Source organism: Raphanus sativus, chromosome 6, assembly GCF_000801105.2.
Source record: "Raphanus sativus cultivar WK10039 chromosome 6, ASM80110v3, whole genome shotgun sequence".
NCBI classification, from domain to species: domain Eukaryota; kingdom Viridiplantae; phylum Streptophyta; class Magnoliopsida; order Brassicales; family Brassicaceae; genus Raphanus; species Raphanus sativus.
Genome location: NC_079516.1, coordinates 35,907,327 through 35,976,173, shown reverse-complemented (window position 1 = coordinate 35,976,173; position 68,847 = coordinate 35,907,327). Strand labels below are relative to the sequence as shown.

The following is a 68,847-nucleotide window of genomic DNA, read 5'->3' as shown; positions in this document are numbered from 1 at the left end:
TAGAAAATTCTATTTAAAGAAAAAAAATAACATAAAATATACTTTTGAAGTAATAAGATATATATTTTTTGTTCTCCGTGGTCAGGTGGTCTCTGCTGGTCTTTGGCTTTGTAGGCAGGTCTAGTGTTACACATGCAGGTGGTGATGGCGCCTTGCTAGGTTCAGACTCGAGTGAGTGAGGCATTTGGCTACATCCTCTGGTTTCCGGGTGGATATCTGAAGGTCTCTATAGGCTATGAAATTTGGTGGCCACAAGTTTTTATACATCGTCTTGGACCTTCGCGACACGGTGTCCTTCCAGACTTTCCGGGATTCAAAGTGGAGGTTTTCGATCCTGGTTTGATCTCCTTGTTTCAAGTTGTTCAATCACTTACCGCTGACACCGGTTTAGAGGTTTCTTAGCATATAAATTGGCCTTCGGTCCTCGGAGGTTATAATGGTGGAAGCGGTTCTCCGAGAATCATTGAATGTCTCCGTGTCAACAATTGGTCTTCGTCCACATCCCGATGCCGCTTCGGCTCACTTGATCCCTTGCGGTGGTGTACTTCGACTTTTTATGCAGGTTCAGACACGTTTGGACAGGTTGTGGCGGTTAATCATCTAGTGTTTTGCTTGGTTCGGGACTTTTTGGAGTGGAGCTCCGGCTCCTTGGACCTCTATTAGTAAGAGTAACCTTTATCTCTAATTCGTTTAGCACTTCATGGACAGAAACGATTATAAGTTCCGAGACGTTCATATTTTACTAGTTACTCCGGACGCGACTTTGGAATTCCTGGCATCCAGGAAACGGAAAGAACCTTACTTTCCTAAAATCATTGTCAATGGTTGGGTTAATGTGTACCATTTCTTAAGGATTCTAAATACAAACTAGCGTAATGTATTGGGTTTAGTAGACAGGTGAAGCTGGTTTATAATATGTTGACTAGGGTTATTTTGCTCTGATTGACCTTGTAATAGAAGAATCTGAATTTCTGTTTTGGGTTGAATAAAATGCATTTCAATTAAAAACTAAAAAGAAAAAAATTAATATTATGTTTATGCAGTAACTTATTTTGAAAGCATGGATGTAGTAGGGTAATAACTTTTAAGGTTCGATGGATGAGGGTGGGATAATTAACTAAAGTAGTATGGGCAGTCTCCTTAAGAGCTTTTCAGTCCATTCAAAGATGGTGACAATTTCAAACATGGACGTAGATTATGTGATGTGGATGTATTAGCGAGCAGAGATCCTAGTTGAAGTTTAACAAGTCAACTTTGATCCTAATTAAATAGGGCTGCTGTAATATTAAAAAAAAACTAGGTGTTTTGTCCGCACATGCGGGCATAAATTTCTTATAAATACTTATTAGTTTATGTCTTATTAATTTAAAACCAAAATATTTATTAGTTTCTTATAAATACTTATTAGTTTATATCTTATAAATCAAACATCAAAATATTTATATATGTCAAATGCTTTTAATCAAAATATATACTTATTATTGTGTTAAGTTTTTTTAAAACACTCATATCTTAGAGATAGTTTAGAAAATATATTTATATTTTTTGGTTGACTAATATTTAATAATAAATTGTTTTGTATCTTAATTTTTTTAAACTTTTATAATAAAAATATTGTTTTCAGATAGGCATAAAAAAGAATATATATAGAAGAATTATATTTTTGATAATTCTAAAATATTATTTTGTAATCAATTATTTAATATAGCATATAACATATAAACTTTATATCATTAAAATAAATTAGTGAATAGTTAAAAACTAATAATAGATTAATAACATATCTAAAAGTCTAAAACCTAATAAAAATATGACAAATAAGAAAAGATAATATAACATATAAATTTAATATTAATAAAATAAAATTCGTTTTTATTTATATAATATATTCATCAAGTCTATTATTTTAAATTAATGATTTAGTGACTTAGCTCAAAACAAATAATACATCAATGATAATTTAGCTTAAACTTAATAAAAATATGACAAATAAACAAAATTAGCTATTAACTAAAATCATGGAGAACATGACAAGTAACCAAAATCACTTCATAAATAATAGTATAGATTGATACCGACAGATTCATCCCCTAGACTATATTTGAGAAGTGATTTTACCACATGTCTTCTCTACAATCATTCTCACAAAAATAATATGACATGGCTACTAAAATTGATGACATGTCTTATAAATTAATATGACATGAAAAATTATATTTAATATTAATTTATATTTTGGTACACTTTTAAAAATGTGGTAATAACTCATATATTACATTTATTGTCGATTTTTATTTTTGGACTTTTTAAAAATATGGTAATAACTCATAAATAATCATTAAAATAAATATATTCAATTATGGCATTTTAAATTTCGAAATATCATTTAATTAAAAATATTTCAAAAATATATACATATTTTTTAGAAAATTATAAAAATTAAATCATAAAAACAAATTCAATAGTAAAATCATTAGTTTATTATATATATCTACATATTTTATAAATATTGTTTAATTTTAGTTTTGACAATTATGCAATTTTACATATTTATTTAATATATTTAATTAAAATAAATAGATAGAAAAATCTACCTAAGATTATAATTTTAAATATATACATACACATTCTTAAATATAATCAAAATAAACAAAATTGTTTTTATCTTAATTTTAATTTTTAGTTAAATCAAATTTATATTAAAATATTGATAAGAAAAAAGAAAATTCATAATATTAACAAAAAATTAAATATGATTTATATTTATCTGTTAAAAATATTTTAAAACTTTTTTACTGCACATGATGCAGGAAAACACCTAGTTATCCAATAAAACATTAACCTTGATAAGTCTGTTATTATTATTCAAAAAGTCTGTTATTATTTAAAGCACAACTGAAGAATTCATGGCCCAAAAGATTTTAGATCTATAGTAATATATAGGATGAATAATTTTCTTTATTGAATTGATTTAAATTATACCATAACCCACCATATATAAAAACCCTAATCTTCCATTAAATTAGACCAAAACGCATTAGTATTTCATAAAAATATTTTTTTTATTTGTTATATACATTGTGAAGTTAGAAGTATTTTATAATTCTTATTAATTTCAGAATAGGTGAATGATTCCGAATAGTTTTTTTTTTGGTAAAAGATTCTGAATAGTCATTGAGTCACTATACTTTACTTGATTATGTTGTAGGATTTAATGTCACCAGCCATAATATTTTCCTTTTAATAAATGTGAACCAGTTTCTAGCCTTTTAATGTTTTTTGTAAGAAACTAGCTCTTTAATCTATACTACTATTTGAGAAGTAAATTTGCTTACTTGTTATATTTTCCATGATTTTAGTTAATTTTGTTACTTTTCATATTTTCCATGATTTTATGATAAGTCATTAGTTTAATTAATATTATTATTTAAAATTATATTTTGATATCTATAGATTTATATGATATTTAAGATAATTAATTAAACTAACCTATTCTACTGATAAATATACTATAACTACATATATAAATATATATATATATATATATATATATATATATATATATATAATTATCATCTATTTAGGACATTGAATTAATAGATAGATATTAGCAATTGGTATTAAAATATATACATATAATATCATTATTATTTTTGTCTTATATTTAGTTTATGATTTTAGTGACTAATATTATAGCCAGTTTCTCTGACTTTTATTAGAAATTTATTAATCAAATAGAAATTATTATAAAATTTAGATATAAGTATACTAATATATCTGAATTAATCGATTTCTTTGGTTTATTTGGTTTGATCGCTTAATATACTGAACCATATCTATATACTGTGGTTTCTTAAAAATAACATCAATTCGGTGTATATGGTACTACGAAATACATACTATTTTTTATTTATGTTTGGTTTGGTTATAAAGAGTTTGATTTTACCGGATTGAACACTCTTAGACTATCGTTATTTTTTGATGTTTTATAGTTGTATTTTTTAATAATCTCTTCCCTGCCACATGGTTTCTGTTCAGTCCAAATACAATGTGTTTAATATCAAATACAAATTTCCTAATTTAGTTATTACTATAGAAAAGATTCTTATCCAAACCTACATCACATAAATAAAACTATGAAATAAAAAAACATAATTTAATACATTGATTGCCAACATGAATATTGAAGTTCTATAATTTATAATAATTTAAAATTTGTATCTAATTAAATTATTATTTTTATAAATAAACATTAAAATTGAAAATTGTAAATGATTATAATCCTGCTTGATTGCGATTAATTCTGATTCTATTGATTCTGCATTCTATTCCAAGTTAGTGTAATGTGATTTCCTTCATTTCAATTGGTTTTACTCTGCTTCTTCTTCTCATGGATAATTTTGATTTTGAATTATCTTAATCTCAAGTAACATGCCATAGCTTTAATTCTGATTGTGCTTGATGGCTGTTGTTACGATTTTGAGTTCAATTTGAAGTTAGCTTATGCAACTGGTTTGATTTCACATGATTTTACTCTCCTTCTTTTTGAGTTTGAATTAGGTTATGTGTGATTATGGCTATGCTTTTGTCCTGTATAGTATGAATTCCTAGATGCTTATTCAACGTCTTTGTGTAGGCTTGATTTTGATTATGAGTTCAATTCCAAGTTAGCTTAATGTGATTGGCTTGATTTCAAATTGTTTATCCTGCTTCTCCTTGTCATGGATCGTTTATATTTCTAATTAGCTTATGTGTGATTCTGCTTATCTTTGTCTCGTATAATATGGATTCCTAGATGCTTATTCAACATATTTGTGTATGCTTGATTTTGATTATGAGTTTATTCCAAGTTAGCTTAATGTGATTGGCTTGATTTCAAATTGTTTATCTTGCTTCTCCTTGTCATGGATCGTTTATATTTCTAATTAATTGTGGAGATTTCTTTTCTGCTATTTGTCTCAGAGGTATCGTTTCTTAACAGGTATTTTATTGAGTTTTGGACAAACTAGTTAACATTTATGTCTTGTGGTTTTCAGGCTCAGTGCAGGTTCAGTGCAGGAACAGTTGGACAAACTAGTTAACATTGATATGCTTTTTTGATTATTGTTATGTTTCTTTTGGTCATTGAAATGTCTGCTCTGTGGCAAATGATTTAGTTTATGTTGTCTCTTCAGGTGTTTCATTTCTGTGCAATCACAAATATGCCTTTGCCACAAGCTTCCTCTCCTTGGGATATGCTCTATACACGGCCTTCACTTGGAGGAAGGAGATAGGCTATGGACTGAAGGTCATTAATGTGGGATCTGAATTGAAGACAAAAGCTTCTTCCTTGAAGAACTTAGTGACATCTGGCTCTGAACGTGTGGCTCGTATCTTCTCTGGTTAGTGAGTCGACTTGCATCACTGGTTGAGCTTTTTTTAGTAACTTTGTTCTCTGGTCATGTTGTAAATTCCACTTGCATCGCTGGTTGAGCTTCTTTTCAATAACTTTGTGATAAGAACAATAGTGTATTTCGATTACGTTCCGCCCAACCACCCTCTCTTAGTCCCCACAGATCGGAGATCTAAGCCACTTCTTGAATCTCACACTCGAGATTCAAGCCACAAGCAATTACTCTCAAACTGCCTAACTGTAACAGACACTTGCACTCTTCTATTTATATCACTTCTATTTACAATCGACTCTCGTGACTTATTCAGTAAGTAACTCTGCCAGCTCAGCAACTCTTCTCTCCTTCTCCTTCCATACTCTTCTGCTTCTTTCTTCTTGCCACGTACACTCTCATAGGCCTATCAATACCCCCATTCTGAAGAACCAGCTTGCCCTCAAGTGGATAATCCGGAAACTGACTCTTAAAGTCCCTCAAACGTATCCAAGATGTCTCGTGAGACGGCAAATTCTTCCATGAAACTAATACCTCCAAATGACCCTCATCATCATAGTGAGTATCCAATAATTCCTCTGGCTCCACAATCAACTCCTCATTCTCAGATAGCACCGGTGGTAACGGTGTAACACTTCTTCCTTCTCCAATGACTGGTTTAAGTTGAGATACATGAAAGACTGGATGCACTTTCGAAACAACCGGCAACCGCAGTCGATATGCAACTTTACCAATCCTCTCCAACACTTCATAAGGCCCATAGTATCTAGCTGAGAGCTTGTGACACAAATGCCTACTAATGGATTGTTGTCGGTATGGCCTTAACTTCAAATACACGCGCATCCCGACTTCAAACTCCAAATCCCTACGCTTCTTATCAGCATTATTCTTCATTAACTCTTGGGCGCGCAACAGATGGTGTTTAACGTCATCCAGCATTGCATCCCTCTCTCTCAACATCACTTCCAACTCATAGTTCTGCGTTGAACCGTCCTCAAACCGCAATAACGAAGGAGGATCCCTGCCATAGACCAGTTTGAACGGAGTACACTGCGTAGCGGTGTGAAACGACGTGTTGTACCAAAGCTCTGCCCACGGTAAAAACTTAGCCCATGTCTTAGGATGTGATGAAGCGAAGCAACGTAAGAACGTTTCCAAGCACCTATTCAATACTTCTGTCTGACCATCAGACTGTGGGTGAAAGGCTGTACTGAACCTCAGACGTGTTCCCGAAGCCTTGAAGCAGTATTTCCAAAAGTTGCTCAGAAATATCTTATCCCTGTCAGATATTATCGATTTTGGAAACCCGTGGAGTCTGATAATCTCTTGAACAAACTTCATCGCGACGTCAGAGGCAGTAAAAGGATGCTTCAATGTGATAAAATGACTGTACTTACTCAATCTGTCCACCACCACCAGTATCACATTAGCTCCTTTTGATGAAGAAAGTCCCTCTATGAAATCCATAGAGATGTCTTCCCAAATCTGGTTAGGAATCTCAATTGGCTGAAGTAGTCCCGCAGGTGACAAGGTCGTGTACTTGTGGGTTTGACAAACTTCACAAGCAGCAACATACTCTTGGATGTGTTTGCGCATCTTCGGCCAATAGAAACTAGCTCTCACTCTTTTGTAAGTTTTCAAAACTCCAGAATGACCACCGAAAAGGCTATCATGACACTCTCGCAAAATCAACTGAATATGACTGGAATTCGAAGGTAAAACCAAACTCCCCCCATTAAAGAGCTTCCCTTGAATCACCACAAACCCCTCTTTAATCTTCTCACCTCTGCTCAACTTCGATATTTGATCTTGAATCCACTCGTTAGCATCAACCTCTGCATAAATGTCTTGAGCGTTCAACGAAGCAGGCAACGTCAGAGCAAAACAATGTAGCTTCACTGATAGGCTTTGATACTGCACAATACGTGAAAGACCGTCTGCAACTCTGTTTTCAGCCCCAACCTTGTATTCGATATCAAAATCATATCCCATAAACCGAGCTAACCACCTTTGATAATCCAAAGTAACTTCTCGTTGCTCCATCAAGTATTTATGATTCTGTTGATCAGTTCGAACAAGGAATCGTCTACCCATAAGATAGTGCCTCCACTTCTGAATCGATAGTACTATTGCCATGAGCTCTCTTTCGTAAATTGGCTTAAGATGTTCCTTATCAGTCAAAGCATGACTGAAGAACGCGATAGGATGTTTACCCTGCATCAGTACTGCGCCTAAACTAAATCCAGAGGCATCAGATTCAATAATAAACACCTTTGAGAAATCTGGCAATGCTAAAACATGAGTATTTGTCATCGCAGTCTTCAACTTCTCAAACGCCTCTTGCGTGTGCTGTGACCAGACAAATTGTTCTTTCTTAAGCAGCTCTGTTAACGGTTTAGCCAGCATCCCATAACTCTGAACAAACTGTATGTAATACCCTTTCAAACCCAAAAATCCTCTTACATCCTTCACAGTTCTCGGTGATGGCCACTTGACTACAGCTGCAATTTTCTGAGGATCAGTCGCAACACCATCTTTTGAAATCACGTGGCCCAAGTACTCCACCTGTCTCTGCCCAAAAGCACATTTTTCGATTTGCAAAGAGCTTGTGTTTCTCAAAGACCTTCAACACCTCAGTCACATGCTCGATGTGCTCCTCCAATGATGAACTGAATATCAAGATATCATCAAAGAAAACCAAAACGAATTTGCGTAGAAACTCAGAGAACAACTCATTCATCAATGACTGAAAAGTAGCCGGAGCATTCATCAGTCCAAAAGGCATCACCATAAACTCATAGTGCCCTTGATGTGTTCTAAATGCTGTCTTTTCCACATCCTCTTCCTTCATTCTTATTTGATGATATCCCGATCTCAAATCTAGCTTCGAAAACCACTTAGAACCACTGAGCTCATCCAACAACTGGTCTATCATAGGAATAGGATATTTATCAAGTACTGTGGCTCTGTTTAGCATACGATAATTCACACAAAAACGCCACGAATTATCCTTCTTCTTGACTAGCAAGACCGGACTAGAGTAGGGACTGTGACTTGGCCTTATAACCCCTGTTGCAAGCATCTCTTGTACACTCTTCTCCATCACTTCCTTATGAACTTGCAGATATCTATACGGTCGTACACTAACAGGTCCTAGCCCCAGTTGTAGCAGAATGCTGTGCTCATGTCCCCTTACTGGTGGCAACTCTGTTGGTTCACTGAACACATGCGCAAATCTCTCTAACACTTCGTTCAACTGGGTCGGTATCTCTGAATCTGCTTGCAGACTTTTCATTGATGAACCTTGAAGATGTAAAGAAGAATCCCCCGTTAAAGTCACCTTCTTCCCTTGATGATAGAACACGTACTCATGCTTCTCCCAATCTATCTCACATTTCCCAAGTGTTCTGAACCAAAGCATTCCCAAGATCACATCGACATTTCCCAACTCCAGCATGATAAAATCAGTCTGAAACGTTAATCCTTGAAGATTTATGATCACATCTCTACAAATCCCTGCTCCTGGTACCGATGCTCATGTACCTAACATAATCTCCAAGCTCCTTTGATCTGTTTTCAACTTCAGCTGCTTCGCCATTGTAGGTGAAATGAAATTATGTTTTGCTCCACTGTCCAGCATCACTACCATCACTTGCTTCTTTATCGTACCCTTTAACTTGGTTGTAGTTGGCGAATACAAGCCTAATAACGAACTCACTGATATCACCCTCATCTGTGGATCCCACACAATGTCATCTTCATCTGTCTCATCAAGTTCTTGTGTAACCACTTCCATCTCTACTCCATTTACTACCGTTAACACTCGCAACGCTGCATAAGGGCATACAGATGCATGTTGTCTGCTCCACTTAGCATCGCATTGAAAACAAAGCCCCAATCTTTTCTTCTCTGCTAACTGAGTATCAGATAAACGCAACGTCGGTCTAGCATTAGTGTTGTTCTTCTTCTGTTCAGACGTAGGTTGCGCAGGTTGAGTAACTTGTTTCTGCTTCCAACCTGAATTCGCCTGATAACTTGAGTAAGAGCTTGTATCCTGATGATTGGTGTGGTTCATTTTGTTACGTTGTTGCATCTCCTTCTTAACAACATTCAACAATGAACTCGACTCCATCTGATAAGCTGTGGCAATCATCTCAGGTAGGTCTACTGGTTTGCACATAGTCACCACTTCCTGCATTTCATGCGTTAAACTATTCATGAAAATGCCTTCCCTCTGTGTATCTGATATCCCTGAAATCTGAGTTGATAAGTCCTCAAACTTGTGTATGTACTCAGCTACTGATCCTGTCTGATGCACTGCGAAGAACGGCTAACTAGGATCTCTCAGTTTCACCTTGCTGAATCTCGCGATTAACCTTTCTTTGAAATTGAGCCAGCTCATAAACGGCCTCCTTAGTACTTCGCTATTGAACCAACTCAACACATCTCCTCCCAAACTGACCGAAATCAACTCGAGCTTCCTGACTTCATCGTAACCTCCAATCCTGAAAAATCGCTCAGCCAAAGCAATCCATCCATATACATCATCACCGCTAAAAGTAGGTAACTCTACTTTCTTGATCCAACTATCTCTATCATCCATCAGTGGCGCAATCGTTCAATTGGCCTCTCCTCTAGAGCTAGGGCCAGTTTCCCGGTTATAGTTCGATACCTGAGTAACGTACGGATGTGAAATCGGATTCGCCGTAACCGCCGTCTCTTCCGACGATCTAACTGACCTCGACATCAGCTCGATAAGTTCAGAAACATTCGCATCGATCTTCGCCGTAAACTTCTCCTCCAGCTTCTCGATTGAAGATTCAATCGTTGATCGCAGATTCGTATTCGTCTCTCTCTGCTCCGCGAACTGCGACGCCATTGACGCCGCTAACGATTCCACACTCGGTAGTGTCGGTCTCGTCATCTCCGTTTCTTCGCGATTGTTCGATCCGAGCGCACACGACGCACCAATTTGATAAGAACAATAGTGTATTTCGATTACGTTCCGCCCAACCACCCTCTCTTAGTCCCCACAGATCGGAGATCTAAGCCACTTCTTGAATCTCACACTCGAGATTCAAGCCACAAGCAATTACTCTCAAACTGCCTAACTGTAACAGACACTTGCACTCTTCTATTTATATCACTTCTATTTACAAACGACTCTCGTGACTTATTCAGTAAGTAACTCTGCCAGCTCAGCAACTCTTCTCTCCTTCTCCTTCCATACTCTTCTGCTTCTTTCTTCTTACCACGTACACTCTCATAGGCCTATCACTTTGTTCTCTGGTTATGTAGTAAAACCATTTATGCACCACGTTGAATGTAATGTCAAACCCCATATGAAGTATTTTAAAAAAAATGAACTAACTACAGATTACCAGAACTTAACTGAAGTCAGAATCTCAGATTGCTGGTTTAGCTCGTTTTTAATATTTTTCACGGTAGATAATCTTTCACATTTGTTTTATAGTAACTTTTGTAAACATCTAGTATCAAAATTACATATCCAAGAAACTATGGATCGTAACGTTCTTCACTGTCATCTAAAGCTCTCCTCAAAACTCCTCACTTATTTAAACTATAAACCTGCACTTTTAACAAAACCAGTAGAGTAAGACAGGACACCATTGTCTAAATGACTGATGAATATAATAAATTTATTAAGATTCTGATTTATACAAGAGAATGTTTGGGTGAGCATTAGGTCTCAAGTCTCTCAACAAAAACAAGAAAAGACGGGATGTCTAAGATATTGAATAGCATTCCACCAGAAATAGCAACCTGCAACAACAACAACATTTATAAGACCAGAGTTTAAAAATTTAACTCTCTTTAATCTCAAATGTGAATGTGTCAAGGAGAGGGATGTTTACTATTCGTTCGGATATCTGAGACGCTAAAACTCATCCTCCAATCACAGCAGAAGTGGTGCTCAGTAGCTGTGCGCTGTGTAAAATTAGTAAAATTACATATTAGTAAACAACATTTATTTCAAACATAGTTTTTTAATTGCAGACACAAAAGAACAATTGAAGCTGCATGCTTTATAGTGAAACTTACTATGGTGAGAGAGAGAACAACCCCAGTGTTGTTTCAGTACTAAGAGGAACAATGAAAGAAAGTGGGAAGAAACTATACTCAAAAGTGTTATATTGACTGACTACCTCCGGTTAAGATAGCAAGATCATCCAAGCAATGGCTCTTGCGTCTCCAAAGGATGGAGCTTTAATGGCTGCTGCCTTCAGGTTACCTTTCAGTTTGTTACTTATAACAGGAGCAAGAGCGTCTTGCTCAATCTCCTCAGCAGCTATAAGAACTGGATAGTCCTCTTTAACAGCAGTATCCAATATCTTGAACATATCTTTTGATTTGTTATTTTCTTATCAACCAAAAGCAGCTACAAATACAAAAACAAATATACTCTTAGCAACTGCAGTTACTAGACAATGGGGGAAAAAACAAAGTCTGCGAGGTCTTGGTGCTGACCTTGCAATCATGGAACTCAACTTCTCTCTTCCTTCGATCAGTGACAAAGTAAGGAGATAAGTAACCACGGTTGAACTGCATTCCTTCCACAACCTCAAGATTGTTCACTAATAACATTGACAAGACACACCAATGTCAAACCTGATAAACATATGAATCTATAATATAATGAGTATAAAAAGTATAATTTATCGAATTTTCAAAAGTAAAAAACATATGATTACGATGAACAAACATCTTCGCGCACGCGCAAATCAAAAGCTAGTAATCTACTTAGTAAAGAAGGAAAATTTTGATAATAAAAAAGAGAAAAGAGGATAAAAGGAAACTTCAAAGTAGGACGTATCTGGCTTAACATGAATGACGGGATAAATGAAAATTGTTTGGAAACATAGATATCAGATTAAATATTTCTTTTTATTTATATATTTAGTTATTGCATTTATAATAAACTAGGTGTTTTCCTACACCATGTGCAGTAAAAAAAATTTAAAATATTTTTAAAAGATAAATATAAATTATATTTATTTTTTATCAATATTATAAATTTTCTTTTTCTTATCAATATTTTAATATAAATTTGATTTAACTGAACATTAAAATTAAGATAAAAATAATTATGTTTATTTTGAATTATATTTAAGAATGTGCATGTATATATTACAAATTATATTCTTAGGTAGATTTTTATATCTTTTTATTTTAATTAAATATATGAATAAATATGTAAAATTTCATAATTGTCAAAAATTAAAATTAAACAATATTTATAAAATTTGTAGATATATATAAGAAATTAATGATTTTACGATTTAATTTGATTTTATGATTTAATTTTTATAATTTTCTAAAAATATGTATATATTTTTGAAATATTTTTAATTTAAATGATATTTCAAAATTTGAAATGCTATAATTTAATAAATTTATTTTAATGATGATTTATGAGTTATTAACATATTTTAAAAAAATCCAAAAATATAAATCGACAATAAATGTAATATATGAGTTATTACCATATTTTAAAAAGTTTACCAAAAATATAAATTAACATTAAATATAATTGTCCATGTCATATTAGTCTATAAGACATGTCATCAATTTTAGTAGTCATGTCATATTATTTTGTGAAAATGATTGTATATGGCAAAATCACTTCTCAAATATAGTCTAGGGGATATAAAATTTCATAATTGTCAAAAATTAAAATTAAAAAATATTTATAAAATCTATAGATATATATAAGAAACTAATGATTTTACGATTTAATTTTATGATATGATTTAATTTTATAATTTTCTAAAAAAATATATGTATAATTTTCTTAAAATATTTATATATTTTTGAAATATTTTAATTTAAATGATATTTCGAAATTTGAAATGCCATAATTGAATATATTTATTTTAGTGATGATTTATGAGTTATTACCATATTTTAAAAAACTCCAAAAATATAAATCAAAAATAAATGTAATATATGAGTTATTACCATATTTTTAAAAGTTTACCAAAAATATAAATTAACATTAAATATAATTGTACATGTCATATTAATCTATAAGACATGTCATCAATTTTATTAGCCATGTCATATTATTTTTGTGAGAATGATTGTAGAGAAGACGTGTGGCAAAATCACTTCACAAATATAATCTAGGGGATTAAGTATTTTTGTATTTCTTTTTATTTATAAATTCTTGAAACTGCATTAAAATCAATTTAAATTAATTAATTTTAATGGTTATTATTCTTTTGCGGTGAAAATAAAAACATAAACTTAAATATATATAGTATTATTATATAAAACAATTTTTAAATATAATATTACCTTATTTAGTTTAGTCAAATATAAAAATTGTGTGAGTTCAATTTTCAAGAAAAAAACATCATAAAATTAATAACAAGTCATAGAAAACTAATACAAAAAATTAAAAAAATTAGTATTTTATTTTATTTTAAAATAAATTAACAAAAAACAACATGTAAATATATGAATAGCACAATGACATCAAATTGCATCATGCTATAAAAATTTAATATAATATTATGTAAAAATAAAAAACAATTATTATAAAATAATATATTCTAGTTATATGTAAATTACGAAATATAAAAAATATATATGGATTTTTTAATAAAACCAACGGTTTATGAGTTTACGTTGAACACAAGTTAAATTAAGAATCTGCGGGGAGGCTCAGATCAAGTTTTGTTTCATACTTAAAGTAGTTGCACTGAGGTAAAAAAAAATAAAGGGATAAAGATATTGGAGAAAATGTCATTTAAATCATCAACTTTCAAATTTGGTTGAAATAAACCACCAATTTTTCGGTAAACAAAAAAATACATAATTTTTGTTGATAAGTCATTTTAATCATAAAATTTCGACAGTAGAAATACTAGGCATAAAATAACATTTAAAGTTGATGATTTGTTCTAACAAAATATAAATCAACATTTTAAAAAATTGGATGTTAACGTTTAGAATTAATTATTTAGTAACTATAACATTTTATAAATATAATTATTGAATAAATTAAAATCTAATTTTCATTATTTTATTCAAAATAAAATTTAAAATAATTTCATGTTTATTCTAAAATAGTTAGTTAACATATCATTAGGTTAATAATTATTTATTAAATAGTTATAATATATAACTTTTGTAGCTATTCATATAGTCCTAATTATATAATGGTTCATAATTTTATTGTCAAAATTTAAAAGAAAAAAATAAAATATTAAAATATTTTTTATTCTTCGAAGAATAAAATCAGTGGTATATAGATTATTCATGATTCTAATAATGTAGCAACATTTGGATCTTAAACTTTTTTGGTGAAACTTATTTTTTATTAAAATGCAGATGAATCTTGGTACACATTTATAGATATTATATAAATTTTATTTTTAAGATATTTACTATAAACATAAAAATTCATCAAGAATTCATCAATCGATAACTCTTTTCGTTTGAGATACATGAAAGAGTCGGTTTCCTCAAAACCCAAACCGGATTTATCATTGGTCACCGGATTTAGTAGTTCATCCGCGAATCTGGATCGGGTTTCAAAACACTGTTTTTTAGTTTATAAAAAAATTGGTGTTTTTTTCAACCAAATTTGAAAATAGATGATTTAAATAATATTTTCCCCAAATCTACTTAATAAAGAGAAAGAAAAATCCAAATATGAAAATTTTCCTATAAACGACGTAATCTATTTTATGAAGAAGGAAAATTTTGATATAAAAGAAAAAGAAAAAAAGGATAAGAGGAAACTTCAAAGCATGGCGTATCTGTTCTTTTTAGTCAAAGCCTGACCGTATCTAAGACTTTAACCTAAACACGAGCGTATCTTCAAACATTACTTTTGTACTTAGTTGCACTTGGGTAGAAATGTAAGAAAACATAAAAGGAAAAAAAAAAATATATATATATATAGCTACAGATTTGGTGGAAGAAATACTTGTTAGGCTGCCCTTGAAATCAATTCTCAGATTCAAAACCGTCTCAAGGCAATGGAGATCAACACTCGAGTCAAGGAGGTTCGCGGACAGGCGTATGCTTGTTCCAAAGAAGCGGAAATTCTTGGCTGTCGGAAATCAGGCCCAGACGCGGTTCCAAGGAAACGAAGAGATCGAGATGGTGTACTTAGAGCGTGATAAAGAAGCCACACGACCTTCGTTGACATGTGACGGTGTGGTTTGCATCCCGGAACCGAATTGGGTCAGTGTCTTGAATCCTTCGACAGGAGAGTTTCTTAGATTCTGTAGCGGTCCCTTCCACTATGAGAACCACATGTCTTACGGTAATTAAGTCTCTTTTTTCATTATATTAATTTTTTTTGTCAGGGTTTTTGAAATTATCACTATAGCAGAAGGATGGTGGAGCGAATTCAATATAAACTCGGCGATGGGATTTGGTAAGGACGAAGTTAACGGGAAGTATAAAGTCGTGAGCATGTTGTTTGATCATAACCATTACCAGATTCTTGATGTTGACATTGGCCAATGGCGGAAACTAGTTCCGCCTCCTTACAAGGTTGAAACGAGAAGTAAGTCGGCCTGTGTGAAAGGATCCATCTACTGGTTAGATCTTTTTCGTATATATAAGCTACTAGCTTTGGATCTTCACACAGAAGAATTTCGGGATGTCCAGGTACTTCCTCCCATTTTGCACTCCGCCGGAGCTCGGATAGTGAACCTTGATGATCGTCTAGCCATAGCTGATATCTGTATGATGAAACCTGGATGGAATCTAGAGATATGGATCATGGATGCACAAGAAGAAACATGGAGTATGACTTACAGCCAGGGCCGGCCCTGGGCTAAAGCCCATAAAGCCAGGGCTTTAGGCGCCAAAATTATTTATGTTATAAGGGGCGCCAAATTACAAAATATCTCTTTAGTATAGTGGTTTGTGTCTAGTGTTCTTTTATGTGCAAGGGACGTGTTCGAAGCTCCTCTATTCTGTTTTATTTTTTTTTTCTTTTTAATAATGGCAACAAATAAAAATATTTAATAATCAAAGATTTTAATACCTTTTCTAACCACTTTAATTTCCTTTTATCTACCTGCCTAATTAGTTTTGTTTCCTTCTAACAAATGTACGTTTCATTTATATATGTATTAAATTATATGATACAAATTATAAAGTTACAAAAGTAAACAATAACTAAATTTTCTTTTTTGATAATGATTATAGCCAAAAAAAACTGATTACTTTTAACAACTTATTTCGTTATATTACAGATATAAAATAAACAAGAGGATCAAACAAAACTAATTATTTTTTTTTTATCTTAGCAATTGACAGTTTTTTTTATTTTTTGTTAATCTTTAGATTCTCTATTACAAAACTGTATATTAGTCATTCTTCTCTTCTAATTTTCTATGTAAATTTAGTTTTTCATTCGTAACTATTTTTATATCTTTTGCAAGTTTTCTATATTTAAAAAAAAAACTCAAAATATGAAATTAGCTTAAGGTGATATACATTAAAACTGTAAAAATACAGAAAACTAAAATTAATATGTTATATCATATATGTTGTATTTTATTTTTCTATATTTTATATATTTCTTCTTTTTGTTGTAGGATTGTTAGTGTTTTTATGTCTTATGAGTTATGATCAAAGGTATAGAATGTTTTCAAATTTTAAAAATGATTATATAGTAACAAATTCTAGTTAAGGGCAGTATTTTTTTTTAGTTCGCTTTAGGCGTCGTATTAGTCCGGACCGGCACTGCTTACAGCATTACTTTAGCCCATAGAGTTATTCCTATGCACGGGAGAGCTATAGAGGAATGGTCAACGTTGTTCACGCCCTTGGCTGTTTCTAAGGAAGGGAGTCTTTTCTTCTATGATACTAAGAAGAGGCTGTTTAAATATGATCCTAAGACAGACTTACTCTGTTGCCTCTCTTCAGATATTTGTGTTATTTCTCCTTTTGTCGAAAATTTGGTCCGTTTACATCCAGGATGTGTTCCGAAAACCCGACCACCTGGGTGCCGCAATGGACGTAGCTATCTAAATCTGGTACCGTGCTCCCAGATATCTAAACGGATCAAACTGCTGATCCCTAATATTTTACTTACCTCTACTCTAGTGTCTCTGATTTGTTTTGGTTACAGTTATAGATACCGTACTTGAATACCGTGGTCCGTCTTTGTTTTCAACTTACTATTATGATAAGCACTCTTTTCGTCTTTCTTTTAACATTTAACTAGATCTCGACCCGCACAACCGTGCGGATTTTATTTTCATTTTTATATGTATATATATTTATTTAGATCATTAGTAGTGTACATTTTTAATTTTAATCATATATTTAAATATTTATAAAAATATTTCAAATACAATCATTTATAGTTTGGATGTTGTAAATAATCAATTGTCTAAACTATCGTACGTAGTTGTTGCTTCTTATTATATATTTATCTTATTGTATTTACATTTAAACATATTAATATGTGCATGAAAAATATATTTGACAATTATTTTTTATTTAATTGATGTTAAATTTTTACCCGTCTTTGAAAACTGGATTTTTTAGCATTATTTTCTATTTTTATTCATTTTACACAATATATTATTATATCTACAAAAGTGAAAGATATGTTAATTTTTATACATGTAATATATAGTCTGATAGTGTTAAGCCGTTCTGTCGTATTATATTTTTAACATAAATATTTTCTATTTATGAAAAGAAAATTTAAAATTTTATCAATTTAATATAATTTTATCATATTAAATTCAATATGATAAAAAAATTAAAATGATTGATTGTGATTATATAATAGATAAAAATAAGATATAATATTTTATTTTTCATTTTATAAAAACCAACTGAATATATTAATGTATAATAATATTTCAAAACTAACTACGGAATTAGTTAAAATATTTACATATAATTTTGAAAACTAAGATCTTGTTAAGATCTTTTTAATAGATTTTTCAATTTTTTTTAGAAAAAAAAAATATATATATATATATATATATATATATATATATTTAAATTTTAAATGAAAAGATATCAAAAGATATCATTTATTTAATATGAAGATTAATAATAATGATAAAAATATAGTGTGACCAAATCTAGTAGATAGTCTATTTTTTAAGAAAATCACACATGAATTAGAATTTATGACTTCTGTTTTAATATAATAGATCTGAGGTGACTGGATTCCCGCCATATATCACATCATTGTTTCTGAACCCACTTTCTAGACCACCAACAAAATTCTAGTAAAGATTGAATCAATTTTTATCTGATAAATACGAAGAAATAGTGTAATTTATTAGTGAAATTTAAGATTAAATAATGAGAATCAAGTATGTGCTTTGACCTCTTAATGACCACTTCTCACTTGCTTTTGTCTATGCTTCTGATCCTGTATTCCCAATCTCACTTCTCTTGTATCCGAGTCAAAAGAACATTCAACGGACCGAACATATCATGATAAAAATCATGAACCGCCGAGATCACCTGTGTTATGTGTACTTGCTATGGTCTTAAAAAATGATCTAGCTGTTGTAACTAATTGATGTCAAAAACCATGGTTTGGATTAGCAAGCGAGGACGGTGACGTTGTTGGTGTCAACGGTATCTACTTGAAAACCATGTTTGATGTTTCTCTAAGAGAGTTATGGTTTTGTGCCAACTCCAAGCCGAGAAGCCTCCACCCTGAACCAGCACGAACCGCTTCGTCTCCGTTCCTTCCACCTTATTCAGATCCTGTTACACATGCAAATGTCCCTAACCATGTCACGGACACACATCAACCTTTTTTTACCTCTCTATTTATGTGTGAAAAAATATTTTCAAAAGGCAATTCATGCAAAATTAAAGGAATTAACATTTTTTTTTAAATGTGAAATGTGAATGCAAACTATATTAACCACATAATTATGTTTAAAAATACTAATAAACTGAGCTTTAATTTTGATTAATGTATATCCTAAAATAAACGCAAATAAACAATCTGAATGTATATAATCATAAGTTTTTTCATTTGTTTTATAATAAGTGAAATGCCCGCCTTGTCTACGAGCTGGTTAGGCTTGATCATTGGATCGGTACTAGACCTTTGCCTAGAACTAAAGCTTTTAACGAATCCACCTGTCGACCTCCTGGGAGTCTGAACGGCTAAAACAGGTCCTGAGCCGCCGCCTGAGCTGGCGTGAGTTGAGGGATAGACAACGGATTTGGACCGACTGAAGTTAGGAGGAACAACGGAATTGCTGTTAAGAGGAGTTAGGTTGAAGAGGAGATCTATAGCTGCTAAAGTTTGCTCCTGAAAAATATGAGTCTTTATCGTGTCCATGATGATCTTGATGATGTCTCTCTCTTATTTTCTTCTTTGCTATGATCTTGGAAGACGAAGAGGAGGATGAGCCGGAGCAGGAGAGCGAATGAAGTAGCGTACGCTTTCTAAACGAAGGAATTGCCTGAGTTACTTTCTCCTCTTTTGCTGCGGCCTTCCGAGGATTTTTTGGGACGTTTTTCCTCCTCGTGAGGGATACACGTGAACGTGTTGCCCATTTTGCTGAATTTTCTCTGTGTTTGTTTCCCCCACCAGAGGGAAGAGATTGTTTATAGATGCATTACTACATGTTCAAATGTTTGTTCGTGCTTTTCTATGTTGGAGAAACGAAACAGTTGAGATTTTCACGTCGTGAAGGAAAAGAACAAAAAGGTTTTTGCATAAGATTTTTCCAGACTTGGTATTGAGAAATATATCTGAAAATAATTTGTATTTTTGACATAAGATAGAATAACTTTGTTTGTTGCCAAAGCCAAAAACATGGCTTTAAATATTACTAGATACAAAAATTAGTAACATTACTTCATGCTTACGCGAACAGGAGGAATACTCCACTCCTAAAAAAATTATCAGGATCAATACTTAGCTTTAACTTGCATCCACGTTTGTTTCACCATTCGGATTGCTTCCAATTTCCGATATCGATGTCTCTGTGACTGTAATTTTAAAATTTCCCCTCTCACATTACTTGACACGTACGGTTCCGCAACCTCTTACTCTTGGGCTCTTTCATCTAGCTCTGTTTCGCTTGTATCCAACGATGTTTATTTCACAAAATTTGGCTAAAGATCGATCTCTTTATACGATCTGATGGGCAATGTTCTCTGACCAGTGTTTGAGCTTGAGCTGATGCTTGTAGAGTTTTTTTTTCTTTTTGAGGTGATGATTGTAGAGTTAATATATACGTTGTGTATAAATAACAAAATATAGAATTTAGGAACAAAAGCTGGAATAGCTCAGTTGGTTAGGGCGTGTGGCTGTTAACCACAAGGTCGGAGGTTTAACCCCTCCTTCTAGCGTTATTATTCAATAAATTTATATATTACATGATATTTTTAATAAATAACAACTTAATATTAGTGATTTTGGCCAATTACCTACAGTTTGAAACAGAGAAGGAGTAATAAACATGCAAAAAAAAATGGTTGGGGCCAATCAGACAAGTGGCAACTGGCAAGTTAGGTGTCAAAGACTACGTCAAAAAGTTATGAAAGAACCGAAAGCAAAATATAGACGACCGTGATTTGTGAATTTTGAGCTCCACACTTCTAAATTTTAGAGTTAGTATATATGGTGTCAAACTTATGAAAAAGAAAACTTTCTCAAAAAATTCTTACTAACTTATTCTATAACCTCTATAATTTTTTAGTCATCCTTGGGAAAGGTGTCCGTAGAAAACCTAAATCTTTGATGCTAAAGTGACGGACGAGAATTGGAATTTGATGTTACATGACTTTGCTAAATAAGTGAGTAACGCTTGCCAACGGAAGTGAATCATCGATCATGCAAGCATGCATACAGCTTAGTAACCCTTCACCCCGTTAAGAGGGTAGAATGTATATATTGATATTTTAAAGAACAATTTAAACATTTTCTGAACAGATAAATTGAGAAATAAGTGTAGTTTCTCATTATTGAAAACTCCAATTTGATAGGTGAGAAATGGAGAAATAGACACACTTAGAATACAAGACCAATTAAGTAGCATCTCATATTATGGATTATAGAAAAGAAAGCAAGAAAAGCTCTTTATTCGTTTTAAACTTTATATATATAACAAAATACTAATTAAAGAAGTAAATCCAAACCCTAAAAAGAGTTTTAAAACAAACCAGAAAAGAAAGTGGGAAGCAAAAGAGACAGCTCTAGCTTTTCACCTACGTAAACACACCGTTGGCAAAATCTATGCCGTCCATAGCAAGTAAAACCCCTTAGTCTGAGATGATGTCACACCTAAACTTGCAATGCCACAGCGACGATAGTGGTTAGTACTATGACGGTCTTGGTTCGGATAGAGAGCTCCTCACCACCGCTGGGATCGAAACCGGTACTGCTCCCTGATGGTCCCATAGTAGTTCCAGGGAATACAGATGAAGTCGGCACTCCAGTGGTGGGATTGGTTGGCATCCCCAAGGTTGAATTTCCGGTGGATGGAGTTCCGGTGGTAAAATTTCCGGTGGTTGGAGTTCCGGTGGTTGGAGTACTAGTGGAGCTGCAAAAGAGTTACTCCATAAGCACACTTAAATCATCGTAGAAGTTTGAGAAAATGGTAAACCTGTTGTAAAGATTCAGTAGCTAAGTCTATAACATAGTCAACCTCTTCAGTCTTATAAGTCGAGTAAAACCGGTATAACCTTAGTAGTCTCCAGTTGATTCTTAGTACCATTTGAGCTTCAACCAGTCCGGTTTAGCTCAATCACTAGTGTTGTTTGTCTCATTTCGATCAGCAAAGGATAATTATCACTCATTATAAAACTCATTACTTATTATCTAAAGACAACACCAAGCAAACAACCACAAATTAAAAAGAGGAACCAAAAAAACTAATCTAGGCTCAAAGGACGAGATTAAGTATAACATACCTAGAAGAAGATAAACAACTTGAAGCATCTGCAAGAATACAATAATGAAAAAAAACAAAATTAACATAAAAAATTGTTTGATGAAAAAAACTTATGGGTTTTGATAAGTGGGTTCGGAGAGAATACTTGAAGGAGGGGAAGTGGAGATGACGGCGGCACCGTTAAAGTCACACGTTGCACCAGTGGAAACTTTCTTCTGATAAAAGCTGTTAACGGCGACATCACAGTGGTTTTTCACGGTGTTCGGTTGGAAACAAGAACCATTTTGCTCAATCTGCGAACAGTCAGCACCTGATCCACACGCATAATCTATTACCTTCTGAAGCGCTTGGTCGTCTCCGTCCTTACACACACAAACGGCCGCGTCTGTTCGATCACAAAGAAGAAAAAGAGACATAAAATCACAATAGGGATCTCGGATCAGAAAATGCAAAAGATAAATTCTAACATAAAATATGTTTGGTGAAGTGGAAAAATATGTAACCAAGATTAGCACTGCAACGATAACGAATCCTAGAAGCTTACTTGAATAAGTAACCATGGAGAAGAAAAGAAACAAAGAAAGCAAAATTGACATGGCTGCTTCTAATCAAGATATCTCTGTTATGCTTGTTGAACAAGTAAGATCGACACTTGTTTAAACCTAACAGTGTTACAGATACGAGTTTGCGTTCTTGGTGGTTTAGAGAAATAGAATGAGAGGGATCCTTATAAGATGGTCGAATATTTTTATTTTTTTTTGCGATAATTTTTTGGATACTAATAAGCACTGTACACAATATATGTTAAACCTTTAGATCCCTTTTGTGTAGTGACTTGTAAATGTTAAATTTTTAGTACTCAAAGCAGAGGAACAACAGAGAAAAGATGAAAAGCTAGTTTGTCATCTAGTTGTTCTGTGACTGGTCGACGCACAAAAAGTTGTAGTGGTGACTTTGCTTGAAAGAAAGATATATAGCTTGGTATTCACTAAGTTTCCTCCTTATTTTACGTATATCACATACATTTTAGTTTGCTTTATTTTTTAACCTTTGGTTTATGTTAGGAGAATCTACTACGATAAAAAATCTAGCTAGCTTTTCTCTAATACATAAAAGTGATGCACAGGATTTCAAAGTAGAAATATTGGTTAACTTGGTTTCCTTGTAAATGTAGCTAAACAAATAATTATATAATATATTTGTAAAGTAAAGTCGTAGTATGATCTTAAAGCACTAAAATGATGAAAAAATGATAGAAAGCAGAGAAAAGAACAGAAAAATCGGAAACAAAGTAGTCTGCGATAGCATAAACTAAGTGTAAAGTACTTAAGGGCTAAGGTAGCGAGAGCCATGTGCAGGACAAGCTTTGCATCCGCACTACAACACGTATGATTTGGTCACTATAGTCAAAAAGTCATATTATTAAACTAATCCGAGAATTTGATGATTGATTTGAAGACGACCAAAAATAGCAATGAGCTTAAACGGTATCATAAAAATAATAAGGATGTCTTGGTCAGGTTTTAAGTAAGATTTTTTAGTTTTGGATTAACTTTTTTTGGGGCTCAAATTATTTGGGTCATAAATAACTTCATGACTAAATTTAAATCTAATTTTATTTGAATTGTTTGAATTTTTCAATTGAGTTTGGTTGTTATCTTCTTACATAATAAAAGGAAAATATTAGTAAATATCTATTAATATTAACTTCAATGTAAATAGTTATATATATAGTAAAAATCATTATTTTAATAAGTAAAACATTGAAAGTATATCGAGTAAGTAAATATTTCATTTTTGGTAGAAACATAAACTATACAGAAAATCTTGAGAATTACACTTTAAGATAAACGTTTCATCTTGACACAATTTGCAATGTTGCGATTCCAACATATATAAAATATGATAAAATTTATATAATAAAATGAAGATGATAAAACTACTATCAAAGAAGTACAAAAATAAATATATAAAAAACACTAAATGTCAAATAAATGGGTAAACTAGAACAATAAATTCATTGAAAATATTCAAACACTAGTGGAGCAGTGGCAAAGAAGAAACTATGAAAATATCAAACAGTAAAAAGAAGATGATGATCTAAATGATACCTAAGTTTGTTTTCTTATTTTTAATGTATATACTCAGTACAAGGATTAACATATCTTATCTTACACAATATCTACAAAAATGCAAAGTCGAATTCAAACTTATGAAAGTAAATTCTGTTTTATGAAACACCGTATGTATTATTATTTATAAATGGATAGTAAAAAATTTGTTTCACAATAAAATAATATTTACAGACAAATTTTAGTTGAATTTTTTTTTTTTGACAAAATAGTTGAAATTATTCTGTATTGGATAAAACGTGAAACAAATAAATCATGATAACTATAATAAATAGTTAGTGATTTCATATTAAGGATATAAAATGAAAATAAAATGAAACTTGAAACATAAAACATTAATTATATGTCATAAACTAGTTGTGTTTCAACATAAATATGATTTTTTAAAAAATTCATGATAAAAATATTTAATATCAAAAAACTATAACATATCAAAAACTAAGAACAAATAAAGATGATAAGAACTAGACAAAAGAAAGTTTGCCTCTGTAAACTAAAACAAATTACTAAAATCTTCGTCGAATAATTAGAAAAGATTCATCTAAATTATTCAAATTGAAAAAATATATTCAATTTTCTTATAAAATAATTATTTTTAGCTAAAAACTTATTTTAAGAAAAACATGTTAATACATTAAAAATGAAATATGTTCATCCGTTGTAGCTTCCACAGTTTTGAAATATACTGAAAGAAAATTATATGTAGCAAGATACTTGCAAAGGTAATCAGTAACCTAAGTTTCACTAATAAACGTAACAATAACTGTAGAAGTGGAACAATACGATCAAGTCTAGTAAATTTTTCTTCTCAGAACTTCTAACTACTCAGTCAGAAGTAATGAAATTTATTCATTTTAGTTGTTAAATTTCAATATAACTACTGAAATAAATAAATACGAACTTAATAAAAGAATTTAAATAAAACAAATATAGAAGAAACTAATTGTAAAAAAGAATAAAGCATATTCTAGCAGAAAAAGGAAAAAAATAAACATTTTTAGTGAAAACATAAGTAAATCAACTATTTAAAATAAATAATAGAAAACCAGAGCACATAGCCAAGTCTTACAATATAGTAACACTAACCACACAACTTATGATTTTTAATCTTGTAATCTAGGCATAAATGAAGAGCCAAGCCAGAGCACATAGATACATATAATCGAATGTATCTAAATACTTGTGAAAATTGAAATCAAAATAAAACCAAATTGAAGATCAAATAAGTATCTGAATATCTAATATAAAATTTATATACCTAAAATTACTAGATATAGGGTTAAAGTAACAATCTATATGAAAGTAAAAATGTATTTACAATTAATCATTTTTCAAAATAAAATAAAATCATATTTCTCATTTCACAATATAATATTGGAACACGTAATGATAACTGATTTTCATTGGACACTCCATTTCTAGACAAATATTTCAGTAAATCATTGTGAGACACTTGATCATTTCATTTCTTATACTCAACCATTATAAATAAACTTCTTAATGATATTATTCGATTGCAGCAATATAAGAAGATAATTATTTTCCGATATTGAATAAATTGATTCATTGTCCAATGATTTTTTTATGATTCTTATTTGATTATTTAGTTATGTGATATATTAATCCAAGAAAAAACAAACATGTTGGAAACATAGACGGTGTAAATTAAATTTGTCTAATTTTTATTAAAAAATTGATAAGTTATTTTTCATATTGCTTAATGATGTTGTCAAAAATAATATATTGTTGTGTTTTTTGTTGTGTTGTAGGTTTGTAAAATAGCTATTGAGGAATATTGAAAAGTAATAGCTAATTATTTAACTATTTTTGTTGCTTTTCTTGTTAGTTTCATAGAGTTTCATGAACATGTTTATTTTTTATGTGTTTTAATGTATGAATGATTTTTAATGTATAAAATGTTCAATAATATTTTGAGGATGGATGCCAACATAAAAAAAGCACAAATTTATCAGTAAAATTGTTTTTAAGTTAGCAAATATGATTTGAAAAGAAACATATTTATTTTAAAGTAAAATTCCTGATAAGCATAGCCCAGAACAAAGCATTTTTATTGATCAATTTCAAACAACTAATCTCTATCCTCTAATATAGTATTGCTTTGCACAATGTTACACATAATGACATGAATAAAAGAAAAAGATTAGGTTTAGAATGGCTAGTCTATAGCAGACGATTTTTCAAGCAGCATTAACCAATAAATATAAAAAATATTGGAATATTCCATTTTCTATATCTTTACTAAAAATACTAAATTTGTAAGATTGATGTTGGTTTATTAGCATAACAACATTTGTCATAAAGAAAGTGTTGGTTCTTGTGAACAAATACTAATGCATGATTCCATATTATACACTGCAGTAACATTAACCACAAAGCTCTAAATCTTGTAATTTAGGAATAGCATGAAAAAACTGAATCAGAGTAAACATATACAAATAGCCCCATGGGTCTATTTATTTATTTATACTTTGTGAAAACTGAAATCAAATTAAAATCGAACTGGGAATAAACATCTGAATATCCAAAATACAACTTATATATCTAAAATATTCCCTAAACATTATTTTCAAAGTGGTTTTGACACCTGTCTTCTCTAGAATCATTTTCACAAAATTAATGTGACATGGCATGCTACAATGATGACATAGCTTATTTTAAATGTGACATGAAAAATACATTTAATGTTTATTTATATTTTTGTAAACTCTTTGAATATGTTAGTAAATTATACACAATCATGAAGTAAATCTATTAAAATATCAAATTAAATAATATAATAATAAAAATATAATTATATTTTATATATTTCGAAATATTACTTATTTCTATATTTTAAATAATTATACAATTTATTACTAAAACGAATTTCAAAATATTTTATCATTTTTGATCATAATATTACTAGTTTCTTTTATATATTTACAAATTTTCAATATACTTTTTTGATAATTATGAAATTTTATATCAATTCTTTACTTATTTTATACAAATTGATTTAATATATTTCTCCAAACAAAATTGATAAAAAAATCTATCTAATAATATAATTTTTAATATATACATATCTATTATTAAATATAATTTAAAATAAACAAATTATTTATTTCATCTTATTTTTATGTTCAATATTAATAAGAAAATAATAAATATAAAAAATAATAAAATTTATTTTAAAAAATAATTAAAATTTAAAATTTTTATTACTGCATATGGTGCAGAAAAAAACATCTAGTACTTGTTATATATAATGTTAAAGTAACTATCTATCTGGAAAAGACAAACTTAATACTATACTATAATACAGTAATATACTAACCAACAATCTTATGCTTTTGATTTTGTAATCTCCGGATAACGTCAGTCTGTAGCGGTATGGTTGAGACTAATAAACCGGAAATGAATTAGTAGAAAATCCATAATGTATGGGCCTTGAGAAATGTCAGGCCCAATTTAGATACCCATGTGGGGTTTTTGAGAAGCTCGGGAAAATCACAAACCAGCTTTCATAACATTTCTCCTCGTTTCCAGGATCAAAAAACCCTAAACTGATTGAAGAGAAAGGAAACAAGATGACTGGAAGGGAGGATGACGAAGTTGGCAGAGGTAAAGAGAAAGAGGAAGAGCAAGACGACATGTCCATACACTCTCCCTGTAAAGCTCCACCTTCCTCTGCTTCTTCTCTCTCCAAGGTTTCTCTCTTCTTCATCACTCTATTTGCGTCCATTTACTCCTTACTTTGATGTTTAATGGTTCGTGTTCTTGGATTGATTCTCAGGAGCAATCACAGGTTGAACTGGAGCTCACGTTATTAGAAGCTCTTGAAATATACCCTCCAGTTAAACTCCGAGGCAAGTTTTTCACAGTTTGCTAATCTTGATCCTTGGCTTGCTCTGTCGCAAGAATCAAGAAAGCATAAACCTTTACTGAAAAAGGAATAGTTTTTCTTGTATTCAATGGATTACATTGTTCAGTTCCTGTAATGTGGTGTGGCAGGCATACATCGTCACTTTGTTCTTTACGGTCTGATGGAATATCTCGGTAGAAGGTTTGTATGACATTTTCCTGAGTTCGAATTGATATTGATTTGTCGGAAACCTTTCTCTCAACTATTTTCTGTTGATAGCTTTGATCGACAGTTCACAGCAGATGAGGTTCTGCAGCTACTGGATCGTTTCTACAACATTGAGATGCTGGTGAGTTAGTCACGACAACAAACATTGACTTTTATGTTTATAAGTTGACTTCTGCTTTAGAATTGTGCTGATGGTTGAATATTTTATCAGAAATCAGATGACGACGACATTGAGATTCTTAATCACGAAGAAGACTTCACCTTGCCGCAGAGTTACTTTGATAAGGAAGAAACAATGGCATAAGAAGAAGGATAAGTGGTCTTTGCTTCATTCTCAGTTCTCTTTTTGTATATGGTTGGTTAGGTTTGTCCCCTAGTCTTATTCTACTGTATAGTATGCACTATGCAGTAATACTAATATAGAACCATCAGAGCATTATTGATCTTTTCATGATGACATTTAGTGCCAGTGTTGTGTTTGTTTGGGAGTTTCTAATAATACAGTTGCATTGCTTTGTGTATTATAAATAGTCAAAACATATCAGAGATCAGGCATAATATAAATGCGTAACAGAAAACATATTTGATATCATGAGATTGACAACAAAAGAAAGAACAAAAAGGTAATTAAAAATAAAGAAAATTTAAGTTCAGTTATCTCTGATCCCATCTCTTTGATGAAACCAAGCTATATGGAGTTTAATCTAAACTCATTCAACGTCCAAAGCCTCTGATCATTTCTGAAACAAAGAAACAAAAAGAGCAGACCGCATTAGCTCAACCTAACAAAGAACAACTTAGACTAATGTTAATCAGGTTAATTACATCAGAGGCTTCTATGATCTTGCAATGTTCTTGATTGGGTTCATCAGACGACTTGACGTTGTCTTCTCCTAAAACAAAAGCAACAAAATTCATTGTTTAAAACTCAAAATTAACCAGAGCTAGTTTTTTGAGTCATTAAATCACTTAGTTGTGATTTTGAGGCTGACCTCCATCTTCAGGAAGATCAGAAGTCCAGAGGGTGAGATTGTCTCTCAGGAGCTGCATGATCAAAGTGCTGTCCTTGTACGACTCCTCGCTTAGAGTATCCAACTCTGCAATCGCCTCATCGAAGGCTTGCTTCGCCAAATGGCAAGCTCTGCAACATTCACATCAGTTAACACCTGATGGTATTTCATTTAATTAGGTAATAATGTTTGTTAAATAAAATGGATAAAAGACCTTTCAGGAGAGTTCATGATCTCATAGTAGAAAACAGAGAAGTTAAGAGCAAGACCAAGACGAATCGGGTGGGTCGAAGGAAGGTCAGTGCTTGCAGCTTGTGTTGCAGCCTCATAGCCTTTAAGAGACTGTTCAGAAGCTTCCTTCCTCTCTTGCTCAGTCTTAAACTCAGCCAAGTAACGGTAATAATCTCCTTTCCTACAAAAACATTTCAAATCACGTTAACTTTCATTTACAGATAATGATACAAAATAAGAATGTTTTAATCTGTTTCTTACATCTTGTAATAGAAAACAGTGGCTTCACCGGAGGTAGCGTGAGGGATGAGATGCTCATCAATGATGGAAAGAATGTCTTTACAGATGTCAGCGAGCTCATCTTCCACCTTTTGACGATAACCCTTGATGTGTTTCACGTTTGTCTCGTTGCCTTTAGACTCTTCCTTCTGCTCAATCGACGACATGATCCTCCACGAGGCCCTTCTTGCTCCGATCACGTTCTTGTACCCAACGGACAACAGATTCCTCTCCTCCACCGTCAGCTCGCTGTCCACTTTCGCCACTTTCTTCATCGTCTCAACCATCTCTGCATATTCATTACCAGAAAACTTTATGATTTCGATTCTCGTAAGATATTAAAGAATGTCTTGATTAACGTACCGTCGTATCGCTCGGCTTGTTCGGAGAGCTTCGCCGTGTAGCCGAATGTCTCTCTCTCTTTGTCGGATCCTGACGACATCTTTTGTCACGATAATGTGTCGGAAACAGAGATCTTGGTTTGTTTCTGTTGTGTCGGGAAAGAGGGAAGAAGTATATAATAAGAGGTTTGAAGATGGTTTGCTTATCGCGAATGGCGGAAGAAGACTGAATCTCAACCTTCGGTTCCTAGGTGCCTAAGTGTCTGCGAAATTCTTGGCTTCCAATTATTTATAACCAACTTACCGAACTTTTCGCTCCTTTACGACGTGGTATCAAATTAATATATACCTATAGTCGCACAGATAATCAAAAGGGGATGTAGCTCAAATGGTAGAGCGCTCGCTTTGCATGCGAGAGGCACGGGGTTCGATCCCCCGCATCTCCATCTTTTTATTCTTTATGCTGCTCACACTCAAGATTTACCCTACTAATTTCCTTTATCTATATAGTATTTAATTAGTTGAAAATATTTGATTTTTTTATGCTACAACTCACGCATTTCTTGGAACCATCTCTTTTTGAATGGTGTATTATTATGAATTATGAATGATCTACCTCTTTTTGACGACATCTCATGAGTATCTTTTTAGTAATAGTATTGGTATTAGTATTTTGTATTTTTGTTCTTGTGTTTGATTAAAACCTCTGCCCCAAGTTGAATATTTCTCTTTTTGAATGGTGTATTATTATGAATTATGAATGATCCACCTCTTTTTGACGACATCTCATGAGTATCTTTTTAGTAATAGTATTGGTATTAGTATTTTGTATTTTCGTCCTTGTGTTTGATTAAAACCTATGCCCCAAGTCGAATATAATGAACAATGTTATGAAAGTAATGTCCGAGTCGAAGGATTATTTTGATTTCAAAGCATTGAGCTTTATTTCGCATTATTCAAAGATTTACGCGGTAGGGAATCATGGTTGGTGTAATGTTATACTCTTCCATGCATTTGACAATTTTTGGGAATATCCATAATATTTCGTATATAAAATTATTTGAATTAGACTGCTTTAGGAAAGAACACGTTTCAAAAAATGGACAAGAAGTTTCTTGGAATGAAAGCCAGTTACAAAAAAAAAAGATTCTTGAAAATGGCAAACTGGTAAATTTAAAGATAGAATGTGATTTCGATGGTAGGACATTTCGGGAGAAAGATGGATTCATGCACCGACACATGCTCTCCTGAGCTGCAATAAACCAACAATATGATTTTTTTCTGATCAAACCCACAATATAATTATTTATTTTATTACGATATACTTAGATATAGTTTAGAGTTATCTATTAGACATGTCCTTATCTTAGTTAGATTAGCTTTCCTATTGTCGATATGTTTAGGATCTTCTACTTTGTATATAAACAGACCTAAGGTCATGAATCAATAACACAGAAATATATTTACCGATTACAGAACTTCTCATGGTATCAGAGCCACGACTCTAAGCAACATCGTTTTTTCGAACGAAAGTTTTTTGAATCAAGCACGACCGACTCTCGAACTTAACCTACGATCTCGAAACAACCGACAATGGCAGGAACCCTAGCAACCACGACGAAGGCTCGACGCACAATAACTCCTTACGACTTGTCATCTAGTGATAATCCTGGAGCGGTTATCTCTCAACCTTTGCTTAATGGACGAAACTATGATGAATGGTCACAAAATCTTCGTGTTGCTCTGAGCGCACGTAAGAAATTTGGCTTCATCAGCGGCACAATACCAAAACCGGCGGACGACTCTCCTGATCTTGAAGACTGGACAGCCAACAACCATCTCCTTGTAAACTGGATCAAGCAGACAATTGAAACTAAACTACGATCCAATATCTCTCATAAAGAACATGCCAAAGACTTGTGGGATCATATTCAGAAACGGTTTGCTCTCAAAAGTGGTGCACGTTATCAACAACTCCGTGCATCTCTCGCAAATTGCAAACAAGTAGGATCATCCGTTGAAGATTATTTTGGACGACTAACTCGAATATGGGATTCAATGGCTGAATGCTTATCAACCAAAACCTGCAACTGCGGAAAGTGTGAGTGCAATCTGATGAATGCTCATGAAACAGAGCGTGAAACGATTCGAGTCCATGATTTTCTCTTTGGTCTCGATGATGTTCATGGCCCTGTACGATCTCAGATTTGCGCACAAATTCCACTCCCGGATCTCGACACAGTTTATCAGACTATCGTTCAAAACGAAACTGTCCAGCTCAACGCCAAAACAGAAACTCCTGCTGTACTCAGCTTCGCTGCTCAGACATCGCAAGAAACACGACCCTCCTCGACATATAAACCAAACGATACCTACCGACCACGACCACCGAATCCTGATGCAAATACGACATGTACTAGTTGCGGCAGACTAGGACATCGAGCTACGTCATGCTTTCGTGTTCTTGGTTTTCCCGAATGGTGGGGAACAAGACCACGCAATCGCATAAATTATCAAGGAGGACAGGGGACTTCACAACCGACTGGGCAAAACTCAGCCACACGTGCGAACACCTCTCAAATTGTTGATAACAAGAATGCGATCGCAGCTAACTTGACTCTTACCGACAACGACCGACAAGGCCTCACTGGCTTCTCCGATGCACAATGGCAGACACTGGTTAAACTAATCAACCCGACAAAATCTACTACTGATGAGAATCGACTAAGTGGTAAGAACAATGAAACTGTTTGGATCCTTGATACAGGCGCCACTCATCACATGACTGGCCGTCTCGACTTACTCCACGACATACATAGCGTCTCTCCGATCTCTGTAAAATTACCAGCGGGAGCAAATGCACTAACTACGCAACGAGGAAACATACGACTGACGTCTCAGATACAACTGCAGAACGTTTATTATGTGGATGGCTTCCACACAAATTTGATCTCTTTTGGCCAACTTCTTACGGATAACTCTCTTGTTGGCCAAGTTACTGATCGTCTTATTGTTTTGCAGGACCGCACTACGAGGACACTGATTGGAGCGGGTGAACGAGAGGGAGAGGGACTGTATTTATTCCGAGGCTTAGAAACTGCAACTGCTTTCAATACTACAACAAGTGATGAAGGTGTTTTGTGGCATCAACGTCTCGGGCATCCATCTTCCCGTGTCGTCAACTTGCTTCCTGGTGTTAAACTTAAATCTAGTAGTCTTGCGCTTTGCCTATCTAGTTGTGATGTTTGTTTACGGTCCAAACAGACCCGAAACTCGTTTTCTGAGAGTTATAATAAAGCATCCTCTTCTTTTGAGTTAATTCATTGCGATCTTTGGGGTCCATACCGAACATCAGCGTTTTGTGGCTCCAAATATTTCTTGACCATCGTCGATGATTACTCAAGAGCCGTCTGGCTTTACCTTCTTCCTGACAAAACTCAAGTCTCCAGTCGGCTTCAAGAGTTCATCGCACTCGTCAAACGACAATTTGATCAGAACGTCAAAACTCTCCGAAGCGATAACGGCACCGAATTCATGTGCTTAACTAAATATTTCAGACAACAAGGCATCATACACGAAACTTCCTGCGTAGGAACTCCACAACAGAACGGACGCGTGGAACGAAAGCACCGGCATATCCTTAATGTAGCGCGAGCATTACGATTCCAAGCTGGCTTACCAATCGAATTTTGGGCTGAGTGTGCTTTGACGGCGTGTTATCTGATAAACAGAACACCTTCTAAGCTCTTGAATGATAAGACACCGTTTGAGATGCTCTACAAACGCCAACCAGCCTTTGATCAGCTCCGGGTCTTCGGGTGTTTGTGCTACGCACATAATCAAGATCACAACGGTGATAAATTTGCCTCTCGAAGCCGGCGCTGCATATTCATCGGTTACCCCTATGGCAAGAAAGGATATCAACTATTTGATCTTGACAGAGAAGAATGTTTCACTTCGCGGGATGTTCTGTTTCAAGAAAATGTTTTTCCTTATCTCGAAAAACAAACTGTTACATCTACTATTCCACCACCGGTTGATTCACCGACAATAACGACTGAGGAAGAATATTCAGATACATCCGACGAACCTTTGACATCTGATCAACCGTTGACATCGACTGATATACCTTCGACTTCGACTTCAAATCCGACGCCTCCATTGGCTACCTCTCCTGAAACTACCACTAACTTATCTCCTACCACTGAACTGGGTCGCGGCCTACGGACAAAGAAACCCTCTACACGCCTTGCAGATTTTGTTATAAATACAGTCTCTCTTACTCCTCTCACAGCCTACGCTCCATCGCCGTCCTCAGGTACGGTCTATCCTATCTCTGATTTTTATACTACCGCTCGGTTCTCTGAATCACATTGCAGCTATTTGACGGCTCTCTCACTTGTCGTGGAGCCTCGATCGTTCAAAGAGGCAGTACTCCATGATGTCTGGAGGAAAGCAATGCGGATTGAGATTGATGCATTAGAGTTGAACAAAACATGGGACTTGGTCCCATTACCTCCAGGAAAAACGGCACTCGGCTGCAAGTGGGTATTTCGCATAAAACTAAAGGCTGATGGCACTTTAGAGAGATATAAAGCAAGGCTTGTCGTTCTTGGAAATAACCAAATCGAAGGGATTGATTATGGCGAGACTTTTGCTCCGGTTGCAAAAATGACTACGGTTCGAATTTTTCTTGACGTCGCTGCAAAACAAAACTATGTTGTTGATCAGATGGATGTTCACAACGCCTTTCTTCACGGAGATCTCGATGAAGAAGTTTACATGAAGCTTCCCCCTGGTTTTCAATCTGACTCAGACAATAGAGTGTGCCGGTTACGAAAGTCTCTCTACGGATTGCGACAAGCTCCACGATGTTGGTTTGCTAAGCTTACATTTGCTCTACGAGCCTTTGGTTTCACTCAATCTCGCAGTGATTACTCTTTTTTTGTCTCCACGAAAGACGGCTCTACACTTCGTGTCCTTGTCTACGTCGATGACCTCGTTATTGCTGGAAATTCTACCTCCGCGATCAGTAACTTCAAGTCCTACCTCTCGGCTTGTTTTCACATGAAAGACTTGGGTTCTCTTAAATACTTCCTTGGTCTCGAAGTCGCACGAAGCATCGATGGGTTCTATTTGTGTCAACGCAAGTATTGTTCTGAAGTTATCTCTGAGGTAGGTTTGCTAGGTTGCAAGCCAGCAGGATTTCCCATTGATCAGAAACACGGTCTTGCCTTGACAAAGACAGCTACACTCTCTGATCCTGCTCGTTACAGACGACTCGTTGGACGACTGGTTTATTTGGGAGCAACACGACCTGATCTGGCTTATTCAATTCATATTCTTACTCAGTTCATGCAACAACCTCAAGAAGCTCACTGGGAGGCTGCTTTACATGTCATTCGTTATCTTAAAGGAACTCTCGGCCAGGGCATCTTGTTACGTGCATCTCCTCCTATTCACATTACCGGTTGGTCTGATTCTGACTGGGAAGGTTGTCCATTAACTCGACGTTCTTTGACGGGATGGATTGTTCAAATTGGCTCCTCTGTTATTTCTTGGAAGACTCAGAAGCAGGATACTGTCGCTCTCTCCTCTACCGAAGCCGAATACAGAGCCATGACTGAGCTTGTCAAAGAATTAAAATGGATAAAAGGTCTTCTTCTTGATTTTGGAATACAACATACACGACCGATGACTCTCATGTGTGATAACCAGTCTGCCATCTACTTGACTCGAAATCCGGTCTTTCACGAACGAACAAAACATATCGAAGCGGAGTGCCATTTTATTCGTGATCATATCATTAATGGCACTATCGAGACGAAACATGTTGTTTCTAAGGAACAACTAGCAGACATTCTTACCAAGGCACAAGGACGAAAGGAGTTCGATATTTTTCACTACAAGTTGGGCATTCGAAATCTATATGCTCCAACTTGAGGGGGGGTATTACGATATACTTAGATATAGTTTAGAGTTATCTATTAGACATGTCCTTATCTTAGTTAGATTAGCTTTCCTATTGTCGATATGTTTAGGATCTTCTACTTTGTATATAAACAGACCTAAGGTCATGAATCAATAACACAGAAATATATTTACCGATTACAGAACTTCTCATATTTACATTTAGCTAAATAAGGCATCGATTCGTTTATCATCCTCTAAGTATTTCTAGATGGCACTAACATCAGTAGTTTGAGTTCAGAGCAGCAATGTATAAATATTGACGCGAGGACTTGGGTTAGGACTCGAGCCTTTGTCTGTTACAGATAACACGTTGACCATTGACTTATCCACATATCCGTTTTCTTTTTATTGGTTTAAAGAATGTTAAATGTCAAAGGTTGAGAAGGTATAACAATGTCTTTATTCCATTGTAACCACTAAACATTTTTTTATCTTAATTGTTGTTTGTTAAAAGTTTATCTAATAACAAATCATGGTCCTATTTCATGCGTAAATATCAAGAAAGAATCAAGAAAGAACGTATATTAATTCATATCCAAGAAAGAATATACATTAATTCATATCCAAGAAAACATATGATAACTAGCATTTGCTAGAGGAGAAACATATTCATAAGTTTAGCATGTATTCCTTTCTTGTTATTTTTTTTATGAACAAGAATCTTTTATTTAGTTGATTGGTATAAATAAATCGATTAATGTGCTTTCATCGCAAACATTTGTCAAAATGATTAGAATAAATCTACCAACTCACAAACACCCTTTATACCCTACACCTTGGATTCACAGTTGCAGTGGTTGCTATCGAGAAAGTGGTTGCACCAAAGATGGCTATCGTTGCTACGAATGTAATATTTTTTTTCACAAAGAATGTGCAGAGTCATCTTTAGAGATCAACCACCCATCTCATCCTGAACACCCTCTCCACCTTTACATCGTGGAGGAATACTCTGAGAGTAAAAACTGTAAGTTGTGTGGGGAAACATTGTCAAATATATTTTATCACTGTCCTTTATGTAAATTCGTTGTTGATATGGCATGTATGAAAAATCCACCACCAGATGTTATTGAACATCCCAAAGCCCATGAACACCCTCTTGTCCACCTGAAACACCATTATCATGGCACATGTGATTTTTGTGAAGAGATATATTGTAGTAGATATCTTTTCAAATGTTACCAGTGTCAACTGAAATTCCACTTTGAATGTTCTAACCTTTCTCTAGAGATAATTCATCCTTTTCACCCTAAACACCCTCTTAAGTATCTTACACGTGAAGAACATCATTTCCTTGATGGGAAATGTCGTATATGTGGAGACGAATTAGGGCGAAGATTTTATCATTGTCCAATCTGTAAATTTAGTGTGAATGTTGCTTGTGTAAAAAATCCACCACCGCTTACAATCTTATTTGCCAAGGCTCATGACCATCAAATCAGTCTTATACCAAGGATCATCTCTTTCAACTGTGATTGTTGTGGGATGAATGGTGACCGGAGTCCTTATTCATGCCAACAATGTGACTTCATGATCCATCAAAATTGTATTGACTTACCAGAGATCGTCAACATTAATCGTCACGACCATAGTCTTTCTAGGCGTCGACATCTTAATCCTGGGAGTTGGGTATGCGGAATATGCCACAAAAAGGTTGATTGGTCGTATGGGGCATATTCTTGCTCGATTTGTCCTAATTATGCCATTCATTCTAAATGTGCAATACGAGATGATGTATGGGACAAGTTAGAACTCAAAGGGATGCCAGAAGAACTTCAAGAAATCAAACCATTTACGGTGATAGATGAAGACCTAATACATCATTTTAGTCATGAGGAACATTATCTACAGCTCAAGGAGGAAAAGATCACATGCGGTGGAAACATTCGTTGTGAAGCTTGTGTTTTACCTATAAATTATCAAGCATTCTACAGTTGTGTGCAATGCGATTTTATTCTCCACAAAACATGTGCTAATCTTCCTAGGAAGAAACGACATTTGTATTATAACAAGCCATTAACTTTAAAACGAGGACTGGTTTGCATGTTCGGCATGTTCTAAATATTCCAGTGGCTTCAGGTATATTACTGAAAGTTTTAAGATAGATGTAACATGTGGTGCACTTTCTGAAACTATCTTCCACGAAAGTCATGGATGTCCCTTGCACTACATTCACGGAAGTGAGAAGCACGGAAATGAGAAGACATGTGTTGCTTGCGGAAATTGGAGTTATTCAAGATTTCACTGCGATGACTGTAAATTTGTGCTAGATCTCAAATGTGTTGTTTTGCCGAAAACAACGAAACATTGGTACGACGACCATCCACTCTCTTTATGTTACAGAGCCAATACAAAAGGAGAGTACTGGTGTGATATATGCGAGGAAAGTGTAGAAAAATATTGGTTCTACAAATGCGACGATTGTTGTGCTGCTTTTCACACCAAGTGTATTCTCAGCGATTTCTCACTTCTCATGCCTGGACGATGCATAATCACTTACTATGATGGACTGAAAATTGAAGTGATGCAAACCAGTCCTCGTTTCTTACCACGCTGCTGTATTTGTCACTCTCGACGTGCATTTCCCTTTGTTTCAAAAGCTTTCTTTCGAGTAAAAAATATATTCGTTTGTTCTGTAGATTGTTTGGTGTCCGCCTACTTTGTATACAAAAACATGTATTAATGCAAACTTGTAATAAGAAGAAAAGACATGGCCAAGAAAAACCCAAACGAAATGAACTTCATTTATTTACTTTTAATTTTTTTACAGATGATATAAACACTTTTATCCATATGTTTTAAATACAATTTTTATAATAAACGTCGAAAATATATAATATATTTTGATATATTTGTACACCACCTACAACTGTCTAGGCTGTTTGCTACATTAAACGTTTTTCTATAAACTTTAGATTTTATTACGGTCTATTTGTGATTCTCATTCTTTTCACAATTTTTCTTTCGTGATGAGAATGTGGTTCTTTGCCTTTTTATCTAAATCAATGCGAGGACGAAGATGCATCAATGCATCTAGTTCTTGCCTGAGGTTAACCATTCTTTGCACAAGGTCAAGATCAAAAGCGAGTACGAAGATACATCAATGCATCTAGTTCTTGCCTGAGGTTAACCATTGCATCTCTCGGCAGTGTCATTACCACTCTAACCCCACCTTCCGTTGATGGACCCACTTTGGATGGTCCTAATATCATCCCCATGTTCTTGTCGCTTTCTTGAAACATAAGACCCCTTATGTTCACAGGCTCTCTCCAACCAAAATCCATCGATCCAAACACCGCGAGGTTTCTCATATCGGTCATGAATAATAATCTATCGATTACCTCGTCGAATTTCACATCCTCCTTAATCATCCTCTCTATGTTTCTTAGCACCTCCTCGACATAGCTCTTGTCATAAGCTTTTTTCTTAGCTTTCTTCACCAGTTTGGCAATGTCAGAGATTGATGATTCATGGAGCTCCCTCGTGGTTAACTCGATGTACACGTCTATAACTGAGTTTCTGTCGTAGCCCTCTGGAAGTGGCGGATCAAGAACATGTCGGATTCCCACAACTATACAAAGGACAGTGATCTTGTCAAGGTCTAGGTTTAGGGCTCGAGATCTTGATTTCCATATGCAAGCACTTAGAATTTCATAAGTAGTGAAACTCTCCTTTGGTATTCCGCCTTCCTTGACTAGAGCATCTTTAAGCATTTTTATATTCCCATCTTTAATGCTTATTATCTCTGTAACCTGTGGATCATATACGCACACAGTTGATTTTTTTTTCTTATACTTACCCCCATGGATCAGAGCAAAATGTTTATTTTTGGTTCAAATGGATAGTTGCAAATAAATATCAAGTTTTAACAAAACAAAAAACACTTTCTAAAATATGATTATTTTAACATAAATCGATCACTTTTAATTAAATAGAAGACTCTAATTACAAAATATAAACTCGTAAGCAATACTGTACTAGTAACTTTTATTAATAAAATTAATTTGTTAGGGAAATTCTCAAAATTACCAGTTTTCTCAAAAGTTTACCACACCAACATAAATTTATACTTTACGAAAGTTTATTCCAATCATAAATTCGTAAATGGTGCTCTCCTTTTTGTTTTATGATTTTCTGTTTATTATTAAAATTTATGTAATTTTATTTTGTATTATTGTTCAATTAATATATGTGAATAGAACGATTAATGATGCCAAAGTTTTAATTGAACTGAAAATAAAATAAACTCACACACTTCTTGGAGCCATCTCTTTTTCAAAAAAATTTATTACTATTTGTTGGTTTATATTTGATGAAAACTAAAGAAACTATATTGTAAGTTGATTTCTCGCTTATTTTAATTTATTTATTTATTTTGAATTTATGTATTTGGATTATATTTTTAATTAAATTGTTATTCATTTTTTAAGCTTGAATTACTTTTCACTAAATTCAAGTTACAAAGTGTATTGTTAGCTAAACTTTTATTGGTATGTTTCTTTAGTTCTTGGTTTTCAGAATGAATGTTTTTTGAAAAATTTATTTGATTATGTATTTGTTATTAACTGTGGTTTTCCATAGTTTCTTTCTTCTCTAAGATTAAATATAGCAGAAAAATAAAATGTATTTTGTAGGTTTCACTTTTTAGTTTGATTTGATGAAACATCTAAAATGCGTAAATGGTGCTCTCTTTTTTGTTTTATGATTTTCTGTTTATTATTAAAATTTATGTAATTTTATTTTGTATTATTGTTAAATTAATATATGTGAATAGAATGATCAATGATGCCAAAGTTTTAATTGAACTGAAAATAGAATACTAGTTATAAAGTATTTATTGGTTTTGTATAATCTTTGATGAATTGGTTCTCTAAACAAAGAGAAAGTTTAATTTTATTGTGTAGATACTTTGGTTAGAATCAGTCGTAAGAGTACAATCTTCGCACAAGCAATATCTTTCGGATGCATATCCAAAAACAACTTTAGGTATTTCATATAATGAATTAGGTTCACCACACAAACATATGAAATTAAGTAGATACTTGGGATTAACATGTCTTTGGTGATGTTCCTTGGTAGTAGATCATATTCATTTTGAAGAAGAGAACATGACAACATATTTTTATGCTAAAAACATGGCATCTCATATAACAATGATATAAGTATATGCATAACAAATGCTATATATTACAGGAAACTAATCATCAAAATTTTCAAACTAGAAAATAGTATATTTTGCTATATTAAAATGGTTTTTGAACTTGCCAAATTGAAAAATAAAGTGAATAACCTACCTACAAAAATGTTCTTATTTGTTATATTGATAATAATGGACTAGTGAATACATAATTTGATGAACCAATGAGCTTACAGATATAAAATTTGATGAAAAAAAAAACTCAAATACTCTAAAACAAAATACAACATGAGCACAAAGCATAAAAACAACATCACCAAGTCTCTATTTTTTTAGAAAATTCAAGAAAACTAACTAGACTAAATTTCGTTAAGATTTTAAATATCCAAATTTTTTTGCTACCAAGTTTAATATATTAAATAACTATTTTTTTATAAACTTTTAATATTCTACCCATTTAATACCCAAACTGTATTTATTTTAATAAGAATATTAATAAGTTTCAAATGAAATTAAACGAGTCTCTATAACTCACAAAAACTTAAATATATTTTTATTCTAAGTTTTTGAACTAAAAATAAATAATTTATGGATGTATAATAATTATTTTAAGTTTTATATATTGAATTTAGTTCGTTTTCTGAAATAGAAAACAAATCAATTTTTTTCTTAAATATTAAGTTGTGAATTTATTTTCCCCATAATTTAGTTATTTTATTTCATAAAACTTAAAATAAAATTAGAAAATTTTAAGATTTTTTATTAGGTTTGAATATTTTAAAATTTTGTTTGAAACTTTTCAATATTTTTGATTAAAATAAACTAAGCTTGAGTAGTAAAATGGGTATAATTTTAACATTTGTGTATTAAAGTTAAAAACAAGTATTTAAGGTATTAAACTGGATAGTGAAAAGTATTGGGTATTAAAATGATTATTAGTTTGATTATTTTATGGAATTTTCTCTAAGAATCACCAAGTCTTTTTCAAATCTTAAAAGTGGGCTTAAATCCGAATATGGAGCCTCGTAAACGGGCGGAATATGGAGCCTCGTAAACGGGTCGAGGCCACATCAATAGAATGGGTCTTATTCCGAGACAAAAAAAATTAGAATATATTTTTAGCAAACAAACCTCTCTCTCTCTCTCTCTCTCTGCTCGATCGTTGAAGCTGAAGAACCTGAAAGGTAAAGTCACCGTCTTCTGCTCACCTCAGCTCATGTTTCATTCAACCTTTCATGGTATTTTGCTATTTCTTGATCAATTCTCTGATATACTAAAAGACTGGGGGTTCGTGTTCTTCGTCCTAGATTCCTATTTGAGATGTTATTCTATCTTTGGGGTCACCGATTCTAATTGGGCTCCTCGCGTTTCGATTGCCCAAGTGTTGAGATACTCTTTTTATAAAAAAAATAATATCTGAAATATTTTTGAGCTTACTAATAAGTGGTTGATCTAAAGGTCCGGTCTTTAAGCACCTTCTCACGTTTACCATCTACACTGGATAGCTACTAGATTTGTTCCAGGGTTTTAGGGCTTTTAGGGTTTTAGTTCCAGGCAGGGTATGATGTTAATAAAAGCTAAAAAATTAGGTATAGTAGATGGGGAAGGACGGAAAAGGTGGTGGGAAGGGAAAGGGAAAGCAAGCAAGTGGCAGTGATGAAGCTCCCTCCAAGGGAAAAGGCAAAGCTGGAAAGGCTGCTGATGGTCTCGGCACCTGCACCTATGTTAAAGGCTTGTCTTTTGTTTTCTCTACTTTCAGCCCCTCTCTCTCTCTCTTTTACTTGTCTTTTTTTGGATCCTAATTTTTTTTTATTTTTGTGTGTGGATTTTTCCTTCAGCGAGACATGTTCTGTGTGAAAAGCAAGGAAAGATCAACGAGGCGTACAAAAAGTTGCAGGATGGTTGGTTGAGCAACGGTGACAAGGTTCCTCCTGCTGAGTTTGCAAAGGTCAATAATTGCTTCCTTGTTTATGAGTTTTAAACATCTGATCTAAGATGATGCAAGTGATTTTTATTTTTTTTCATTTCTAGCTGTGACATGTTCATAACATCTCCATTTCAGCAACCCCATAGTTTATTGATGCATCGAGACCTGCAAGTTTCAGTTTTCTAGTTAGCTATATAGATGTGTTTGTAATAAATAGTGGTGGAGAATCTCAGCACAATTTTTGTTTATCTCAGATTGCAGCAGAGTACTCAGAGTGCCCATCAGGGAAAAAAGGAGGAGATCTTGGATGGTTCCCAAGGGGAAAGATGGCAGGTCCCTTCCAAGATGTCGCCTTCAACACACCTGTTGGTGTCACTAGTGCACCTTTCAAATCTACGTACGTCAGACATTCTTTCTTCAGTCCCAAATCTGATACTTTTTTGGCTTTGTTTAGTAGTTGAGTTGATGACTCTGATTGCAGGCACGGATACCACATCATCTTGTCGGAAGGAAGGAAGAACTGACAGATTACTTGTCTGTTCTGGCTGGCTCTGCTCTTATGGATGGATTTCACTTGCTAGTTATTGATGTAACCAATATATAAAAAAAAAAATACACAGCCGTTGTTGTTTTGGCCAAAATGTTTGCTACAAATTGTTTTGAAAAATCTCCTGTCCTTTGAATAATGAATTTCTTAAGGCTGTGATACATTTGGTGTTTGATTTCTGTATAATTAAGAGCTTATTTCTGAAACAAAGCAAATCCAAGAAACATTTGGTCATGGATCGTGGGAAAGCAAAGCAAGAAACAAGTGAAGGAAGCAATATCGTTTTTAACAACTTACTGAATGCTAGGGGAGAGATTTGTTGGGTTATGGGGTCCTCCTATTAAAAAAATTAGAGAGAGGCTTTTTTTTTTAATAGAAATGAATATCTCACTCAGGTGGAATAGGCTGTTGGGTTCACTTTTCTTGGGGCCCTCTTGTCACAAAATCCTGTTATCTAGAACTGTCAGAATCTCTCTGGGATGTGCACTTAGGATCCATTGACCCTTAAAAATAACTTTGTACAGCAAAGTGTGAAGGCAAAGTCTGTAAAGATGGGAGTCTTTGTTTACAAGCAAGCTTGAGAAATATTCAAATGCCAAAGTTGGGTTGTTGCTTTAGAATCGGAGAATATGTGTGACGGAAACGACGAGCTAATGATATGTTTTTAAAGGGCTTCTTTGTTGGTTGTTTGGACGTGGAGAAGTCTCTGTGTTGGCCCCATGGTTTGTTATACCCACTTACCTGAATTGAGAGTTTCTACTGATTTCAGTTCAGTGTACTGAAAGAATATTAATTTTAATTTGTTAAGGAAAGAGAATCTGTAATTAAACTTTCTGCGGATTGTAGCAATTTCTCAAGATTTGAGGGGAATAGTAATGAGTGGGCCAAATAGATCTGAACCGTCCAGTAACCTTTTTAACATACTATCTTTTTTGGTTTCATGCATCAACTTAACAAACAACAACAAGAAGACACCTAAGAGAGGGAGAGAGAAAGAAAAGCAGACTGTGCCTTGTGTTGAATAGATCCCCAATAACGCAGCTGACCTTTTGATTACTCTTGTTAGTAACAACAACACCTCCCTCTCTCTCTCTCTCTCTCTCTCTCTCTTTTCTTTTTGTTGCTCCAAACTCAAAACAAATCTCTAAACTTTAAAGATAGATTACTGTGAAATTTACAAAGTTTGTTATTTTCTACTCTTCTCGGATCTTGTACTTAGAGAGAGAGAGAACAACTGTCACATCACAATATCTGATCGCTAAGAAAGCATCAACCTTTTCATCTGCTTCTTTCTCTCTCTCTCTCTCTCTCTCTCTCTTCTCTATTTGCTCTGTAGCATTTGAACTTTGTGGGGTTTGTGCAGCATTTTCTTGGGAGATTTGAGGTAAACTTATCAGAAAAGAAATGTTTTTTTTCTTTCTAGCTAGTCTTCTTGTGTTTCTGTTTGTAAAAGATATTGATTCTGCTTGTTTGGTGTTTGATCATTTGTCCAAGAGAAGACTCATGGAGAAGAAGCATGTGTGCAAGTTCTGTAACAAGAAGTTCCCTTCTGGCAAATCACTCGGAGGTCACATCAGAATTCACACCAACGAGTACTCTGTTGCTTCTGTTAGTTTCAATGCCAAGAATCCCAGGAAGAACAACAAGAGGTTGGTGGATCAGAGAGAGATTGAACAACAACTTTGTTGCAGAGGATGTGGTGGTAGCAATCACATGGATTGTCACTGTGTGGGTGTGAAGATGGTGATGATGGATACTCGATCTGATACTGAGACCACAAGATCCAAGAAGGTGATGAAACAGTCGGAATCTTTTAGCTCGTCTTCTGCTTCTGAGATTGACCAAGAACATAAGGACACTGCTTTGTCTCTCATGATGATGTCTATAGATTCTAAAGGACGTAACTTGGTGGTGAACTCTCTCGCTGAGTCATCATCAGAGAACACCTCTGAGATTCTTGAGACAAAGGCTTCTTCAGGGGAGCAGCTAAAGATGATCTTCAATCAGGATTTAAAGACTGACAAACTTGCTGCTGATGACCAATTGAGACCTCCTGATGATTCATACAGCTCTGATTCTGATTACTTCATGAATGGTCCAAAGAAGTCAGACTCAGATGTCTCGGTTGAAGGGTCTCTTAGGAACACTAACAGGTTGAAGAATGGTGATGATCTTGGGGTCAAGGAGGGAAGATCAAAGTATGAGCTGCGCAAAAGCAAGAGGGTTCTGCCTTGTTATGACAGTGATTCTTGTGTAGACACAGACAACAAGATTCATAGGTCTAGTGATAGCAAATCTCCGATGGTTAAGAAATCAAGTGGTGCAAACAAAAGTAGCAAAGTTCACGAGTGTCCAGTTTGCTTCAGGGTGTTTAAATCAGGACAAGCTTTAGGTGGTCACAAGAGATCACATTTCATTGGACACAAGATCAAACACAAAGCAGCAGCTGATATGCCTATCGATCTCAATCTCCCTGCTCAGGATATTGATGAATGAATCATCACCTTAATGAAATGTTTTCTTGGTTTTGTTCATATAAAGCTTTATCACTTAGCCGGTTCTTTTCTTTTCTGACTTGGGATTTTTGATGTAGATAACCATCTTTATCTGATGGGCCGTTTATTGGGCTTTACAAATAGTTTGGATGAATACTATTTTAGGCCTAGGACGCGTATAAAGTCCGAGATAGATAGATAGCTTGTGACCCACGAAACAAGTTCTTGTTTTTCTTGCATTGAATTTTATACACATTCATGTACAAAATACATAACACGATCACTTCTTCTACGCAGTGCCGTGCGAACACTTTAGGAGGTCTAAGGCAAAAAAATAAAAATTTAAGCATTTATTCTTTTTTTTTTTCTAACTTCAAATTACCATTAAACATTAGAATTTACATAGTCTTGATGTAACAAGTTTGTGATAAAGACAGAAACAAGAATGAAAAACAAATGTTTGTCGAGGAGGTAGATGATTTTTTGCCAAAACGTCAGCCACTCTGTTTCCTTCACGTGATATCCAAGTAAATTTGATGTCTTGAAAACGTTGTCTCCACCAATTTATCTCACGTATCCAGTTGTATCCATCGAAGTGAAGCCCTTGTTGGTTCAGTATAGAGATCATCTTCTAACAATCACTCTCGAAAATGACTTTCTTATAACCTTTGCTCCAACAGTGTTGCATAGCTATGATTAAGCTTTGTAGTTCACTTTCAAAAGCATTTTTAATTCTGTTGCCCATAGCTTGTCCCGCACCTTTGTATACCCCATTTGAATCTCTTAGTATCCATCCCGTTGTACTTGGAATATCTTGATTGATAAAAGATCCATCAATGTTGCACTTGATCCAATCCGTTTGCGGTCTACTCCAACTTTTCTTAACCACCTGAGAAGACTGGGATCTCAAAGAGGATTGACGTATTTGCATTGTTGAATATGTCCTCCATTCGTTTGCATCATTCTTCGCTTGCTGAATAACATTGCTCCAAGTAACATTCTTGTGCTGGAAGATTAATAAATTTCTTGATTTCCAGATTCTCCATAATGTCCAGATTGCTAAGTCTTGAAAATGAGATAATCTTGTAGAGGTCGTAATCTGAAGACATGTCTGAATCTTCTCTTCCAGAGAAGTTACAGTGCTGTTGATGATGAGATTATTAATACCTGAAGCCCTCCAAACTAAAAACAGATGCTTCTCTGTCTCTTCTTCTAAATAACATCGCTTGCATAGCGAGTCTCTAGTAACATGTCTCCTTTTCAAATTACTTCCTGTAGGTAACGCTTTTGATAGAAGCTTCCATAGAAAGTGCTTGATTTTTGGAGGTAGCTCTGTTTTCCACATCCTCTGTTTAATATTGACATCTCCATAAATGGGTAATCCATTGTCATAATCCGGTAAGTGTGTGCTCAACCAATAGCCAGATTTAACAGTATAGATGCCATCTTCATTATAGCTCCATCCCAGTAGATCTAATTCTGCCTTTGAACATAGCTTTATAGCAAGAATTTTATCTATATCTTCTGGAACCACCTCCGCTTCAAGTTTCATAATATTCCAACTGTTTCTATCAGCATTCATGAAGGAGGATACCGGTACATTGGATAGGTCTCCAGTTAGTGCTCGTGGTGGGCGAGGAGGATGTTCCGGAATCCAAGGATCTAACCACATCCTTGTAGTAGTACCATTACCAATAACTACTCTCATACCTTTAGCTACAAGCTCTTTTCCAAAGAGTATTGATTTCCATGCATATGAGGCAAGTTTCTTTGGAGTCGCTTCCAAAATACTACAGTCAGGAAAGTATCGTGCTTTAAGGATACGAGCCATAAGACAGTTTGGTGCTTGTAGTATACGCCAAACTTGTTTGCCCAAAAGGGCTTGATTAAATCTTTCAAGATCTCGAAAACCTAAACCACCTTCTCTCTTCGGTTTTGAGACACGGTTCCAAGCAAACCAATGCAGCCCTTTGTTATCTCCTGATCCCCACCAGAAATTTGCCAGGATCCTAGTTATATCTTCACATATTTCTTTTGGTAATCGAAAGACATTCATTGTGAAGATAGGCATTGCAAGAGCAACAGCTTTTAAGAGAACTTCTTTACCTCCATGAGAAAGATATTTTTGTTTCCATCCTTGTGTCACATTACGAACCTTGTCTGTAATATATGCTAGCATATCACTCTTCTTACTTCCAAACTGCTCTGGTAGTCCAAGATATTTTCCAATACCTCCCACATTGTGGATTTGTAGAAGATTTCGCATCTGAGTTTGTACTCCCGACGCCACTTTACTACCAAATATGATCGAAGACTTGCTGAAGTTTATAGCCTGACCAGAGACTTGTTCATAGAGATTGAAGATACGTTTCAGTGTTGTAGCGGACTGTCGATTTGCTAGAGTGAAGAAAAGAGAATCATCAGCGAATAGCAGATGATTTACTGGTGGTGCTTGGATCGCCACTTTCACTCCTAATAGTTTCCTCTGTTCCATTGCCCGATTCATAAGGTGTGACAAAGCTTCAGCACAGAGTATAAAATGATAAGGTGAAAGTGGATCACCCTGTCTAATACCTCTTTCTGGTCTTATATATCCTTCTGGTGAGCCATTGATCAAAACCGAGAAGCTCACTGATTCTACACAAGCCATAATCCAGTTAATCCATGTCGTATGAAAACCCATTCTCTGCATTATCTCCTTTAGAAACCCCCACTCTAAACGATCATAAGCTTTTGTGATATCAGTCTTTATTGCCATATAAGACTTTGCTTGTCGTTTCCTAGCCTTCAAAGCATGAAAGACCTCATGAGCAACAATAATGTTGTCTGTAATCATTCTACCAGGAATGAAAGCAGTCTGATTTTCAGTAATTATATCACCCAGATGAAGCTTGAGTCTGTTCACCAGGATCTTTGATATCACTTTATATGACACATTGCATAGTGCAATAGGCCTGAATTCACTCATGGTTGTGGGAGGATATACTTTTGGAATCAGACATAGATTGGTGTGGTTGAGCTGCTGATCCATTTCATTTCGTTCAAAAAATGTTGTTACCTCCTCCACTATTTCCGCTTTAAGATCATCCCAAAAATGATGATAAAACACAGCAGTAAATCCATCAGGGCCAGGGGCTTTATGTGGACCAATATCAAACAGAGCTTGATGTATTTCAGCTTCACTGACGCGTCTTGTAAGTTCCGTATTCATTGCAGACGATATTCGTGATTGAAAACCCTCAAAGACTTCATCATAAAGAGAAGAATCAACTGGTGAGGAGGAGAATAAATCCTGAAAATATTTGACTGCAACCTGAGTCACCTCTTTATGGCCTTTACAAATGACCCCATTTCCATCTTGAATTGTTGCAATGGTGTTGCGAATCCGTTTCCCTTTAGTAACAGCATGAAAATATGTAGTATTTTTGTCACCTGATCTTAACCACTGAACTCTGCTTTTATGTTTCCAAAATTCTTCTTCCTCCAAGTAAGCTTGACTGAGTTCCTTTTTCAGTGCAGATCTTTCACTTGTAGACACTGAACTGGAAGTGATTGCAGCATCTAGGCGACTGCGTAGGACTTTGATTCTCTCTGCAGAATTTGTAATATTACTTCTTTTCCATACTGAAATATGTTGTCTGCATCTACTCAAACGCTGAGATAAAGAGAGTCCGAGAAGCTGTTGTTGACCATTACCATTCCATCCTCTTTTCACAGTATCTTTGAATCCATCTTTTGGAGCCATACGACTGTCATATCTAAAAACTCTTTTCGGTTTCTCTTGATCATATGAGATATATGTAACAAGGGGTCTATGATCTGAGTCACCGATCTCAAGAAACTCTGTCTCTGAGCCCGGATATTCTGATAACCATTTTGTATTCGCCATTGTGCGGTCAAGACAGCATTGAACTAAATGTATGCCTCTTTGTCCTGCCCAGGAGAACATGTTACCCATACTCTTCAAATCTGTGAAGTCACAAGTCCTCATCATAGTTCTGAAATCATGAAACGAGGATTCAGGTCTTACTCTACCTCCATCCTTTTCATGGTTTCCTCTAATGTCATTAAAGTCACCCAAAGCAAACCAAGCATTCTGTTGTCTATTAACACTGAGACGTTGCAGTTGTTCCCAAACATGTGATCTCAAAGCCGGGTTAGGATGACCATAGACAAAAGAAAAATAGAAAGGATTTTCATTAATTCTGCCAACCATACAATCGATCAGATTTGGAGAATAACTAAGAACAGAGAGCTGTACATTCTGCTTCCAAAATACTACTAAACCACCACTAAGACCAACTGGAGGAACTGTTACATGAAAAGCAAATCCTAACTGAGCACCAACATCTCGAACATAATCATCTTGTTGTTTTGTCTCTGAAAGGCATATGATGTCCAGGAGATACACACGATTGATCTCCTTTAGGCGTCGAACTGTCGAGTCAATGCCTAGACCTCGACAGTTCCAACATAGCACTCTCATGGTGGAAGAGGTGGTTCTGGGCCCACCGCGCCTCTCACCTCAAAAGATTTCTCAGCCTCGTCATGAACTTGAGCCTCTGCGCTCTCCTCCTTGTCTGAAACAGTGAAGCGTTGTCGCTTGGTCTCAGCAGTTCCACTGGATTGCCCCACTTCCGTGCGAGTGAATTTGGAGACATTCAGCGTTGCCTCTCCCATCCATTTCTTCCTCTTGCCTCCTGACTCTCTTTCAGCCTGAATACCAAAGGGATCAATCGGGTTATACATTTCATCCATGACAATCTCATCAGTATACATGTTTGGCATAGCATCTCCATGCCAGAGCTCATCATCATCATCCGCAGCATCAATCTCTGCCATGTTCCTCTCTGAACCGTCACCTTCTGGAACAACCGGATTAGCTTCTTCTTCTTGAACTTCGTCATCATGGATCTCCTCAATAATGATCCCCTGATTAGGAACGAGATCATCTGGCTGATCATCGCCACTGTCATTGTTGTCTCCATCAGGGTTAGGACCACCGTTTTGGATTTGACAGGCTCCATTGTCATGGGTCATCATCCCACAGAGTTCACAAAAGCCTCTGAGTCTCTCATACTGGAAACGAAGCAGAGTGTTGACTCCTGGAGTGAATTGAAAGTTGCGCTGGAAACGCAATGGTTGAGAGACTTCCCAATTGATTCTCACTCTGACAAACTCCAGACGACCACCATTTTCTTCATTGTAATCCATTTGAATGTATTGACCTATCTCTCTTGCAATATGAACAATAACATCTCTGTTCATATACTGGAACGGGATTCCTCGGATTTGAATCCAGAAAGGAATGTAGTTCAGGAGCGCCATGTCCATCAATGGCGTCCAGCGTTGCAACACCATCATTCGTTCAGCGAAAGCCCATGGACCCCTCCGAATCACCATCTCCATCGCTTCCTCTGAAGGAAACACGAACTGAAAACGACGTCCTTCAATGATACGCCCACGAGCAATTCCTTCCAAACCCCAATTTCTTGGCATAGTAGCAATGAGTGCACGGAGATTCTGACGTCGTGGCATGACAGGACGCCCAATCAGGATGAAGCGGTTTTCTTCTTCTGCTCTTCTCACAACATTGGTAGGCAGGACAAAAGGTGCGTCATCAGCACCAAGAGTTAAATCTTGCAAACCACGCCTAATATTCTCAGCCATCGTGTGTTTTGGAATAGTATACCAAGGAAAAGAGAGAGATTTCGCAAAAGGAGAAGACAGAATTTGATAATAATCCAAACAGAGGATCTTATTTAAATAGTCTCCAACTTGCGAAATTCTTGGAGTAACTGATTCATCACGATGGTTTTGCACTACCGTCGTGGGGATAACCAACATCGTGGGGAAATTCCATGAATAAATCCCCTCTCTGTATACAAAATCAGATTCAACCACTGGAATCGTGGCGAAGAAATGAAGAAAAGATAACCGTTTCAAAATCGCCTTTTTGTCGCGACTCTCATCGTTACACGTACGTACTAAGCATTTATTCTTATAGTTTAAAATTAACAGTAATATTCATAATTTAACTTGAGACAATATATAATTTCTAAAAAAGCTATAGAAAAAATATCTTACATAAATGTTTTTTTTCTTCATACACCAATTTTTATAAACTTTAAACAGATAAAAATCACAGAAAACAAATTTGTGGCAGAAAAAATATAAATTTAAAGAAACCTTTAAAAATATACTTAAATTTGAACCCGCACGTCCGTGCGGATATTTTTTCTTTTATAAATATAAAACTTTGATATTATCATAAATTAACGTTTTGTATATATGATTTACATTTTAGTGTTTTATATTGTGTAATTTTATAATCTTATTGTTTAGATTTCTTATTCGATATTATTAATATATAGTGATCTATTTTATAGATTGTACGTAGTTATTAATTATTATCGTATACAACAACTATGTTAGGCTTTGAAAAGTTTAATGCAAATATAAATAAGAAACAATTAAATACAATAAAATGTCGATAGTTTCAAAAAATATAAATGGTGAAAGTTTTATGAATATATAGTAGTTAGGATGAAATCAATTAATGTTGTTAGCAATAAAAATAGGAGTGGAAAATTTGAAATATTGAAAGTAAACTAAGGGGATTTCAAAAAAATATTATTTAATATCTATTTCTAGTAAAATATGAATAGGTCCAAAATTTAAGTGACAACATTTATAAGTCGATAAAAATAGGATTCTATTTTAATAGATTAAATGTTTCAAAACATTAGACATTTAGGTTACACAATCGTATTAATAATTTCTTTCTTTTACATACATAAATTTTTATTGAAAAAATAGTAGAAAATAATGTGTGGCAAAAGAAAATCTTAATAACCTTCCAAATCATAGGAACTCTAGGTAACAAATATAGAAACATTGACTGATATTCGAACTTACGGTGACACCCTCGTACAAAAACTCTTTAACCACTATACCATAAATAAGTTAATGATTAAAGGGGCCCTAAAATCTATATATTATGTGGGGGCCTAAGACAAATGTTTTTTTCTTTGAACCATAAGCACGGCTCTGCTTCTACGTATTAATATTATAAATTAAATAAAAAATGCTACCGAAAGTGAAATAAATCGATGGGAATGTATAATAAGGTCACGGGTTTTGATATTTAAAATCTATGAAAACGAACTATATATAAGGACCCACAAAAACCCCATTCATAACGTCGATTCATGTGCATCTTCTGCGTTGCATTAAAACCCTCTTTCTATCAAGTTTACAACTTCTACTTCTCCAAGAAACCTTCTTACCTTACTTACTACTCTCTCCTCACATCAGAGCAATGTCGCCGACTTACCTAAGCCGTCCGGTCGTGATCTCTCTCCTCCTCTTCGTTGTTTTCCTTCTCACAACTTCCGTCGCTTCTCCAACATCAAGAAACGTTCGCTACCGAACCCACCGTTTCGTCCCGAGGGTTCGCCATCCGTATTACGTGACACCTCACGGTTCGTGCGACTCCTTCACTCGTCCATACGCGCGTTCTATGTGCCTTGAGCTTCAAAGAATCCACCGTAGCGCCAGGAAGCAGCCACATGTTCCCCCTCCTCCGCCGGAGATTGATCCAAGGTACGGCGTTGATAAGAGACTCGTCCCCTCCGGTCCTAATCCTCTTCACAACTAAAAACCCCCTATTCCCAGTTTGTATACATATATACATTTATTTATAGCTGATACATTTCTTGAAAGTACATGTTCGAGAGATCTGTGCCCAAAGACAAAGGTTCACTTTCTTCTTTGCGGATCTTTGTTGAATCTTGATTGCTTGATGGAGCCCTACGTACGTTATGAGGAGGATATATTATTGTTGCTATTTCCACGCTTGTTTTTGTTGAACTTGTAAAGAGTGGACTGGAAACAATCTTGGAAATAGTGTGCAACGACTTTCTTTTTATTATTTTTATGTTTACATAATTTAACTTTTAAAAAAGCAAGGCAGGCAAAAGGATTTAGATATGGTTGAGAGATGACAGGAGAGGAGAAGAAATGCATGAGTTCCATTAATTTGGAAGCTGTATATTACGTAACTTGTAAGCCACGGCCATTGGTCTATGAATAAACCTTTATTTTAAAGTTTTGATGGGCCATATGTATAATCCATATGTCTGCTGTTGTCTCATGTGATATCTTGCTGTAAAGATGTTTAAATTAAGGACAAGACTTGGGTTCACTCCCTATGGTGAACCTTTAAATTCACCACCTCCCTAACAATCAACTAAAATGCTAACTATATTAATGATAAAATAATTTAAAAAATAAATAATATCATATTTAATAATATGAATGTCACTGTTTAATCTCTAAACTCAAACTCTATACCCTAAATACAAATTATAAACCCTAAATTTTAACTTATAAACCCAAACTCTATACCCTAAACTCAAATCTTAAACCCTAAACCCAAATCTTAAACCCTAAGCCCAAAAAATCTAAACTCTAAACCCAAAACTATACCCTAAACTCAAACTCTAGACCCTAAACCCAAATCTTAGACTCTAAACCCAAACCATAAACCCTAAACCCAAACCGTAAACTCTAAACTCAAGCTCTAGACCGTAATCCAAACCATGAACTCTAAATCCAAACTTTAATTCTTAATCTTAAATTTCAAAAGAACAACATCAATATTAATCTAAATATTTAGGGTATAGGGTTTGCGTTTTGTATTTACGTTTTGGGTTTAGAGTTTAGGATTTAGGTTTAGGGTATATGTTTGAGTTTAGAGTTCAGGTTTTTGGGTTTATGATTTATGGTTTGAGTTTAGGGTTTAAGATTTGGATTTAGGGTATAGAATTTGGACTTATAATTTAGAATTTAGGGTTTAGAATTTGGATTTAGGGTATAGAGTTTGAGTTTATGGATTAGATAGTGACATTAGTATTATTAAAATTGACACTATTTATTTTTTTAATTATTTTGGTTTTTGAAAAAATATATTTAATATTTTTAATCATTAATCTAGTTGGCATTTTGGTTGGTTATTGGATAGGTGGTGAATTTAAAGGTTCACCATAGGGGGTGAACCCAAGTCTTGTCCTTAGATTAATTGTCTCTGTCAAATTGTTAATACACATTACTAGAAGGGTATTTAGTTTAGTTATATAACAAAGACCAACACTAATATATCTCACCTCGCCTACCTCTACAATGAAGTTAATGAGACTTGGCTTGTTGTATGGCCCAAAAAGTCATAAAGAAGCTGAGAATAAGGTGAAACCGAGACAGGCAAACGATGAATGTCATTGATACAAAGTTTTTTCTCTAAATGATGAACATAGCTGAGTCATGGGAAGTATAAAGAGAACTTTGGTGATAACATGAATTTTATTGACATGAACATGGAAAATAAGAGTGACCTTATTGTTAAAGACAATTACAAGGAAATAGAAAACGTTTTGGATACCCAAAAAAGGGAATTTAAAAAAGACAATAATACCTACTTTGAAAATGGTGAATGGTGTTCAAAAAAAGAAGAAGCTTAACCAAGTCTTTTACTCCACAATTCCCCAATGGTTACATATAGGCCTCTTCATTTTTACTTCAAACCGAAATACCTACGTAAACCTAAACTAAACTCAAACCAAAAAAACCAACACCGAATTAAAACTGCATTACAAAAATATCTGAACGGAGTTTATTAGTTTAGTACTTAGGATTTGATTATAAATGGAACCTAACCTCGAAATAGGATTCGAAGATATCTCAAATTATTTAAACATATTAATAATTATATATATGTTAACGTAATTTAGTTATTTTATAGTATTCGAAAGATTTTAGTAATTTGTTTCTTTTGTCATTGTGAATACTTTAGTCAGTTTAAATAGTTTAACTAATTCTTAATTAGATTTGTGAATAATTTTTATATTTTAAAAAACATTTGGTCAATTTTTCAGGTTTAAAAATATATTTTTAGACGATTTTAAATATTAGTTACAATCTGATCTGAACCGAAACGATTCAATAATTAGTAAAATCTGAATGAAGCTTGTGAACATAAAACCAAAAAATCCAAAAATCCAAATCATTCGAACTGAATTCAATAAAGCCTCCGAACGCGTAGGCCTAGTTACATATTCAATCATCTCAACCTATTCTTTTATTAATTTCAATAAGAATTTTACTCAAAATAATAATAATAATAATAATAATAATAATAATAATAATAATAATAATAATAGTAAACAGCATCTTGTAAATCTGACTATAGTTATAATTATTTTTGCTTTTCATTTCATTCTCAGCCCAAAAAAAGAAAGGAAATCTCCTAACTTTAGATATTTCAAAGTCAGTTTAATTTGTTTCCTGTTTTTGTGTTCTCTCTTTTGCTTGATGGTAGGATCTGAAGTTAACAAGAGAGGACTGTTACATTCCCCCCAGAACCTGATCTCTGTGAAAAAGTATCAAGCTTTGAGCTTGATGATTCACTCTTCCCCTTCTCTTTCTTAGCATCTGCAGCCAGGGGATTTCAGTGTTCCTTCCAAGACTTGAGGTAAAACCAGACAAATGGGTTCTCACTAACTTTGTCTTTCTTCTTCTGATCTTTGCTTATATGTAGTGTTTGATCATCTGTCTTAATTAAGATGGAGCAGTGCAATGAGAGGAGGTTTGTGTGTAAGTTCTGTAACAAGAGGTTCGCTTGTGGGAAATCACTGGGAGGTCACATCAGAACTCACATGAGCAACAAGAACACAGCTGATTCAGATGAGGATGATGAACACAATAAGCTCGTAATAGATGAAAATGGAGGTCAGTCTAGCTACGGTCTGAGAGAGAATCCTAAAAAGAACAAGAGGTTTGTGGATCAGAGAGAGATGATGGCTCTGAAACATCAGCAGCATCAACATCAACATCAACAGCGACTTCTTTGTTGCAGAGAATGTGGTAAGGGTTTCCCTTCTTCGAAAGCTCTTTGTGGTCACATGGCTTCTCACTCTGAGAGAGAGAAGATTGTGATGGATAGTCAATCTGATACCGAAGCTTCTATGTCTCCTACCAGGAGAAGATCCAAGAGAGTTGTGAAACATCATCATCACCACAAGGATGATGGTTTTGTAGTTGGTGGTAGCATCATGAATCAATATGATTCAGCATCTTCTGATGAGTCTGAGATTGAGACGGAACAAGAGCAAATGGCATTGTCTCTGATGATGCTGTCTAGGGATAGTTCAGGTTTCAAGAAGGGACATAACTTGGTTGTGAACTCTTTAGCTGAGTCATCAGACAACAACTCTGTGATTCTTGAGACCAAGTCATCTTCAGGAGAACAGCTGAAGATCTTCGAGGTGAAGGAGCTTTGTAAGAAGGACAAAGTTGGAGTTGGGGTTGACCATTTGAGATCTGGTGAGGATAATGGTGATGTTCTGTATGATTCAGATAACTCTGATTCTGGCTATTTCAGGAATGGACCAAAGAAGTTTGACTCAGATGTCTCTGTTGATGGCTTCCTCAGGAACACTGGATTCAACAGCTCACAGGATAAGAGCTTGAACAGATTCAGGACAGGATCAGATCGTTCTTCGACTAAGTATGATCTGAGGAGAAGCAGAACAGGCTTTACTTCTTACGGTCAAAAGAAAATCAAGTATGAGTTCACTGAATCTGTGTATGACAGTGGTGATCAGCATAGCTTGGAGACTGATTCTTGTGCGGACACAATCAAGGTTCATAATAGTAAACCCCCAATAGTTAAGAAAGCAAGTGGTGGTGGTGGTGGTGCAAAGAAGAAAAGTAAAGGACACGAGTGTCCTATTTGCTTCAGGGTGTTTAAATCTGGACAAGCTTTAGGTGGTCACAAGAGATCACATTTCATTGGGAATCATGAACACAGGACTTTGGTGATCCAACAACACCAAGTAGCTCATGAGATGCATACTCTCATCGATCTCAATCTTCCTGCTCCTATTGATTAATGAAATCACTAGTAACCGCAATTTTGTTACTCATTATTATTGCTTCCTCTCTGTATTCATTTTATTGTTGCTTCAGATTCAAGAATGCTTTTTGGTTCAGAAGGTAAATCAAAGTTCTCATATTTTATTTGTTCAGTCATATAAAGAACCGGTGAAGCTGACCAAAATTTGCTGTCTTTTGCTTTGTGAATCCTGTTTCCTTGACCTCCAAGAAAGGTTTTTATACATACCTCTTGCTATATTTTTGAATATGTATCATGCTAAATTCATGGATAGCACAAGTGTTGCTGTAAAACTTTATTTTTTAACACTAAAACTAGGATAGAACCCACACTTAAAAGTGCAGAACTATTTTTGTTGACAAATTTATTAATATTTATATTTATTCACTAATATATATATATATATAGGTGCAGTTATTAAATTTCAGTTCACTTCCAAATTGTATTTTTTGGTTTCAATATGTGTTTTTCAGTTTGCTTGTGTTATTTGATTTTTGGTTTAAAAAATATAAGAGCTGCTAGGTTATTTCTGAATTTATGTTTAGTTTAGGTTTAGTTATTTTGGTTTGGTTCAAATAACAATGTTAAGAATTCGATAAAATTTTGAATTCAATTCAATCACGTGAATCTGGATAGAAATATGGAATTATCGATTTTAGTTCTCATTTAGGTAGCTATATTTACTGTTACATTTTCTAGCTTTTTTATTGATTGTCTTGTATATTTTAGTATATTTAGAAAATTAATACACATGAAAATTATATACCAATATTTATTTTTTTTTAGTTTTAATAGGAACTAGATTATGACCCGCGCTTTGGAAGCGCGGAATATTTTACGATGAAAATTTTCACTAATAACTTAACAAATATTTTGGTAACTTTTAAAAAGTGTATTTAAAATATTTTTGCATTTAAATCAGTGTTTCTAAATTCAACCCGATTGTGATTATACTGGTTAATCCGGAGATCTGACAATTCAATTTAGGTTTTTAAAATATTCATATTAACAAAAATCACTAAAATCCGAGACTAACCGATTGAACTGATGGATGGCCAATATGTAATCTAATTTGATTTAAATTGTAATAGTTTCATAATTTGTAATCTTATAATCCAAATTTTAAAGTTCATTATTTTGCAATTTATGAAATTATGATGTTTCTACAAAATTTTAAAGAGAAAATGATAGATATAAAATATTAAGATTAATTATTGTATTGTTTGGAAACATTGATAGTAGTATAAAAATATATTGTTTGGAAACATTGATAGTAGTATAAAGAAATAAGTATATTGTTTGGAAATATGGATAGTAGTATATATTAAGAAAGGAACATTAGTGATTTAATGTAGGTTTAACTATAAAGTATAAAGGTGTATTTAATTTAAAAACTTATAAAATAAATGTTAGGTCCAACAGAATGTTTCTGTTTTAATAAGATATATTAGATAGTTATATTTGGTAATAGGTCGCTTATACATTGGTGGTTTTTGAAATTAATTATTGATATTTTTAATATGTTTATGGGAAGAATATATATATCATAATAGTTTGATTCGAATCATAATATAAAACTAAAAAATCATGTAAGGTACATATTTGCCATATTTGTTATATTGATATCTTCATTTGGATTGGGGAATCCAATTTTCCTATCTATCAGAAAATTTAGCAGTGTGGCCTAAATGATGAGTTTATGCTTTATACCATGATGAGTTTTTGGTACCAACATTTTCCATTCAATTTAATAATTAACAATACATGTTCATGTTAGATTAAGCTTGAGAAAGAACATGATCAAGTTTGAGAGTAGGAAAAAAATGTTAAGGAGAAGAGCAAATATGTGCTCAAACCGCTTGAAACGACTCACTACTCTTCTCTAACTCACCATTCTTCTCTGAATTAATATTTTTTTATCCTTAAGTCTCTAAATCATTAAGAGAGATTTTTTTGACACTACTCACAATTCAAAATCTGAGTGTGTGAAAGTGGAGTTTTTTCGCGAAAAATTTCAAGAGGCAACGTACATAAGAGAAGAGAAAATGATTTGTTCTTAGAGAAAAAACGATTTTTTTCAAGTTAACAGATGACGAGTTTTCATAACAAAGCAAATGATAAATAACTTAGTTTATGATAATATATTTTTACTTTTTGTGTGTGACTGTTTATAAAAGTGAATGAAAATTTAGAAAATTTAACATTATATTTAACTATTAGTTATATGTTTCTTTTTTTAAAATAGTCAATGTGACATATCGATATAAGCTAAACTAAAACAATTTTTTTTTAAAATATATATTTTTATGATTTTAACAGTTTATTAAATTTATGATTTGTAAAATAAATAGATAAATTTGACGTGATAAAAACTAATTTTATTTTCAGAAAAAAAAATTAAATATTTTAATATATTTAAATTAATTATTTATCCGTCCGTAGGGCGGGTCTAATCCTACTTAAATTTACAGTTACATTCTGTGCTGCCAGATCTAATCAATAATCTCTTTTAGAACAAAAGAACTCAAGCACAAAGAAACTCAACTAATAAGACCCATATCTAAACCCAGTTTTTAGATAGGCCGGAAACTATTAATAACTCATCTATATCTAGATGGGCCGGGCCTTTTTAAGAGCAACCCTAGGCCTCTCATTCCACACGATATAAAAATCGTCTCGTCACTTAGGTCAAGCATTCTGAATCTATCTTCCCCGAAACGACCGAACCTACATCTCTAGCTTCCAAATCGTTGAAACATGTCGGACGAAGAGCACCACTTCGAGTCCAGCGACGCCGGAGCTTCCAAGACCTACCCTCAGCAGGCTGGTAACATCCGTAAGGGTGGTCACATCGTCATCAAGGGCCGTCCCTGCAAGGTATCCTTTCGATCTCGATTTCATGACTGTTAGATCTCCGTAGATTCGGATCAGATTTCTCGAAGTAGTCAGATCGTTTATGTTTTGTTTTTATGGATCTAAGAACCGAGTTTGTGATCTGATCTAAAGTACATCTTTTTATTTTGGGTGATTGATATAGGTTGTTGAGGTTTCGACTTCAAAGACAGGGAAGCACGGTCACGCAAAGTGTCACTTTGTTGCCATTGACATCTTCACTGCTAAGAAGCTCGAGGATATTGTTCCCTCTTCCCACAATTGTGATGTTAGTTTAAAAATGACCGACTTTAACTAGATTCGATTGATTTGACATGAGATCTTGTTTTGATCTGATGGTTTTGGTTATTCTTGTGTGTCAGGTTCCCCATGTGAACCGTATTGATTACCAGTTGATTGATATCTCCGAGGATGGCTTTGTACGTCTTCTTTCATACTCACTTCTCTCGTTTCTCTCAAAGCTTTGTTCTTTATATAATTGTATTTGTTTGACATTTACAGGTCAGCCTTTTGACCGACAGTGGTGGCACCAAGGATGACCTCAAGCTTCCCACCGATGATAGTCTGAGCGCTCTGGTTAGTTTCTTGTATTTTCATACATTTATTGACTTGTTTACATTTTTCTGAGATTTGTATTGTAATGAAAACAATTGTGTGTTTTGTTGTTGTATAAATGCAGATGAAGAGTGGATTCGAGGAGGGAAAGGATGTTGTGGTGTCTGTCATGTCTTCAATGGGAGAGGAGCAGATCTGTGCCGTCAAGGAAGTTGGTGGTGGCAAGTAAACCCAGCCAGTATCATTCTCTATACCCTGAGAGGATAATATTATTACCAGTGGTCATATGTTATAAGAACCAAAAACTTGTTTTTTCCTTTTTCTAATTTAGATCATTTGTGTTGTGTTTCTTGTTTGCAAGACAACCATTATCTATTATTGGTTTTGGATTGCTTAAAAGTTTCGTGTTTTAAACGGGGAATGTTTTCCTATGAGATTCTTAAATCCCTTTGCTTATTATTTGGATGCGCTTAGATAATGTTACGAGAGTTGGTTGTTTTAGCAACAAAAACTACACTATAAAGAGGTCAACGTTAATGATTCATTCATTACACACTTGTCCTTTCAGAAAGTTTGGCAAGAAACATAAATATCATAAGGTCAATGTTATTGCTTTAGAGAATGTGATTATAGTACCAAGCTAAGATTTTGCATGCTCTTACAACATTTGGTACCTTTCTTGTCAGTGTGCTCGAAACACCGGATTCACAACCTTCCATCTTCTCTGCATGAACTTTAAAAATTACTACAAGAGCTTAATAAGTAAAGTTTTGGAACTAGCTGATTTCTTTCAAGAAAACAGCATCAGGCTATGAAGGTAACAAACTAAGAAAAACAAATGGATTATTCTGAAAAGGATATGAGAAAAACAACGAATTTAGGCTTCAAATGATCTACAAGATGAGCAGGAAAAAATATTTCAACAGTTGGAACTCACGAGTATAGACAAATATTTGGTGTCCAGGGAGAGCATGTTACCAGTCTATCGTCTTGCACTACATCTCCATGGATAACCTAGATAGCAAAAAACTTACAAGTTCTCAGTTGGTTCTCACGTCTCTTTTGGAGGTCGACCAACCACATGAATATGGAGACATACCGATTGTTTGTAGAAATACAACTCTGCAAGAAGTCAAGTGTTGTCCCTTTGCAGCTGTTTGTCTAACTCTCTTATAAGAAATTCGCTGAAATGTGTTTCCCTATCCATGTGCCTCTCTTGTGTAAAGCACCAGTGGTTTACTCATTGGACTCCACTTACTCTTGGTTAAAAGATCGAAGTAAGCAAGTTCTTGGCTGCATTGCAGAAGCTATGGAGACGAGTTGCATTCACTTACCCGCAGATTTGCATTCCCATTTTTGCCTGCCAAAATATGTTTTTTTTTTGAAGATGTATATTAGTGAGATTTACTTTGAACCTTTTTTGTTTCACTTGAAACACTTCAATGCATTTTCAAGGTTTTGTTTACATGATTTTAAAGATCATAGTCATAGCAGCTCAATCTTCTAGTGTCCAAAAAAAAGTAGCTCAAATTTCAATACTCAAGTTTGTTCTTAGTTATATAGTTTGGAATTTCTTGTCCGGAAAACCTTTGGGTTAAATAGTACACTTTTAAACGCATGTGGAGTTTTGTGAGAATCTGTTCTTCTATAAGGACTTAGTAGTTAAAATTATCAATACTCGTTACCCGGTTTAAATATATAATACGCTTTCAAATTGTAAAACCAAATTATCTCGTTCACCGTCGTCATTCGCCGCCACCTCCGCCACACCATCAGCATAGTTTTATTTTCGCTGTCATCACTGAAGCACCGTATTTGGGTCGTGTCCAGACATTATCATACATAACCTTTCCAGTAAGTTCGAAACACATTAGACCTGTCCTGTTCTCTGTACTGTCTGAATTAATCGTCTATCGACATAGGTTTCTCAAATTGAATGTTTAATTCATAGGACTATTTGGGCTAGAGGCTTTTTTTTTTCTTATTCTCATATCTGGAGTAGAACTATATTATTGTGTTGCTCTCTGGGAGTGTTCACCACCTGTTCGACGTAATGCTTCCAAAGTGTTTATTTATTTATTCGATGCAGTTTCTGTTTATTTTCAACGCCTCTCTTGGGCTTGTATTTTAGATATTGACTGTTTTGATGAGTCTTGAATTTGAATCGAACAACTCAAGAGTCTACACTCTTATTTTAGACTGATTCTATAAATCAAGAATGTAAATGTTATTAAAAGTAGTGTGGTTATAGACGAGTCCACTCTTATATCTTCTCTTCTCTGTTATGTGTTCATGTTTCATCTCCGGTCATTACCACAGTCTCATTGTTTAGCAATCCATCTTATCTCTCCGAGTAGAGACGCCAAAAATTTGACATTTTTAGGGTATTGCTGGTATGGTTCTGTCCTTTATGTTTGTTAATTTCCATCTTGGGTTAAGCTTCAAGATTGATATTTTTTTTTCATGACGCAGTAATGGACGAGGGACGTGGAAAGGACATTGAGTTGTTGGAGGAAATCATCGATAAAGGTCTCAAACAGAAGCTTCTACAAGCAATTGCTTCACGGTAATTCAATTTACTTTCTTTTTTCATATCCAGATTTAAAATTGTATGTATTATGTTAGAGGGTTAGCTTAGCTTAGCTTGTGTGCTTCCTTTGCATGCTATTCATTTGTAGTCTGTGTTCATTTTTTTGTTGGTTTTGTAGGGATAAGATCTTTGAAGAAGAAAAAGAACTGTATCCTTTTGTATTGGAAAGACTCTTGCTTCTTCAAATGTGCATCTCATTAAGCTGATCCTTGATATTTATTTTAGTTTCTCCCCTGTCTTAGCCGACAGATTCAAATACCATTCACTTGGTTTCGAGTTTCTTGTAATCCTGAGGAACCGTTCTTGGTGTACTCGCTCACAATACTCTACTCTAATTTAGTTGGAAATTCTTTTTTTTTTCCTTAATAACTACTCCCGCTCCAGCACTGACTTGCGGAAAAACCTAGAAACTCTGGAAAAAAATGGTGTAAATAGTCTCAAAACGATGGTCAACCTCGGTTCAGAGGTGTACATGCAAGCTGAAGTGTAAGTCACTTATAGATCTGGTTCTTTTGTTTCATCTTATTCAAGTCATTATCTGAGGAAATGTCATGCACTGTCTCCATACTGAGCTTAGTGCAAATTTTTTTCACAAATAACACTAAACTCTTGTGCATTCAAGTAGTGTACTTTCACTGCGTTCTATATGTTATTGTTTGTAACTGCGGATTATAATTGGTGGTAAGTATATACCCAGTCTTACTACTGATTTCGCTTACACTTGGTTTTGGTGTCTGGTTGAGTTCAGGCCAGATACAAGGCACATATTCATGGATGTAGGACTCGGGTTCTATGTGGAATTCACCCGCCAAGAAGCTCTTGACTATATTCCAAAAAGGGAGGAACTAGTTAAAAAGTATGATAACGCCTTACTGTTCTGAAATTATGTTTGTCGTCTCTTCAAGCCTTAGGCTGTTCTATACACAACCTTGTGGCATTGGTGTTATCATACTTGTGGGTTAATCTTAGGGAAAGCATGGTTGCATCATTTCTTATGACGAATGAGTTGTCTGGTCGAATGCATCATAGTGTGGCTAAATGGTGGTATTGTTTTTGTTTTTACAGACAATTAGAAGAGGTAACTAAAGTTATTGCGCAGATCAAAGGGCGTATCAAGCTGGTAAGTGCAGGAGTAGTATCTTGCTTTGTAACAAATTCAATTAGAACTAGAAAACCACTGTTAAACAAGTCTGCATTCTCATCTAGTTATTTGCTATGTTAATTGGTTGTCGTTGGCTGAACATTGTAAACAATTTTGCAGGCTCATCACCAGATTCAGCAAATACTCAATCTTCCAGACGAGAATACATCTTCACACCGGCAACGTGCGTTTCAGTACTAACCATGAGAGAAAGATAAGGATTCCTATTTGCACTGTCGATTGGTTCCCTGCGTTCTTTCTTTAAATTAAAGTTTAAGCGTGTGGAAAAGGGGAATTATCTTTGGTGCAATACTAACAACTCTCTTCTCCACTAGACCGAAGTGTTTGTGTTAGACAGACATTAATCTAAGATTTTCAAATGACTGTTGGTAAACCTTACTGTTAGATGAGGGCCAGGCGTACCTATTTGAAACATGAGATGTTTGTAGTGAAATAGAATCATCATCCAGCATATCTAATCCAGCCGGCTTAGCCCATGTGCCAAAGGCACATTTGGTCAAGGTCCTCTTTCCTCTTTAGATAATTAGGTACAAATATTAGGGTCCTAGTTTCTAAATTTAAGACTATAACTAAAAAAAATCAAATCAGCAGAAAGCCTTTATACAATTTGAGCATTCCATTTCAATCATGAGTTTGAACAGCTTGAATAAAAAGGTGGACGATTTATTGGCCCACACAGCATCCGGTGGTCTAAACTAAAACTAAGACGCCATGTTAAATCTCCTCTAACAATATAAAGAGAATATAAACTCAAAACTCATCTCTGAATTGTAACTTCAAAACACAGACTCATACTCTAAAATCTCATATCACTTAAGCTCGATTTTATTTCTATTATATATTACTAGTGGTATGTCCGCGCTTTGCGTGGATGGTTGTATTATTTTAGTATAGTTCTTAAAGTTTGTTTAAATTTGTGAAGTATTTTTATCAAGTATCAAATATATTTTGTGAAATCATATGAATCTAAATTATATATAACATTTTTTGATATTCTTACTAAAAATCATATTTATATACTATCATAAATATAAAATATTTTTAATTGTTTTACGGTTTTTGAATTTTTTCTGTTTTTTACTGTAATAGAATCTCATATTAATACAGTTAAGTTCAACACGGAAAAGAATAATTATTTCCTCTTATTTATATCTTGAATACATTGAAACTTTTATTTTTGATATTTTTAAAATAATTGATATTGATTCATTATAAAATAATATTATTTAAAATTTGGTAGGGATAGTGAAAACAAAAACAGGAACGTAATATTTTTTTTTTAATATTTAGAAACATATCTGACTGAATATTTCATCTAAACTATTAAAATTGAAGTACACTTTGTAATTAGCCCTAATTTTTTTCTAAATAATTACTAAAGAATGTCATTGACATTTAATCTACACATTAATTATTATTAGTTTTCGATGAACGTCATGTTAGGAAATTAAAAGCCCACTAAGATTTACTTACCCGGTAATTATATATGTATCTCAAACAAATTAATGTGTTTTATCTTTTTGAAAAGAGCTTTAATGTGTTCCATCTTTGGTTGGATATATGTTAACTTGCTAATTGAACATTCGATTTATTTTATTATACAGGTTAGACTTTTTCCAACAAACTCGTGAAGGCTCATTTTGTAGTTAATATATATATGTTTCTTATTTATCTACAATCATAAAAATATGTTTACCTTCTTTAAATATGTTATATATATACTGAAGCAAACTGATTTTTTTTTTAAAATAAAATTATAATGCTTAGACTCTAAACTATCCAATACTATTAATATACAACATGAGCTTAATTTTAAAAATATTACGGTGGATTACTCAACTATATTTGAAATATAAGAATACAAAAGATGAAAGTTGGTAATTTCAAGTTAAAATATTATTATTCATATTTTTATAAAAAAAAATATTATTCTAATGCTTAGACTATAAACTATTGAATAATATTAATATATAACATGGCTTAAGTTTAAAAAAGACTACCGTGAAATAAATATAAGAATACAAAAATAAAAGTTAGTAATTTTGAATTAAAATATTATACTTATTCATTTGAAAAATATATCATCTTAACATTTTTGAAAAAAATTTGTTGGTTTCAGAAAAATAATAATATTCACTATAATTGGTTATATATACAAACAAATACAATATTTCTTATTCATGCGGACTATATGGATCAAATATAAAACAATTTATGTAATATATGTAGGGATGTATGTTCGGTATCCATTCATGTTCGATTTGAGTTTATTAAGGTTTCAGGTATTTTGAGTTAAAGATTTTAGCCTCATTCGGGTATTTAAAAATTTTGGTTCGGATTCGTTTCAGATATTTGCGCGGGTTCGGTCCTGGTACGGACAATCCATTTAAATTATTTAATTTTTTTAGTTCATATATAATTTAAATTTTCCAAATTTTAAAATAAAAAGAAAATATAACATATAAATTTGAATAATGTATACCAGAATACCTAACTTAAGATAATAATTGGTTTGGCTTGAATAATTAGATGGAGAGTTAATAGATATATTATACATTTCAATATTTTTGATATTAAATCTAAAAATAGTTATCATATTCAAGTATATAAATCTGATTCAGATCAGAATATATTCAAATTTCTAGGATCAGACTCGGTTCGCTTCTTTGGGTTTAGATTTTTTGCCTAGTCCTAAATATATCACTTTGATTTGTTTATCAAAACACAATATTATATCTACAAGACAACACAAAAAATATAAATATGTTAAACAATATTAAGTATTGATATAACAACTAAATATAACACCCGTGCGGGCGCACGGATCAAAGGCTAGTATGATATTATATTGAAAGACTAAATAAAACATATTATCCAAATAACAGATAAGAATCTCAAAATAAATATTACTGATTAATTTTGATATTAAATCTATCATTTATAATTAAGTTATTTAGTGAAATTTACTGTATATTTTTATTACAAACCTTTGGTACTATATATAAAGACTAAATAAAACATATTTTCCAAACAACAGATATGAATCAAAAAATAAATATTACTGATGAATTTTAACATTAAATTTATTATATATAATTAACTTATTATACATTTAGTGAATTTATTGTCGATTTTATTCTTTTTATTTATTTAAAATAAATTACTTTATATATATAACATGCTAAAAAAATTTACTATAACTTCAGATAAACAATATTTATTTACCAAATTATTTATCATACATAAGAGCTAAACTTGAAAAT

The 68,847-nt window shown here is 33.8% G+C and overlaps 13 protein-coding genes and 2 non-coding genes across 20 annotated transcripts; 11 read left to right on the top strand and 4 right to left on the bottom strand.

Moving 5' to 3' along the window:
- Positions 1-15,337: 15,337 nt before the first annotated feature.
- Positions 15,338-16,289, top strand: LOC108811033 (F-box/LRR-repeat protein At2g43260-like). Its single transcript, XM_056987323.1, has 2 exons — positions 15,338-15,684; positions 15,751-16,289. Exons 1-2 carry the CDS (start codon positions 15,438-15,440, stop codon positions 16,287-16,289), a joined length of 786 nt encoding a protein of 261 aa, XP_056843303.1. The 5' UTR covers positions 15,338-15,437.
- Positions 16,290-20,655: 4,366 nt separating this feature from the next.
- Positions 20,656-20,729, top strand: TRNAN-GUU (transfer RNA asparagine (anticodon GUU)). The gene has a single exon. It is a non-coding gene; the product is annotated as a tRNA-Asn (tRNA).
- A 710-nt stretch (positions 20,730-21,439) lies between these two features.
- LOC108806598 (carbohydrate-binding X8 domain-containing protein) lies at positions 21,440-23,006 on the bottom strand. Its single transcript, XM_018578750.2, has 4 exons — positions 22,818-23,006; positions 22,419-22,658; positions 22,293-22,320; positions 21,440-21,922 (listed from the first exon to the last, which is right to left on the bottom strand). Exons 1-4 carry the CDS (start codon positions 22,867-22,869, stop codon positions 21,664-21,666), a joined length of 579 nt encoding a protein of 192 aa, XP_018434252.1. The 5' UTR covers positions 22,870-23,006; the 3' UTR covers positions 21,440-21,663.
- Positions 23,007-27,922: 4,916 nt separating this feature from the next.
- Positions 27,923-29,041, top strand: LOC108807150 (uncharacterized). The gene is made up of 5 exons (XM_018579404.2): positions 27,923-28,115; positions 28,202-28,274; positions 28,420-28,471; positions 28,550-28,619; positions 28,710-29,041. Exons 1-5 carry the CDS (start codon positions 27,996-27,998, stop codon positions 28,800-28,802), a joined length of 408 nt encoding a protein of 135 aa, XP_018434906.1. The 5' UTR covers positions 27,923-27,995; the 3' UTR covers positions 28,803-29,041.
- LOC108807149 (14-3-3-like protein GF14 iota) lies at positions 29,040-30,698 on the bottom strand. Its single transcript, XM_018579403.2, has 6 exons — positions 30,382-30,698; positions 30,001-30,307; positions 29,723-29,920; positions 29,491-29,639; positions 29,324-29,391; positions 29,040-29,238 (listed from the first exon to the last, which is right to left on the bottom strand). The coding sequence occupies exons 1-6, from the start codon at positions 30,458-30,460 to the stop codon at positions 29,233-29,235; spliced, it is 807 nt and encodes a 268-aa protein (XP_018434905.1). The 5' UTR covers positions 30,461-30,698; the 3' UTR covers positions 29,040-29,232.
- Positions 30,699-30,732: 34 nt separating this feature from the next.
- Positions 30,733-30,805, top strand: TRNAA-UGC (transfer RNA alanine (anticodon UGC)). The gene has a single exon. It is a non-coding gene; the product is annotated as a tRNA-Ala (tRNA).
- Positions 30,806-37,058: 6,253 nt separating this feature from the next.
- Positions 37,059-40,626, top strand: LOC130496387 (uncharacterized). The gene has a single exon (XM_056988421.1). It carries the CDS (start codon positions 37,059-37,061, stop codon positions 38,388-38,390), a length of 1,332 nt encoding a protein of 443 aa, XP_056844401.1. The 3' UTR covers positions 38,391-40,626.
- LOC108808338 (spermidine coumaroyl-CoA acyltransferase-like) lies at positions 39,407-40,134 on the bottom strand. The gene is made up of 2 exons (XM_018580501.1): positions 40,129-40,134; positions 39,407-40,081 (listed from the first exon to the last, which is right to left on the bottom strand). The coding sequence occupies exons 1-2, from the start codon at positions 40,132-40,134 to the stop codon at positions 39,407-39,409; spliced, it is 681 nt and encodes a 226-aa protein (XP_018436003.1).
- A 1,882-nt stretch (positions 40,627-42,508) lies between the features above and the next one.
- On the top strand, positions 42,509-44,103 carry LOC108807232 (uncharacterized). Of its 4 annotated transcripts, none has more exons than XM_018579488.2 (5): positions 42,509-42,650; positions 43,065-43,197; positions 43,305-43,414; positions 43,648-43,790; positions 43,875-44,103. In XM_018579488.2, the coding sequence occupies exons 2-5, from the start codon at positions 43,065-43,067 to the stop codon at positions 43,915-43,917; spliced, it is 429 nt and encodes a 142-aa protein (XP_018434990.1). In that variant the 5' UTR covers positions 42,509-42,650; the 3' UTR covers positions 43,918-44,103. The 4 variants fall into 4 exon arrangements, with proteins under 4 accessions (XP_018434990.1, XP_018434991.1, XP_018434993.1 ...); XM_018579489.2 differs by having other exon boundaries at positions 42,528-42,650; positions 43,056-43,197; XM_018579491.2 differs by having other exon boundaries at positions 42,609-42,650; positions 43,062-43,197.
- A 798-nt stretch (positions 44,104-44,901) lies between these two features.
- Positions 44,902-46,686, top strand: LOC108809870 (zinc finger protein ZAT1-like). Of its 2 annotated transcripts, none has more exons than XM_018582006.2 (2): positions 44,902-45,324; positions 45,440-46,686. In XM_018582006.2, exon 2 carries the CDS (start codon positions 45,444-45,446, stop codon positions 46,434-46,436), a length of 993 nt encoding a protein of 330 aa, XP_018437508.1. In that variant the 5' UTR covers positions 44,902-45,324; positions 45,440-45,443; the 3' UTR covers positions 46,437-46,686. The 2 variants fall into 2 exon arrangements, with proteins under 2 accessions (XP_018437508.1, XP_056844780.1); XM_056988800.1 differs by having other exon boundaries at positions 45,435-46,686.
- A 4,231-nt stretch (positions 46,687-50,917) lies between these two features.
- Positions 50,918-52,105, bottom strand: LOC108808336 (uncharacterized). The gene has a single exon (XM_018580500.1). It carries the CDS (start codon positions 52,103-52,105, stop codon positions 50,918-50,920), a length of 1,188 nt encoding a protein of 395 aa, XP_018436002.1.
- A 1,382-nt stretch (positions 52,106-53,487) lies between these two features.
- On the top strand, positions 53,488-54,580 carry LOC108810044 (CLAVATA3/ESR (CLE)-related protein 9). The gene has a single exon (XM_018582171.2). It carries the CDS (start codon positions 53,757-53,759, stop codon positions 54,093-54,095), a length of 339 nt encoding a protein of 112 aa, XP_018437673.1. The 5' UTR covers positions 53,488-53,756; the 3' UTR covers positions 54,096-54,580.
- Positions 54,581-56,758: 2,178 nt separating this feature from the next.
- LOC108810094 (uncharacterized) lies at positions 56,759-58,511 on the top strand. The gene is made up of 2 exons (XM_018582225.2): positions 56,759-56,963; positions 57,055-58,511. Exon 2 carries the CDS (start codon positions 57,055-57,057, stop codon positions 58,381-58,383), a length of 1,329 nt encoding a protein of 442 aa, XP_018437727.1. The 5' UTR covers positions 56,759-56,963; the 3' UTR covers positions 58,384-58,511.
- Positions 58,512-61,071: 2,560 nt separating this feature from the next.
- LOC108806376 (eukaryotic translation initiation factor 5A-2) lies at positions 61,072-62,291 on the top strand. The gene is made up of 5 exons (XM_018578471.2): positions 61,072-61,262; positions 61,423-61,545; positions 61,640-61,696; positions 61,779-61,853; positions 61,957-62,291. Exons 1-5 carry the CDS (start codon positions 61,143-61,145, stop codon positions 62,059-62,061), a joined length of 480 nt encoding a protein of 159 aa, XP_018433973.1. The 5' UTR covers positions 61,072-61,142; the 3' UTR covers positions 62,062-62,291.
- Positions 62,292-63,527: 1,236 nt separating this feature from the next.
- Positions 63,528-65,996, top strand: LOC108809228 (uncharacterized). 2 transcript variants are annotated; one of them, XM_018581373.2, is made up of 8 exons: positions 63,531-63,686; positions 64,152-64,225; positions 64,305-64,398; positions 64,541-64,570; positions 64,807-64,908; positions 65,171-65,278; positions 65,488-65,542; positions 65,684-65,996. In XM_018581373.2, exons 3-8 carry the CDS (start codon positions 64,307-64,309, stop codon positions 65,762-65,764), a joined length of 468 nt encoding a protein of 155 aa, XP_018436875.1. In that variant the 5' UTR covers positions 63,531-63,686; positions 64,152-64,225; positions 64,305-64,306; the 3' UTR covers positions 65,765-65,996. The 2 variants fall into 2 exon arrangements, with proteins under 2 accessions (XP_018436876.1, XP_018436875.1); XM_018581374.2 differs by lacking the exon at positions 64,152-64,225 and having other exon boundaries at positions 63,528-63,686.
- The last annotated feature ends 2,851 nt before the right edge of the window (positions 65,997-68,847 follow it).

Excerpts from the sequence above, each read along its gene's own strand:
- LOC108806598 (XM_018578750.2), bottom strand. The coding sequence starts at position 22,869 with ATGTCAATTTTGCTTTCTTTGTTTCTTTTCTTCTCCATGGTTACTTAT. Across the intron at positions 22,321-22,418 it reads CTCCACTTCCCCTCCTTCAA|ATGCTTCAAGTTGTTTATCT; the intron begins GTATTCTCTCCG and ends GTATTCTTGCAG. Across the intron at positions 21,923-22,292 it reads AGTTGTTTATCTTCTTCTAG|CTCCACTAGTACTCCAACCA; the intron begins GTATGTTATACT and ends ACTCTTTTGCAG.
- LOC108807150 (XM_018579404.2), top strand. The coding sequence starts at position 27,996 with ATGACTGGAAGGGAGGATGACGAAGTTGGCAGAGGTAAAGAGAAAGAG. Across the intron at positions 28,116-28,201 it reads CTGCTTCTTCTCTCTCCAAG|GAGCAATCACAGGTTGAACT; the intron begins GTTTCTCTCTTC and ends ATTGATTCTCAG. Across the intron at positions 28,620-28,709 it reads TCTACAACATTGAGATGCTG|AAATCAGATGACGACGACAT; the intron begins GTGAGTTAGTCA and ends ATATTTTATCAG.
- LOC108807232 (XM_018579488.2), top strand. The coding sequence starts at position 43,065 with ATGGGGAAGGACGGAAAAGGTGGTGGGAAGGGAAAGGGAAAGCAAGCA. Across the intron at positions 43,198-43,304 it reads CACCTGCACCTATGTTAAAG|CGAGACATGTTCTGTGTGAA; the intron begins GCTTGTCTTTTG and ends TTTTTCCTTCAG. Across the intron at positions 43,791-43,874 it reads AGTGCACCTTTCAAATCTAC|GCACGGATACCACATCATCT; the intron begins GTACGTCAGACA and ends CTCTGATTGCAG.
- LOC130496387 (XM_056988421.1), top strand. The coding sequence starts at position 37,059 with ATGATTAGAATAAATCTACCAACTCACAAACACCCTTTATACCCTACA.
- LOC108808336 (XM_018580500.1), bottom strand. The coding sequence starts at position 52,105 with ATGGCTGAGAATATTAGGCGTGGTTTGCAAGATTTAACTCTTGGTGCT.
- LOC108806376 (XM_018578471.2), top strand. The coding sequence starts at position 61,143 with ATGTCGGACGAAGAGCACCACTTCGAGTCCAGCGACGCCGGAGCTTCC. Across the intron at positions 61,546-61,639 it reads CCTCTTCCCACAATTGTGAT|GTTCCCCATGTGAACCGTAT; the intron begins GTTAGTTTAAAA and ends CTTGTGTGTCAG. Across the intron at positions 61,697-61,778 it reads ATATCTCCGAGGATGGCTTT|GTCAGCCTTTTGACCGACAG; the intron begins GTACGTCTTCTT and ends TGACATTTACAG.
- LOC108810094 (XM_018582225.2), top strand. The coding sequence starts at position 57,055 with ATGGAGCAGTGCAATGAGAGGAGGTTTGTGTGTAAGTTCTGTAACAAG.
- LOC108810044 (XM_018582171.2), top strand. The coding sequence starts at position 53,757 with ATGTCGCCGACTTACCTAAGCCGTCCGGTCGTGATCTCTCTCCTCCTC.
- LOC108811033 (XM_056987323.1), top strand. The coding sequence starts at position 15,438 with ATGCTTGTTCCAAAGAAGCGGAAATTCTTGGCTGTCGGAAATCAGGCC. Across the intron at positions 15,685-15,750 it reads TGAGAACCACATGTCTTACG|CAGAAGGATGGTGGAGCGAA; the intron begins GTAATTAAGTCT and ends TTATCACTATAG.
- LOC108809870 (XM_018582006.2), top strand. The coding sequence starts at position 45,444 with ATGGAGAAGAAGCATGTGTGCAAGTTCTGTAACAAGAAGTTCCCTTCT.
- LOC108809228 (XM_018581374.2), top strand. The coding sequence starts at position 64,307 with ATGGACGAGGGACGTGGAAAGGACATTGAGTTGTTGGAGGAAATCATC. Across the intron at positions 64,571-64,806 it reads TTTGAAGAAGAAAAAGAACT|CACTGACTTGCGGAAAAACC; the intron begins GTATCCTTTTGT and ends CTCCCGCTCCAG. Across the intron at positions 65,279-65,487 it reads AGGGAGGAACTAGTTAAAAA|ACAATTAGAAGAGGTAACTA; the intron begins GTATGATAACGC and ends TTGTTTTTACAG.
- LOC108807149 (XM_018579403.2), bottom strand. The coding sequence starts at position 30,460 with ATGTCGTCAGGATCCGACAAAGAGAGAGAGACATTCGGCTACACGGCG. Across the intron at positions 29,921-30,000 it reads ACTGTTTTCTATTACAAGAT|GAAAGGAGATTATTACCGTT; the intron begins GTAAGAAACAGA and ends ATGTTTTTGTAG. Across the intron at positions 29,640-29,722 it reads ATCATGAACTCTCCTGAAAG|AGCTTGCCATTTGGCGAAGC; the intron begins GTCTTTTATCCA and ends TGAATGTTGCAG.